Genomic DNA, 54,521 nt, shown 5'->3' on the forward strand with positions numbered 1-54,521 from the left:
TATAGTGGCATTACGATATTTTCTGTCTTATCTATCTATCTATCTATCACTTTCCTAATGGTTCCAAATATTCTGTTAGCTTTTTTTGACAGCCACTGCACATTGAGCAGCTGTTTTCAGAGAACTATCCACAATGATGACAAGATCTCTTTCTTGAGAGAGAACAACTAATTGTATGTGTAGTGGGATTTGTTTTCCAGTGCGCATTACTTTGCATATATCAACATTGAATTTCCTCTGCCCTTTTGTTGCTCAGTCACCCCATTTTGTGAGATCCCTTTGTAACTCTTCGCAGTCTGCTTTGGACTTAACTATCTTGAGTGATTTTGTATCATCTGCAAATGTTGCCACCTCACTGTTTACCCCTTTTCCAGATCATTTATGAATATGTTTAACAGCACTGGTCCCAGAACAGACCCCTGGGGGACACCATTATTTACCTCTCTCCATTCTGAAAACTGACCATTTATTCCTACCCTTTGTATCCTGTCTTTTAACCTGTTACTGATCCAGGAGACAACCTTCCCTTTTAGCCCATGACTGCTTACTTTGCTTAAGAGCCTTTGGTGAGGGACCTTGTCATTGACTCATATTTAATTTGTGATCCACTATAATTCCCAGATCCTTTGCACCAGTACTACTGCCTACCCAGTTGTTCCCCATTTTGTATTTGTGCATTTGGTTTTTCCTTCCTAAGCAGGGCTTTGGAGCTGTGCTCTGGCTCCGCTCCAGCTCCAGGCAAAAACCTGCAGCTCCACTGCTCCGGAGCTGCTCCGCACTCCAGCTCCGGGCTCTGCTCCAAAGCCCTGTTCCTAAGTATAGTACTTTACACTTGCCTATATTAAATTTCATCTTACTGATTTCAGACCAATCTCCAATTTGTCAAGGTTATTTTGAAGTATAACCTGCTGTCCTCCAAAGTGCTTGCAACTACTCCCAGCTTAGTGTCACCCACAAATTTTATAAGCATACACTCCACTCCATTATCCAATTCAGTAGTGAAAATACTGAATAGTACCAGACCCTGGACTGACTCCTGGGGGACCCCATTAGATATGTCCTCCCAATTTGACAGGAAATCATTGATAAGTACTTCTTGACTACGGTCTTTCAACCAGTTGTGCACCCACCTTATAGTAATTGAATCTGGATTACATTTCCCTAGTTCACTTATGAGAATGTCATGTGGGACTGTGTTAAAAGCCTAAAATCAAGATATATTGCATCTATAGCTTCCCCCCATCCAGTAGGCCAGTAAAATTCTGTCAAAGAAGGAACTTAAGTTGTTTGACATGATTTGTTCTTGACAAACCCATGTTGGCTATTACTTATTACCCTATTATCCTCTAGAAGTTTACAAATTGATTGTTCAATAATTTGCCCCAGTATCTTTCCAGGTATCAAAGATAGGCTGGCTGGTCTGTAAATCCCTGGTCCCTCTTTGTTCCCCCTTTTAAAGATGGCTACTACGTTTGCCCTTCTGCAGTCCCCTGGAATGTCACGCGTCCTCCATGTGTTCTCAAAGATAATTGCGAACGGTTCCGAGATTGCTTCAGCTAGTTTAATAAATTACCTCAGTATGAATTTCGTCAGGACATCATCTTAAATACATCTAACTCAGTGGTTTTCAAACTGGGGTACGTGTACCCCTAGGGGTATGTGAGTTCTTGTCAGGGGGTGTGCGAGAAAAGCCTTGTAATAGCAGACAATGCATTTTATTTAGTAAGATTTGGCAATCTAATCAACATTTAATCTCCAGGGGTCGCTGGCTGGAGGATTCTCTGTGACTTGAAGTCTTTAAATCACGATTTGGGGACTTCAACATCTGAGTCAAGGGAGAGAATTATTCCAGGAGTGGGTGGGCCAGCTTTTGTGGCCTGCATCATGCGGGAGGTCAGACTAGATGATCATAATGGTCCCTTCTGACCTTAAAGTCTATGAGTCTATGAGTCCTTTCAGTTAAAACTGCAGCTACATTGGTGTATGTTTCCTTTTTGCTGTGTGAGGTTAACACTATGAGTATATATAATAAAATTGTTCATTATAATAGTAATAATTGTATCAGGGACAACACACTCCAGGGCTTGTGCACTTTGTTGCATCATGTTATCCCTTGCAGACCATTTTTTCTGTTTTCATAGGTATGTTATGGGATACCTATCTCAGAGGTGGGTATGCCATAGACCAGTGTTTCTCAAATGCGGCCACTGGGGGGGGCTTTTCTTGCGGCCACAGCCTCCTGGGCTGTGATTGGGAGGGGTGGGGAGGGCAAAGTAGTGCCCCCCTCTCCCTCTCCCTCTCTCCTGGATGCGCCGCCTTAGTGTTTGTTGCTAGGCCCGCCAGCAGGGGTTGGGCCCTGCCCCTCTCTAGAGCCACCTGGGGCACAACACTGTAGAAGCAGGCAGCCAGTGAGTTCCCCACCTTCCCTGGGCAGTGGGGCTCAGGCTTTGGGCTTCAGCTCGGGGGTGGCAGGGCAGCAGGCTCTGGCTTCGGGTTCCAGCCCTGGGCGCTGGCTGTGTGGCGGCAGGCCCCAGGGTCCGGCCACATGGCTTCGGGCTCCATCCTTGGGCCCCATCCTCCGGCTGCGGGACTTTGGGCTCTGGCCGCAGGGCTTCAGGCTCCAGCTCTCGCTGCCTCCCCCAGTCCCACACACCATCTTCGCTGGCCCTCCCCGCATGGCTTAATTTGTCCCCAGGCTTGCCAGAGCTGAGTAACTCTGCTTTGAAAAGTGATACTTGTATGTTTGTTAATATCACTTTTCACAACAGACTTACTAGCTAGCAATAAATAAATTACAATGATTTGGATGTGTCTATGTGCATATTTATTTGATTTTTACTAAAGCTAATTAAGTATTTTAAGAAAAAGGGAGAGCACGGCCACCAGCCAGAGTTGGTGGCCGCGCTCCGAGGCAACCAAAAACCTTGTCCTGAGAACCCCTGCCATAGACTACGTTATTTGGAAAGGGGTACGCAGCCTAACAAGTTTGAAAACCACTGATCTAACTTATCGAAATATTCTTTAACCTGTTTTTTCCCTATTGTGGCTTGTGTTCCTTTCCCCTTGTTGTTAATACTAATTGTGTTAAGCATCAGGCCATAATTAATCTTTTTATTGAAGACTGAAGCAAAATAGGCATAAAACACCTCAGCCTTCTTGATGGCATCAGTTATTAGCTCTCCTTCCCTGCAAAGTAATGAACGTACGCTTTCCTTCATCTTTCTCTTATTCCTAATATATTTATCAAACCTCCTCTTCTTGCTTTTTATGTTCCTCACTAGGTGTAACTCATTTTGTGCCTTAGCCTTTCTGATTTTGTCCCTATTTTCTATTCAAGCATAAATGTGCATTTAATCATTTGTGCTATAGTTAAATGGTTAATAAACTATTTTACCGCTTGTAATAAAACCCATAAAAATAAATGTAGCTGGATATCCTAAAATGCAGTGCAGTGAGCTGTTTCCTAGCCATTTAACAGTAGTAATGGCTTATTTGTTGTCTCTTACAGTTTAGCTTGTGGTAATAATCTAATACTTGGCTTACTTAGAGTTAATTATTTAAAAAAACACTAGTAAAAATGGGCTTTTATTGCAGTAAAACAGTCTTTTTAAAAGTTTCTTTAAAAATTGTCTAATTTAAATAAAGTGCTACCATCTGTTTGAGGAAGTAGAGGTGAGAGACCCAGTCTAGTTTCTTGCTGCAGTGAGAGTAGGATTTAAGCCACACTCGTCAGCAGTCTGCTGTATTGATCCCTGTGAGTGAGGATTCCGTGCCAGATGCACATCATGACTGCCATACAGCAGCAATGCAGGGGCATTTACTGGAGAAGGATTCAGTCAGTCTAGATGATGACAAGAAAGAAAGAGAAAAATGTCAAACACACCGAATTCCATGTAGTTCTTGTTTGATTTTCAGTTCAGTGTTAGATTAAGCTGTGGAACCGGGGAAACTTCTGACATGACGAACGAGTGTTTGAGGAGGGGGATGTGTAGAGAATGTTTTACCTAAAGTCCCCAGTGCCCAGAACTCCCATGCAGTGTAGCAGAATCTGGGCACAGAAGGCTTGCAGGATCAAGCCCTCTCTCTGTCTTATTCTGTTTAATTAATCTGTAACTTTTGAGCTGTTTCTCAACAGACTGTATGCAGATCCCAGTGGAAAATAGCTGAGCATATGAATAGTACCAGGTTGAAACAATAACAAGCAGGTTGAATCATTCAAACCCTGAAAATCACTTTGACTCTGGGCCAAAAGCTTATCATGAGATGATATCAGTATGGGAAAACTAACAGGCTTAGCTGCCAGCTGGCTGGAGTTGGCATATATTGTATCCACAACTGAAGAGCAGGTGGTTCTTGTATTTAAGGAAGTACGTGACAGGGAGTCAGGAGATTTGGGTTTTATTCCTAGCTTTGCTGCAGAATACCTCTATGACCTTGGGCAAGCTACTTGCTATCGCTCTCTCTCTCTCTCTCTCTCTCTCTCTCGATCGTTTTCCTCATCTTTAAAGCAGTGGCAGCAATATCCGTCTCAAAGAGGTGTTGTGAAGCTAAATTCATTTTGAAAAATTGCTTTGTGATCTGAAGAAGTAAAGTGCTTAAGAAGTCCAAAGTATTATACTGGACAAAAGGAGACGCTAGCATTTCATACTGCATGTTCTTATTCATGACTCTTTCTAAAACCAGAGCATCCCCTGTCTTATTGTACCTAGTACTCAAGATGGGAATAAGTGGTTTAAGCTGTCTTCCAGCTGTGCTAGAAAGATAAGCAACTGCCAGTGAGAACCAGACTAAAGAACTGACTTCATCAGGCAAGAGTTTTGTTTATGCCCAAGGGGCAACAGACATAGTGAAGTTACTTGTTCATCCTGTGATTATTTTTCCATCTGTAGAAGAATCATTTTGCAAAAGATCTTTATTCCAACTTCACTGGTGCTACTCATAGTCTTATTTAGGCACACACATAAGTACCTTGCTGAACTGAGATGCAGCTTTACCAGACTCTGTTAGCAAATAAAGTACAGTGAACACAAAGTCTCCTCTTTTATCAATGTTTTGTGCCAAAGCCCAAACCAAAGTCCATTTTTTATATCCCTTGTAAAGGGCTGTTTATTTTTACTGGTACAGGTGCCCATTGAATTCAACAGCTTTTTCCATTGACTTCAATGGAATCTGAATAAAAAAGATAGAGAGGGACTGTCAGTCTACTACCCTTTTATTGGACCAACTTCTGTTGGTAAGAAAGACAAGTTTCAAGCCACACAGAGCTCTTCTTCTGGGATCGACATGGCTACCACTACACTGCGTACCCTAATACTACTACTCTACTACCCTGTTAGGCAAAATGACAACATCTAGCTTGGTAAGTTGTTGACATTACAGAAATAATGTCACCAAAGAATAAATATATCCCATTTTAAAGGTAGACACCTCAGCTTTAGGCTGAAATTTACTTTCAGAAAATCTCATAGTTTACATCTTTAGCGTTTTGTTTTGTTTTTTATTTAAGCAGGAGGAAAACAAGATTGCCTCAGTTCAGCCTTTTCCCTCTGAACCTGTTTGTCTTGTCCCTAATTTGGACCCCCGTCACATGGCCCAGAGTTGCAGATTTGAGGCTTCACAGGTCTGATACCATGAGGAAAAGGTCTTGGGAGTTATTGTGGAGAAGACCCTGACAGCACCAGCCCAGTACACAGCTGTGGAGAAAAGACATGCATAGTAGGTTATATTAGCAGAGAGCTGGAATATGAAATAAGTGATGCTACTGCAATATGCGGTATTCAGTCTGCTTCCTCTGGAGAGCTGTAACAGAAGGCGCTACCTACTCTGGAATCTACTCTTCTGATGGTTACAACTTCAGCACTCAGCTAGGAGGTACGCCACCACCAGTACAGATTTTGTGGGTTGATGGGCTGAGCATTGGAATCAGAACAGTAAAGCTCATGTTCTCTGGAGTTCCCTCATTCCCCCTCCCCCCACAAGCATTTCTCTCATAACCAAATACAAGATAACCCTCCTTCAATTGTTCCAAGTTAATTTTTATATAATATTGCAAACTTTCATGGAGTTCACAGGCAAAATTTTCTTCAGTTTCTGTAGATTTTGCCACGTGATGTTTGTAATGACAAAAATGATGTGCATAAAAATGTCTGTTCCTGCCTATGTAATTCTGCTTTGGAGGAAATCATGCCAGTTTTTGGGTGAAGGGGGGGGGGGGAAATGTAGGAGAAAGCATAATTTACTTAGTAGTGCAAAGAAGGGCAAAACTCTGGGTGGTGTTGATTTTGCAAAAGTTTAGTTCACATCTGGACCTCATTCAATCTGAGGCAACAAAGTTCAGGACTAGAAGGGTTAGTAGGCTGGTAAATTTCAGTTGAGGCCAATATCTTTGTTTCTAACAGATGAGTGGAGGTCAGGGGAAAGAAGGGTTGAGCAGATAATTCCAACTTTTTCCAATCTCCAAAAATGTACCATCTCTATATGGGAATTTACACATTTCATCATAGAAAATGATGACGTGATATTGAGTTAATTATTTAACTGTAGTAAATTTCTGCTGCGATCATTTATAAATAGGTTCATCTTCTGTGCGTGAGTCAGTTTGATCCACAGTTGATACTGGAGTCTAGATAACTGTCTGCTCTATGGCCCCGTACTGCTGAGAGTCTGCTTCTTTTCAGAAGCATGAAGTTATCTCTTGGGGTCTTCTGCCTCCTGGGAGTCCTGATCCCAGGGAGGACTGGCCTGAGGTTGCAATATAATGGGTGAGTATAAATCCTGGCAGGGAGCTGCAGTTTAGGGCTGTACCCTAAAACACCATAATGAAGGCACAACAACTTACACTACCTCTGAGACAGTGTAATGAAAGGAACAAGGAACTGTAAATTGGGCGTGTCTGTTACAGACTGCTGAAACACAGGCGGTTAGTCCTGTACTGGAAATGGAAAATGAGGGTCACCAAATCCAAATACTCAGATATGGTTAAGGCGTGTAGAGAAAATATAGAGCAAGAAAAAGGGTAACGAGTTAATTCTAATCAAATAGTTATGGACTCAATCGTGAAAGGTTCACAGTGCCTCCTTTTGGATACTCAGCGTGCTCAGCTCCCATTGGCTAAAATCCAGTTGGTGCAGCACCAAGATCAGGCTTTATGGGACTAATATGCCTTCTACAAATATATTGGGAGTGGGGAGAGGAATGATAAAGCAAGAGTAAATCCATTAATCAATGAGGGGTAGGGGGTGGAGATATGCAAAAATGATGTCTCCAAAGCTTTTGAGACACTAAACGCCTATTAAAAATCTGTATCAAGAGAAGTGAAAAGAAGAGGACTGGACGATCAGGGAGCAAAGGAATCCCTGTAAAAATAACAAAGTTCAGGGAATGAAAAATTTGGAAAAATCTGCAAATACTAATGATCTGAACCTAGAGTATTAAGGGAATTAAATCATGAAGTTGTTGTACTATTGACAATTATTTTTGAAAAAGTATGAACTTGATATTTTCTCCTCATTCTTTTCTTCCCCCCCCCCTCATACTAAAACTGGCATGATTTCCTTCACAGCAGTATTTCCTAGAAGAAGGCAGACATTTTAAATACACGCTATTTATTGTCTTTACAAAAATGGCATGGCAAAGTCCACAGAAACCGAGAAAAACTTTGCCTGTAAATTCCATGAAAGTTTGTAACATTCTGAGAAAATTCACCTGTAACAACCTCAGGAGTGTTGTCTTGTATAGGGTTGTGCGAGATGGTGGGTGCTTGCGCAGGAGGGGAAATGAAGGAGCTCTGGGGCGTGATTTAGCTCATCCACCCACGGAAGTGCATTGGGGTTGACACGCTGGTCTGACCTCCTAGTAGAGTGCTGGAGTTGCAGCCATTAGAAGATGGGATGTGAAAGAGACAAGCTGTGGTTCCCTTATAGGGTGACCAGATCACCCAAGTCAAATATCGGGACGCGGGGGGGGGGGGGGGGCGTGGCGGGAGGGGGCAGGGCAAAAACCCCCCACCCTTCCTCCACAAGCGCTGGAGGGAGGCCCGGGAGACGCAGGGGAAGCGCGGGGCCGGGGTGAGTGAGAGTCCGGCCTGGCCCCGAGTGCAGGCAGGACTCAGTCGGGTGGTAGGGAGAGTAGGGGGGCGGCCCGCGGGGCCAGGCAGCGGCTGTTCTCCCCCCCCGGGCAGCGGGACTCGGGAGCAGCCGCTGCTGCAGCTCCCACTGCTGTGGGGGGAGGAAGCGGCCGATGGCCAAGCTCGGCGGCTGCGGCTCTGGCGCCCGTGAACCCCCCGAGCCCGGGCCTGCTGCAGGGACCCAGCAGCGCGCACGCTGCGCCCAGCCCCTGGCCAGTCGCGTCTGGGCTGCTGCCCAGCTGGTGCTATCCCGCGGTGGCCCCGGAGTGGGGGCAGCAGGCCCCAGCCCCCCCGTCCCGCTCTCACTCACCCTGGCCCCGTGCTTCCCTTGCGTCTCCCGGGCCTCCCTCCACAAGCGCCGGAGGGAGGAGGAATGGCGAGCCTGGGGAAGAGGCGGGGATTCGGGGAGGGAGCCAATGGGGGAAGGAGGGGGTGGAGTCGGGGCGGGGAGAGCGCGAGCACTTCCGGGCTCTGGAGTATTTGCTTGTTTGTCCAGTGTCCCGACCTAACATTGGTCGGGACGTGGGACAAACAAGGAAATATCGGGACAGTCCCGATAAAATCGGGACGTCTGGACACCCTATTCCCTTAAGAGGAAGGGTTGGAGGTTTCAGAACCTCACCTGGATCTCCTTTGTGAGCAGAGAGAAATAATTGCAAGGGCCTATAGAGGTGGACACTAACAGAATGACATACAGCTTTGAAATGCTATCTCGTACCTCGGGAAAATTATTGAAAACACACATTTGGGTATAGCTAGAAGAACTGGGCTTAAAATAAGAAGGAAAATTTCCTGCAGAGGGCCAGACTGTATCCTATGTGGAATTTGCTCCTGCAAGGGACAGAAAGTTCCTGGTAATCATGGAACTTATTATTTATTATTAACTATGTTTATTACAGTGATGCCTAAGGTCCAACCAAGAGTTGAGCCATTGTGCTAGGCACAATAAAAACACAGAGTGCTAGCAAGTCCCCTGATGGAATTTCCCCTAGGGAGGAGAGAAGGTAGCACAGTGGGGAGGTGAAATTGCATAAATTAATGCTGCCTCAGATGCATTTGCTTCTAAATGCTAGAGGGCAAATGCTGTACTTTTTTACATCCTTTACAAACACACAGAAACTAAAAGGGGTTTTCACATGGTATAAATCAGCATAGAATCTAATCTCAATTTACCAAAAAATCAGAGACCCATTCATAACAAACCTAAGCAACTGCACAATTCTCTTCCCTTTGCCCTCATTATCCATTATATCATATTCCCTCTTCCTGCATAGGGGGAATGAGGGAGACATGTCCTCCCCAACTGGGCAGTGCAATTGCAGGACTAATGCATCCTCACTCCTAAATCCCCTTGCCAACCCCCGTTTTATTTGCTGTTCTCATCATTTTCAGGTTGAAAATCTAGTTTCTTTTGGGTCCGCAGCTGAATCTTCTATTGTTCTGGCAAGAACCCAGCACACTTTAGGCACTAAGGGTCAGATTTTTAAAGGTATTTATGTGCCCTAGTGGAATTTCAAATGTGCCTAAGTAGGCTAGGCACCTAACTACCATTGAAATCCTATCTGCAGCTTTAGTCCCCTAAAGACCTTTGAAAATCTGGCCCTATGCAGATAATAACAGATTGATTTACAGCAGGTTGGGATTTGCTATGGGTTTGGGGTAGGGACATGATGTGATGAGAGCAAAATATCAGTGTCTTATTCCATAACTAGAATTACACTGATACAATTTGAGACTGAGCCCAGTGCTCGATCTTACCACAGGAAGTATAGCCCAGAGATTCCCCAACTGGCACTGTCAGAAGACTGGAATCTGCTCAGGGGGTGGAACCAATGGGCAGCTTATTTAAATAGGTTCCTGCCTCCCCCATTAGCTGTATAAAACCTCCAGCACAGTAGGCACAGACCCTTCTTCCCCTTTTAGAGACTACAGGTCTGTCTCATCTTACGCTGGGGTTACGTTCCACAGTCAGCGCCTAAATCGAAAATCCCGTATAGTCAAAATTACATTGAGTGTAATGGCGGGCGGAATCGCCCGCACTACAGAAACAGTATTTAAATAGTGGTTGTTCTCTTTTTTTTGTTTTTTGTTTTTGCCAACCGCGTAAAGCTGAAATCGCGCATGTTAAATGCGCCTAAGATGCAACAGACTTGTATCTATATATCTCCAGGCCCTGGGCCTATTGAATTCAATGGAAAACCTCCCATAGCATTCAGTGTGCTTGGCTCTTTGGCAATGGACCTAGCACCGTGGGGTCTAATAGCTGACTGGGACTGAGCTCCTAGCTAAACTGGGTTTGGGTCTGGCCCCAGTCTTTGAATAGAGTTTTTAAACCTAGCCCAGCCAACCTGTGTTTTGAGTTGGGAGCAGGATGCTACTTAAATAAAGGGACATTATTTGAAATGACTCTGGAAAAGACCAGCAAGGATATGTTACTTTATCTTAATTTGCCACATACTATATATAAAAAGTAGAAATTCTGACCAGCCAGTCAGAACACAGCTTACACTGACACTATTAGTTTAGCATAATGAGGATGCTTCATTGTGTTTTTATTATTGAAAAACTGTTCTTGATTGGCTGGGTGGATCGACTTTGCACTTCTATAATTGAGAAACCTAGTCCATAATCATAAATGGGCACAATCTTTGTAATATTAGCATACTGTTAAAAATTATCTGCCTCCACGTTGGCCATTGTAAAAGGTTTTATCAGTAAATAAGAGCCGGCCATCTGGCAGCAATCTGATTGTCTGGCATTTCTTTCATTTGGTGTAATTAAGACATAATGTCAATGGGGACAGAAAAGCATTATAGGATATTGTTTCTTTTCTGACAGACAAAGAGCAAAGCAAGCCCAGGCATTTATGGAAAATAAACTCCCAACTGCAGCTGAGAGATTCATTTTCAGACTGGGAGGCATTTATCCTATATCTACGAGGTTCTGTTGCATCGACATTTACTGTGGTTATATCAAATAGTTAGCAATGCAAGTGTTATCATTTGCCTAATGGACAAAAGTGTAACAGGGTAATAAACAGCTAATTCCAATTGTCAGAGAAAACGGACCTGTTTTGTGTTTCAGCTAATCAGCAAGCATCATATTTTTAAAAGATCAGGGATTTTTAAACGTTTCCTATATTTTTTCCAATGGCTAATGGGAGAGTTAGCTAATTCTATTTGCATGTATATTGAGCTGATATTGTACATTTGCGATGGGAGTGCAAATGCCCAATTAGCAATTATTGCTTATGCAATGAGCGTACATTATATTGATCATAAATGATTTGCTACACAAAGTTCTTGTGATAAGTTTCCATTATAGTAGAATCTTTGCATTTAAATTCTTTCCTGACCATACATGTACTATAAGAACTTGATCCAAAGCCCATTGAAATCAGGGGAGACGATTGTAAAACCAGTGGTTGCTAAGAAATAGAAATATTTCTGGTACCGCTCTGATTTCATAACAGTGGCAACAGCTCTCTTCTAAAGATACTAACTCACCTTTGGATATCTAATGCAATGTAATCATGAAAATCCACTCCCAGTGATGATGGCACATTCTCGCGTCACAACCTTTCATTTATTGCTTTTAAAAACTCTTATGCAATTTGAAATTCCACATCTGCTTGCTACAGGACTACAAAGCTGAGCTGCGCTAATACTCCAGAAAAAAGTATTTAGGAAGATTTGTTTTAATAGAAACCACACATTTGCTTCAGCTGTGTTTGTAGCCTTTTTTATTTGTTCTCTGTAAACCTTCAATATTTTTTTTCAGATAAACATTTTCAGAAGGTGAAAGTCTCAGGAATACTCAGCAAATACATCTCCAGACAGGAAGTTTTCATCCAGCCGTCTTGAAATCACTGTGATTTTTTTTAAATTAGATATTCCTGTTTATAAGTTTCAATCTACCAATCAGGGAGCAGGAACACTACCATGTAATTTAGGTGACCTGTCATAGGCCACAAATAATGAATAGTCAAACATATAGCAAGTAGTTTGTAAAATCTTATTGGCTAAAAAAAGGTTTGCATAAAATTTTCGTCAAGCAATTTTGAATAACGAATAAATATGCAAAACAGTAAGTCTATTTGTGGATGATTCATGAACAGAAAAAGCTCAAAGTTGATGAAATAGCTCACTGTATATTATTACCAACTTTATTAGGCCCCAGTTCTGCACATACTTAAGGGTTTAATCATGTGAGCAATGTCATTGGCTTCAAAGAGGCTGATACGATGAAATAAAATTGCTCATGTGCTTAAGTGTTTGAAACATCAGGGCACTGGCAAATAAGTAAAGATAATGTAGGGCCCTACCGAGATACCCAGAGAATTTACAGAACTTGATCCAACATGTATCTAAAGCAGTGGTTCCCAAACTTGTTCCGCCGCTTGTGCAGGGAAAGCCCCTGGCGGGCCGGGCCAGTTTGTGTACCTGCTGCATACATAGGTTCGGCCGATCGCGGCTCCCAGTGGCCGCAGTTCGCTGCGCCAGGCCAATGGGAGCTGCTGGAAGCGGCGCGGGCCGAGGGACGTACTGGCCGCCGCTTCCTGCAGCCCCCCTTGGCCTGGAGCAGCGAACCGCAGCCACTGGGAGCCGCGATCGGCCGAACCTGCGGACGCGGCAGGTAAACAAACCGGCCCGGCCCGCCAGGGGCTTTCCCTGCACAAGCGGCGGAACAAGTTTGGGAACCACTGATCTAAAGTATTCCATTAATTCATCAGTCAGTCATGTTCTCAATGAAATAGGACTCAGTTAGATGAGCTAACTTCCTTTTGCATAACAAAACAACTCTTTAGACCTAGGGGAAAGGTGGAAATTTTCAACAGATGCTCGGCTGATTTTTTTTTTACTCTTAATTTCCAGGGACCAGGTTTTGCAAGTCTTGCCACAAACATCTGAGCACGTAAAGCAACTTCAGCAGCTTTGTGACACCTTGCTGGTGAGTGACACTAACAATGTTTACAAGAAAGCTGATGCAAAGTTAGTTCTATGGAACATGTGTATTTAACTTTGGATAGAAATTAAGGGAAAAGCAAGCCTGAAAAAGCTTATACCTAAGATCTTTACTAATAAAGGGCTGGATTGAGCCTTGCCCTTACGTGGTCATAGGAAATTGAGATTTCCCATCCTGTGGCCTGTGAAACAACTGGCCATAATTGATGTCCCATGTCCAGAAAATCACAGGCTGTATCCCAGACGTATGCTCTGGGAGCAACTGGTTAGAGAGTTGATGATTGGGGAGGCATGGGTGGAGAGCATTAGGAATGATTGCTTCCTCTTATTCATCCATAGCTAACATATCTTAATTAGATTTTTTTTAGCAATGGAAACAGAAATTTTATTTGTGTTCCCATTCTTTCTCTCCAGCTGGATTTGTGGAAGCCACTGCTGCCTGAAGACATCCAGGCTGGAGAAGAACTGCATGTCAGGGTTCCAGCCTCCAGTTTACAGGAGCTGAAAGACGGCTTAAATCAGCATTTGATATCTTATGAGTATGTCCACTAATTGCCTGATAGGGATCCCCTTGTGTACTAAATGACTCCATTGGCTTCAAGGACCATCCTCCCTATCATGGAGATGGCTAATTTCCCCCAGTCCACCCCAGGGTCACCAGACTGTGTTAATTGGATCCAGCCTTTGGATCCTATGTGTGTCCAAGCCAGCTGGGTCTAGGCAGAGTCCAGATACTGTCTCTTCCTCTGCGTTTGCACACTCCTGGGTTGCAAATTCCCTGTCTGCCCTCCTTTCCTTGGGATGAGGGAGTCTGTGGTCCAGCTGACCCAGGCCCTGAATCCAGTGATCTGACCTCCTAAGCCTCCCCAATGGCCTGTGCGCACTCCTCCAGAGCTTCACTTCTGTGGGCTCTCTAATTTCTAGTTTAACTCCCCGGCGACAGTGTGGTAGGTAACGTGAGGAACATGGGCTTTGCAAGGGAACTTCTTAAATGCACATACTTTACTCTTAGACAGCACAGGAGAATTACAGATCTATGCAAAACCATAAACCCCTGAATGCAATCTTCCCCCATCAGGGACCTCTCCACTCCTGACAGTCCTTGGGGTTGGTTATTGTCCTTGAAGGGAGACAATGTCCCTCCTGCCTCCACTTCTCCAGCTATGTCTTTTGCTGTTTGTGATGGACTGGCTCCCTTTGGCTCTGGGCCAGGTGGTCAGTGGAAGAAACTGCAGATCCCTCAGTGCAGATCCCTCCCTTCTCCCCAAACAGATTTCTCTGAAGAGCTGATCCATTCAAAAGCAAAGGCCCTTCTGGGAAAAACTCCATTGTTCCAGTAAGTGAGAGTCATTCAGTGCTGATGCTGCCTTGATTGCCTGGTCATACCTTTCCAGACATGGCTCCTCACTACGTGCCAGGTTCCTGCCGCCAAATGGATGATCTGAAGTATATCTACACTGCAATTAAAAATCCATAGGTGGCCTGTGCCAGCTGCAGCCCTACCACTTCCTATGGTCCTAGAGCCTGGGCTTCAGCCACAAGCCCTGAATCATAGAATCTCAGGGTTGGAAGGGACCTCAGGAGGTCATCTAGTCAGGGCCGGCTCTAACTTTTTTGCTGCCCCAAGCAGCAAAAAAAGCGCCGAGCCCCCCCGCCGAGCGCCGTGCCGCCGGAACCCCCCCCGAGCGCCGCGGCCCGCGCCGCCCCCCGGCCGAGCCCCCGCCCCCCCACGGAATGCCGCGCCGCGCTGCCCCCCCGCCGAGCGCCGCGCCGCTGGAGCCCGCCCCCCCACCCCCGCCACGCCCCGCGCCCCCGTGGAATGCCGCGCCGCGCTGCCTCCCGCCACCCCAAGATTGGCCGCCCCTTACCAGGTGCCGCCCCAAGCATGTGCTTGGTTGCCTGGTGCCTGGAGCCGGCCCTGCATCTAGTCCAACCCCCTGCTCAAAGCAGGACCAATCCCCAGACAGATTTTTGCCCCAGATCCCTAACTGGCCTCAAGGATTGAACTCACAACCCTGGGTTTAGCAGGCCAATGCGCAAACCACTGAGCCTCACAGCCCAAGCCCCATGAGCCCAAGTCTGCTGGCACAGGCCAGGTGCAGTTGTCTAATTGCAGTGTAGACATACCCCTAGTCACAATGACTGTTACCGGTACAACTAGTGTTCATAAAACCAAATGGTATTCATAATTGGACAAAGATATAGTCCCCAAATTGTCACACATCACATACAAAATTTAAAAACCCAACCCACCAGCTATAATGTTTCATATGAAAATTACAGCTCGGCAGCCATCCAGTGCTAGGATGGTAAATGACTACTAGACATATTGAATACAGCCCAGCTGTGGTGACATTCACTAATAAAAGATACCTTGAAAGAGGATTAAGGTCCATTCTGAAGCTATGACAAGCAAGACAATTCACCGTTAAAGCTGATATCTGATATCTTCCCTAATGAATTCTCTTTAGTAAGTAATTAATGTTGGTGCCCTGTCAACAACAGGTGGAGAAATATGGGATAGGGATGCCAGTATATAAACTATCTAGCATCTGGGATAGGTGTTTGCAGTCTAATTGAAATAATATCGTGGCCCAGATTTTCTAAAACTGGACTCTGTTTGCACTCATAATGATTTGTGCCTCTATTTTGAGGGGTGCACAAAAGGGAGGCTGAGTGGAAGGGCGGACTGAAAATTTGATTCTCTGTCCTTTAGAGGTGAAAAACAGAATGATAGTTAATTTCTGTATACAGATTTGGAGGAGAAGCCCCTCTAAGAAGGTGGGTGGCATACAAGGAAGGCAATATGACAACTGGAGACATAAATGGCATATTCTATTACGGTCATCAAATATTCAAGCTGCATTAAACTCAGAGATTTCAGTTCACAGGGGCTGTGATGAGCTCTTTTTTTTTTTTTTTTTGGTGTCAGTTCATGTGAGTTTGCACTGCTTACATTTCACCTTGAGACACAGAGGTGAGAGAGCTCAAATTGAAACTCAGCTGAGAGCACTCTCAGAAGTTCAAAGGGCAGCCTTTCAGAAATGCCGGTCAGTGCTTGAGACAGCAGAGTAGCCTACTAGTGCTCTCAATGCATGACATTAACACGTGAACTTGCACTGCTTTTGCAGTTGTCTTCTTCTGAGCATTTACTTCAAGCACAGATTTAGAACAGTGTTGCACATGGCTGGGTTGTCTTTCAAAGAATTCTACTAAAAGCACAGGGCCTGATCCAATGCCCAATGGAGCCAGGGGGAGTCTTTCATTGACTTCAGTAATCACTAAAGCAGGCCCATGATGAAGCAGATTCATAATTAATTTTCGGCTATCCTGCTGGAGCATCTATTTTCCAGGACAAAGACAATTTTTGCAAACCTACAAATAAAGCACCATTGGGAGATCTTCCCCATTTTTTTTTTTAAAGTGTGAAGTTTTTTGAAATTTTTTACTGTTTTTATTTCTTTTTCCAAAATGACAAACCTTTAACTTGATTTTTTTGATCATTGACAAATTTTAACCAGTGCTTATAGCTGGTGAAGAAAAAACCTGAACATTTTCGGGGCTATTTTGGGGGTGGGGGGCAGGGTTGAGGATGGGGGAGGGGTCAAAACGTGAATTTTTAATTAAAATTTTAAAAATCTCAATATTCAGAACACATTGGCCTGTTCTATTACAATTATTATTATTGCAGTATCTAGTGGCCTGGTGAGCAAGAGGTTTGAGGTCGACCATGGAGTAAAGGCCATGTTTTTGATTTAAGGATGTTGCTAAAAGTCATTCTTCAGTTGTTGTTTAGGGAACATTAATCTTTCTCTCGTTTTTTCTTCAGGGTCCTAATACGTGATGTACAAGAACAGCTGGATAGTAGCATGCCAAGTCACTGGAAGGTTCCAGAGGGCTATTCCTACACTGTATATCATCCAATGGAAGAGGTAAGAAGGAAACCAAATCTATCATTTAGGTGTTACTCCTGCAATGAGTTCTATGCGAACGCTCCTGTGTTTGCAGAGAGCTCCACAGAAGTCAGTGTGACTTAGCCATCTGCCTGCTTGGAGCTCATTGCAAGATCCGGCTTTCTTCAAGTCTGCATGAAATCCTAGCCTGTTGAATTTAATGGGAGTTTTGTCCTTGACTTCAGTCGAGGCAGAATTTCACCCTTTGTTTCTTAATCTCCATAACGTAAAGGCTCTGTGTGAAGAATTCATGCATTTAGCTATAGTCCTTCTGTGGACTCTTTTTATCCTTGTTGAACATGATCTATTCCCTCACAGGTAGCCTCTATAGGCTTCAACCCATTGTTTGCTGCTTTTAGTCCATATTTTGAGTATTTGAATATCCAGTTATTATGCCTCTTCACTGTTATTTATGTAAGCATTGACATTGTGCTCAGCACTGACCAAGACATGAAACGATGACCATCCCAGTAAGCTTATAACATAACAAATAGAAATGGAGAAGATGGGACGCCCTAGGAAGGCCAGAGGAAGGAATAACTTTATTTTATTTTTTTTTCACTTTTGGTTGGGTTCCCTTCTATGGAAGAAGTGAGCCTTTTAGAAGAGACTTGAATGTGGTGAGAGTGGAGAGCCAAGACAGCTGGACTTTTGTTCTCATTTATATATTTCACAGTCGATTTAGACGACACGCACAAAGAGAGAGCTTTGTGGTAATCCCTCTTCTAGGCATATGATGTGTTTACTGTAAGCATTTGTATCGTTTTGCTTTGGGAACTGCTACTGACCTGAAATGTGGAAAAACTAATAATCATCTGACTGATGGATCACCCCAATGATAGTCTTAGGATTTGACTTCATCATCCAAATCCTAGGGAAGTCAACAGAAAGGCTCCTGATGGGGTTGGAGCATTGAATTGGCTCCCGAAGGAGTCCTAGGCAGTGCTTTTTGATGCCCACCTCTGCAATGTATTACTTTGTATTTAATTTGATGTAAGTGAAATGTCTTCCCCCCATTATTTGGTCTTGAACAGTGCTAAGTAATATCACAGCCTGAAATATGCTCAGAGGCATATACTGTGTATCTAAGAAACATAAAACATTTGCTATTTGGAAGTGGGGGTGGATGGGGGGAAGAAGGGAACTCCCTGTTTAGAGCAACAATTCCCCATGACTATTTCAGATTTATCACTGGATGTACCAGATAAAGGAGAGCAACAGTGAACTGGTGACACAGCATTATCTAGGAATGACATATGAGAACCGGCCAATGTATTATCTGAAGGTGAGTGGGGAAAGTGTTGTTAAGATAAATAAAAAGCATCTCCATAAAATGATGAAGGAAAATGTCAAGGTTCAAACCTTCTCTAAAAAGATTCTTATCCAGGTATGCTGAAATAACAGGAGAGGTTTTAGCTCCTAGACAAAACACTACAGAAGTTTGCTATCTTTTGTATCGACAGTTGCCATCAGTCTTTGATACCACTGTTATAGTGTGAAGACACCAGATTTGGCTAAAATCCTGTTTTGAAATATAATATTTAATAAATCTCATTTGGCATTCTATTATTGTTTAGCAGCGTGATTAAAACTGCGATTAATCATGATTAATTTTTTTAATCAAGTTTATTTGTTTTGAGTTAATCACTTGAGTTAACTGCAATTAATTGACAGCCCTCATAATATACCATAGTCAACCTGTGTAACTATGTTTGCTATAGTTGTGTGTGGTGGAGGGTTTTTGTTTTTCACTATTCTCTATAATCTGGGACCTTTCTGTCTTGACTATTTCATGACAATCCTTATAAGATCTGTCTCCATTGCTGAGAAAAATTGGTTTATCTTTCTTTCTGCTTTTCCCCTTCCAAAGAAAAGAACCTCAAAATTAGATCAGCCCAGGGAATGATTAATATAAGTGAAGGCAACCATATAAGAATTAGAAGTTGCTTTATTGTTACTCTTTGTTCAACACACACTTTAAGATTCTTGGCCTGGTGTGATGCAGAGATTGGGTTATTAGGAAGGAAAGCTGGTCATAATGAAGTCTGTAATAGTAAGCATCTCGCATGGCTAAGCATATATCAAGGATCATACTTCACATACTAGAATATGCTAGGCTCTTTTATTTTAATATAACAGTTTTCCTACTGATCACTTTTACACTCCCCAGATAAGTCAACCATCAAATAAGGCCAAGAAGATTATTTGGATGGACTGTGGGATTCATGCCAGGGAATGGATCTCTCCTGCCTTTTGCCAGTGGTTTGTGAAAGAAGTGAGTCCTTTTCCCATTTCAGTATAAAATTTGCAGATAGTTTGGGTTTCTCAGTTCTCTTCCTCTACTTATAAGAAATTGTTAAGCTGTCTCTTTAGAGACAGATTATACTTTGAATTAGTGCATTTCACAATCACATCTGGAGACCCAAGTTCAAACCAGGGCTTGGGAAGTAACAAATGAAAGTATTTGGCACATGGCATCCTCAGCTTGGGCCTGATACAAAGCCCATTGAAGTCAGTGAGAAGCTTGCCCTTGAGGTCAGTGTGCTTTGAATCATGCATCACAAAGCCACAATGAAATCTGAAACCATTTTCCATTTCTGATCCCAAGAGTAAAGAGCTAGAAGATTTTGTACAGTGGTGTTCCATATGTATAGGATCAGTCTCTCCTACTGTGCTTCTCCCTGTGGTATCTATGCACCTCACAACAATGCAAGATAGTACCAATGTAGACTGCAGTATAAATGTAATCTGATATATTATCACTTTTGAAATGCCTTTGAAGGTGCGGTAGATACCTCGATACATTTGGTGGGCAGGTAGAGTCTCTTCCCAAGGAAGTATTCTAGGATGACCAACCATTCTATGCTAATTCTAAATGAATTCATGTCCAGTGATTGGTTTGTACCAGACGATCTGGTGCTAGTCTTTTGCACTTTTTCTTCTCAGATTTTACAGAATTACAAAACTGACCCAAAGATAAAAAGCTTCCTGCAGAACTTGGACATATATATTCTGCCAGTTCTCAATATCGATGGTTATATCTATTCCTGGACAACAGTAAGTTATGAAAATCCCGTAACTGGATTATAAAGATAGATGTACACTGTATTTATATTCATTTCTGGTACAAAAATGGTATCCAAATGTGAATTTTGCAGCTTCCTTTGCTAGGAAGGGAAGGTAGTTTTTCTGAGGAAAAAATCCGCATCTTTCTAGCACCAAAACTATGCCTGCTAGTTTTCAGCAGTCTGGACTGCAGTTGTTCTTTTAAGAATCCTTCACTTCTCTGCAGGAGTACCTTGGACAGTGTCACATTGTACCACTATCTTTAATGCTACTTTGAGTCTGGAAGCTCCTTCTAATCCTGCATTTTTTCCAAGTAATCTTTACTGGGGCCTCAGCAGATCTTAAATTAACATCTCAAAGTTTTCAAGAGAATCTACTGCCACACCGTACATGATGGGTTTTACTTGTCACCCACAATTTTCCCCCGACAAAAATGTCCTGAGAGCTCAGTGTGGCCTCATAGAGGTCATAGAGGTCATAGAATATCAGGGTTGGAAGGGACCTCAGGAGGTCATCTAGTCCAACCCCCTGCTCAAAGCAGGACCAATCCCCAACTAAATCAGCCCAGCCAGGACTTTCTCAAGCCTGACCTTAAAAACCCCTAAGGAAGGAGATTCCACCACCTCCCTAGGTAACCCATTCCAGTGCTTCACCACCCTCCTAGTGAAAATGTTTTTCCTAATATCCAATCTAAACCTCCCCCACTGCAACTTGAGACCATTACTCCTTGTTCTGTCATCTGCTACCACTGAGAACAGTCTAGATCCATCCTCTTTGGAACCCCCTTTCAGGTAGCTGAAAGCAGCTATCAAATCCCCCCTCATTCTTCTCTTCTGCCGACTAAATAACCCCAGTTCCCTCAGCCTCTCCTCATAAGTCATGTGCTCCAGCCCCAAATCATTTTTGTTGTTCTCTGCTGGACTCTTTCCAATTTTTCCACATCCTTCTTGTAGTGTGGGGCCCAAAATTGGACACAGTACTCCAGATGAGGCCTCACCAATGCCAAATAGAGGGGAATGATCACGTCCCTCGATCTGCTGGCAATGCTCCTACTTATACAGCCCAAAATGCCGTTAGCCTTCTTGGCAACAAGGGCACACTGTTGACTCATATCCAGTTTCTCGTCCACTGTATGCCCTAGGTCCTTTTCTGCAGAACTGCTGCCTAGCCGCTCGGTCCCTAGTCTGTAGCAGTGCATGGGATTCTTCCATCCTAAGTGCAGGACTCTGCACTTGTCCTTGTCGAACCTCATCAGATTTCTTTTGGCCCAATCCTCTAATTTGTCTAGGTCCCTCTCATAGACTCATAGACTCATAGACTTTAAGGTCAGAAGGGACCAATATGGTCATCTAGTCTGACCTCCCGCATGATGCAGGCCACAAAAGCTGACCCACCCACAACAGAATATTCCAGCCTGCGAGCCCTGCCCTATGCCTCATGCAACATCTGTCTGCTTCTTGGCTGCCCAGGAGGCTGTTGACTAGAACTCCTACCCAGCTTCTTGAGCGGACTTCAGCATCAAGCACCTTTGCAGTGTAAAGGTGTTCGTTGCTGATCAGCCCCAGTGACTCCCTGGAAGTTGCAGTCAATATTCTCTTTCAGGCTGAAGATCTGCACTGATCGGACAGTTGCCAGGGGATGCTGACCAAGATACCAGGATCTTCTCTTCTGGGTTAGGGTGGGTTTCCAGACACAAGGGAAGATGGGGAAGGCATTTTTTTCAGAAAACTAAGGTTAACCTCTGTATGCAGGGTAGATGTCCTGTCCTCCACCAGAAATGTTCAGTTCTTCTACGGTGTTTTTTCCTTGGTCTTGAGCTTAACTGCATGGGGAAAAGAACACAATATGTTGCAATCTTCACCCCTCACTTCCTTGTATCCCAACTCATGCTTCAGTAACATCACTGGCATCTGAGTCACAGCCATTTCCCATTTTCCCATCTCCCCGTTATATCAGCATGGAGATACTGTTCGGACCCTAATGAGGCCCTGTAGACCCATCTGCCTCTGTGTGGTACCCATCTGTCTCCCCGTTGAATTGAGTCTGCATTAAGCCTCGTGCCTTCCAAATCGAACATCACCAGATCGGGCAACATCAGGATTTGGAGAGCTCCAATTCTTGTACTCCCTTGCCTGGTTAGTCAGTGGAGAAGTGCACACAGGCAGTGCACAGTGTGAGTTTGAACTCAGCTGCTAAACTGGGCAAAGGGCACTACATGGGGGTGGGAGGCACCGAACTGAAGTGTAATGAGGAGATTGGCTGACAACAACAAAAAAATCAGCTGAGTTTATTGAATCTGAGCCACAACCTGGATTCCATTATAATCATTCTTGGACACTGAGGTACCCCCTAAATTTGGGGCTGTCTTTTAAGCTGGGACCCCTGCACTAATGTAGGGGAGTGCCAGGGAAGAAGTCCTATGACCTGGCATGATTGACACCTAGAAATGTACCACACACAGTAGTGGCATTGAATCCAAGTGTTACTAGGATGTGAACTAAAGGTGTACCTGCTATCGCAGGGGTTCTCAACCTTTTTCTCTCTGAGGCCCCCCTCGACATGATATAAAAACTCCAGGGCCCAATGGGGAAGGGCCTTGTAGTAGTTTGACTACTATTTGGGGGGGGCAGGGGCCAGCAGGGCTCGAGCCACCTCTGCATGGTGGGGTCCAGGGAGGGAGTGCCACCTCCCCCCCCCCGACTCACCTCAGCAGGCCACCCAGCTTGTCTGGGTTGGGGGTGGGGGGCACAACCAAAAATTATAAGTCAAAGGTGCGGGGCTTAGCTCAAAATGTTTGAAAACAGCTTAGGGTGCAGGGAGAGGGTAGATAGGGGCTGTTTACAGGGAGGGGATTCTCAGGGTGCGGGGAGGGGGTAGCTGGGTCTATGTGTGGGCAGGGGGGTAGCTCAGGGTGTAGGGAGGGGTATTAGGGGCTGTGTGCTGGGAGGGCTCCCCTGCAGTCCCTGTTCCCAGAGGGGTCTGCCAGCCACGGAGCCAGGTCTCCCCATCCGGGCAGCTCTTATCGGCTGCCCCTGCGGCAGCAAAGGGGGCTGGGAGCTGAGGAGCAGCTTCAACCCGGGGCACCAGCAGGAGAGGAGGGAACGCTGCTGCTGCCTGCTCCATGGTACCAGCCAGACCAGCAGCTGCCCTGCACTGTCTGGCTTCCCGCCTCTGACCTGGCCAGGGGGCAGGGAGAGGAGATGGGGGGGAGGTGTGGAGCTGCCCCTGGGATTGCCATGCTCTTGCACTGCAGTTTGGGCTGGGGAATGCCCTCCATGTCCTCAACTCTGCCCATGGGCTCAGGGCTTCTGCCCCACAGGGAGCACCAAGGTTTGTGGCTCCAGGATTCAGCCCTGCACCTCCCGGCTTCAGGCCTGCGGGGGACGCCGGGGGATGCTGGGGATTGGGGCTTCAGCCCCGCGTCACCCGGCTTCAGCCCCGCAGAGGGCACTAAGGCTCGGGCTCTGGGTTTCAGCTGCAGGGCCCGCGGCCCCCTTGAAAGGGCTCGTGGACCCCCTGTGCTATAGCTATAGTACTTTAATCTCTAATCTCCCAGTACACTGTATTATTACATAACTGAAACCATTTCTGCTCAGGAACGTCTGTGGAGAAAATCCCGCTCTGCACATATAAATGGCACCTGCTTTGGAACAGATCTTAACCGTAACTTCAATGGCTCCTGGGGCAGTAAGTTCCAAGTATTTCAGATTTTGAGACATGAATAGATAGCAAGGCATGAGAAGCAAGAGCAACAGACCGTCATCTGAGCTGTGTATATCTTGTATTCCAAAGGCTGCAAGGGATTTCTTCAAGAAATGCTTATAAATAGAAATCTCATTTGCAAAAATATTAAGATCCTGATTTTCAACCTGGCCTCAGCCTGGCATTTGTTTTTTCAAGCACAAAAATAATTTTGCTTCCTTAAATAACTATGCCTCCAATTCTATGAAGGTACAAACATTAGTTGCTGATAGTAATAGTAGTCCGTTATCTAACTGCTAATGTTTGTGCTTGTGGTGAGTTTGAACATGGCTATGTGAGTTTGAACATGTGCCTTTAACATCATACGGGGGGATTTCATAACTTTATGTTGCTACACACGTTTCACCAGGATATTACTGACATGTGAGTTATTTTTTTTCAAATGAGGCCTCACAAGGCATATTTTGTACAAAGATTATTACACTAGTGTGTAGGGTGTGAATACCGGGTGCACTCAGTCACAATGTTACCAGACCCCTCTGAGCCATCTAGTCCCCCATTTTAAGACTATAATGGAAATGCCACCATGCTCTCAAAATTGGGTTTTGTGAACATCTCTGCTTAGCTTTGTTTTTTAATTCCTGTACAGGTATTGGGGTGTCTCATAACTGCAGCAGCCTCATTTTCTGTGGAACAGGGCCAGAATCAGAACCTGAGACTAAAGCTGTGGCCAGATTTATAGAAAAAAGGAAAAGTGATGTTTTGTGCTTCTTGACTATTCACTCTTATGGACAGTACATTCTCACTCCCTACGGTTACAAAACCGATTTGGCAAGTAACCACCAGGATTTGGTAAGGCAACGGAACCACGCTCCATGTCAGTGTGAAGGATTACGCTTGCATGAACGCTGTACATCTTGATCGTCGTCTTTGTGCTTAAGATTGATCTCATGTCTATGTAATATTGTACTCAGTCCCCCTTTGCCTCTCTTTGGTACTGTTGTATTTACCATAGAAATTAGAGTATTTATTGGTATTGACTTGGCATTTGTCTGAAGGGACAGATGAGGTATCAAGAGGAAAAAAATCAGTAATAACTGTTTTTTAATGAACACCTGCAGCTTCCAGGGGGATGGGAAGTTTGCGAAACATTGAAATCTTCAATTTATTAATTTAGGTTTGCGTTCTCTTCTCAGCTCACAGTCTTATACATTGCTGTGTGGTGACTGCAAGTTTTTTTTGGCTGAACTAATCCTGATCCTTCATCATAACTAATTAGCAATTGATTATTAGGGATCTGATTACTGAGGGGTCGCCAGGATGTGACTGTTTTTCAAAACAACAAAATCCAGTGCCACGTGCAAAAAATGTGCCTGCCGTTTTATGTGCAAATGCATTTGTCTGCATGATTGCCACGACTGTGCCCACAAATGCCTAGTGTCTCGTGATAGAGGTTCAGGCTCAGTCCGGAGCCTGGGTTCTAGGACCTTGCAAGGTGGGAGGGTCCCAGAGCTCAGGCTGCAGCCTGAGCCAGAACATCTACACTGCCATCAAACAGCCATCAAACAGCCCTTTAGCCCGAGCCAGCTGGCACGGGCCAACCATGGGTTTTTAATTGCAGTGCAGACATACCCTCAGTGTTTTAACATCAGGCCCTATATACTCAGTTAAAATGCATGTTTATAAAACAGTCCAGCATTTATGGCACTAACCTTGGACTTGGGAGAGTTGGGTTCGAGTCCCTCTTCTGCCACAGGCTTTCTCAGTGACCTTGGGCAAGTCACTTAGCTGCTCCGTGCCTCAGTTTCCCCTCTAGCGTGGGGATAATGGCACTGCCCTACCATCCCAGGGTGTGGTGAGGATAAATACATTACAGACTGTGCGGAGGTCAGATACTGTGGTAATGGGGCCCCTATATGTACCATAGAGTGGTAGATAGTGATCTCTCTATCCATGCCACAACCACTCAGACCTCTGTTGACAGTGGAAGTATATTACTGAGATCCTCTTTCTCCAGTAGTACAGGTTCCTACCATTGCAATAAAAAAGGAGTGGTTTTTAGCTGGACACATTTTCCCACTAGCTCTGATGTTGAACTAATAATTGATGCCCAAACCTGAACCCAGTGAGCTACAGAATCAAGCCTGAAACTCCAAATAGTTCATGTGGTTACCAGAACCAGTTAAGACTTTCTTTCCCTTTCAAACGTACAGGTGGAAGCTGCAGAGAAAGCAGCAGTCGCACTGAAGGAAAAGCATGGGACCAATTTTACAGTGGGACCAACTTCTTTGGTTTTGTGTAAGTTTGAGTTTTGAGATTTCTCTATTTTCATGGGGCGAGCAAGGTAGTCCATGTGCCTTGTTCCTCGATATTGCTGTTTCATTGCGTTTCCACTTTGAGTAATAATGGAGGAGCTGGTTTAGATGAGTATCTAAGTTGTAGCCATTTGAATGTGGGATACTTTGTGGAGCCTTTTCATACATTAAACAGCTGACAGCATGGAGGATCAATTGGATGCTAATTCTTATATAGAACTCCTCATGAGAGTATCACAGGGCACACAAGGGGATTGGTATGTGATATATGGTGAAATCCTGGTCCCTTTGGAATCAATGGCAAAACTCCTATTGACTTCACTGAAGTGATTTCACCATACCTATCAGTCAGTCAGCAGTTCAAATCCAGATCAGGTCTATAGTAACGATCAGCCATTATCATCTGGTGGTGGTTTGAGGTTCTGTGTGAAATAAGTTGGTCTCAATCTAGTTCCCAGTGGACAGGTGTCCATACCACGGCGAGCACTAGATGATGATGGCTGGCACTCTGATTGACAGTTTCAGTAGAGATCATGGAGACTCAAGTTACCCTTGACCCAGAGAGGTATTCCCTCTAAAGAAGGGTTGAGTCACATTGGTGGGGTGGTGTAGCAGATAATATTCGCAATGAGTAAATTGACTGGCTCTAGCGAACACGAACACACACACACACACACACACACACACACACACACACACACACACACACACACACACACACACACACACTTGTGTTTGTAAATTACACAGGCACAATGCCTGCATTAATTAGAGCTTGAGTTGCATGTGCTTTAGTGCATGCTTTGCACTGTCTTGAGTGTACACACAAGGTGTTTTGCTTGTGCAACGCTGGCATGTTTCGAAATTAGTGTGCTCTTGGGCCAGGGTTTGTTGTTACATGGAAAGCGGCAGGAGAGAGAGCTCCACAAGGCAGAGGAACAATGAGGTCTGGCCACAAAGAACAGTCAGGGATTTTTCAGGCTGGCACTAAAATGAATATAGCAGGAAATTCCAAATGGTATCAATGAAGGAAATGCAAAACCAGAACAAACCATGGTCCATCTAGCCCCATGTCTTGTCTCCAATAGTAGCTAAGGCCAAAGGCTTCAGAAGAAGGTATATGATCCCTTTAATGCATCTCTGGTTATCGGATAATACTCTCATATGAAGTGGTATTTTCCGTATGCAAGTTCTATAGAAAGATATTTAATGCAATCAAGTACTTCATATAGAACAAGTTTTCCCACTGTGAAGTATGGCTATCTATGGTATGATTATAGTGCTTGGTACAGGGATCTTGTAGCAATTTTGGATAAACTACGGCCAGGGTCATGTATAAAGAATGGTGCCTAATACATTTGTCTCACCTGTATTTTTAAATTCATAGACAAGAACTCTGGCTCCTCGCGGGACTGGGCTCACATGATTGGCATTCCATTCTCCTACACATTGGAGCTGAGAGACAAAGGTGCCTATGGATTTATTCTTCCGCCAGACCAGATCCAGCCCACATGTGAGGAGACTACCACAGCTGTGATGACCATCATAGAATATGTAAATCAGAAGCACTTCCCAAACAGTGCAGTGGCAGTGACCTCTGGCAGCCTGTGGCTATGGCTCAGTGTCCTATTCACATGGACCTTGTCCTAAGTAAGCCCTACAGAGCGCAGCAGGAAACTCACATGCAGTGAAAAATTGCATGCAAAGGAAAAATTGACATTACTGGGAAGCTAAATGGCATAGTGTTGAAATAAATGACCATTACAGTAAATGCAAAGAGTTCTCTGGTGTTCTGGGGGCTTTTTGGAGAAGGAGGAAAGGATAAAGAACAGGCTGTAAAATCAAGCCCTGCTCATCAAAACCAGTTGTAGAAGGTTAGGTTCCATTCCTTTGTTTAAATTAAGGCAAGCCCATATTAACTTCAAAACCCTTGCTCGCTGTCTCTGCAAGGCCAGATTGAATATGCATGGGGAGGAAACTTCACTTTTAGACATGGTCTCAGTGACTGCCTTACATCTACGCTTCCCTTTCTGCCAGGTGTAGCCCTGCTCTTCTCATGGTCCCCACACCACACTGGCCCACCAGCCAGAACCACTCAATTCCCACCCAGGGTTGGCACCAGCAGGCTGTATGAGAGATTGAGATCTCTGACTGCCATCTCTGTTCTCACTTCAGTAAGGTGTGCTGCTGCTTTGATTCTTCTTGTCTTCCGGGCCTAAGAGAGTGCGGGGGGAGGGGCAGGGTGTTACAAGAAGCTGTGGTGCCTCAAAACCAGCTGGAAATCAGAAACCAAAGACGGTCACAAGCAAGCATAAGGGGTGCTGTGGGGGTGGGAGAAACTTTGTCCTGTCATTCTTTTTCAGGCATGTAGGCAAATAAATGAAAGACAGAAATCCAGCATTCTTGGTACATAACTACAAGAATGAAGGGAAAAATTATGGGCTATTCCTATCTCCACAAACCAGGCTAGAAGGGGACTTCTTTACTTTATCAACCTGCAATGGTATTTTCCTGCACAACAATATGGGTTAAAAATATTTCTCTACAGCCCGGGTTGCGATGAAATCCTTTAAAGTGCAGTATTTAAAGGGGTATACTCTGCAAAAGCAACTTTCTTAAAAACCATTTTGGGCTTCCAACTTGGCTTCTCGGTCACGCCATATCATTCTCAGTGAACAAGTACATGGGCCAGATTCCCAGCAGGCATAAATCAATGTAACTCCATTGATTTCTGACAGTCCTGCAAACTCTCGCGGAGATTTGAAGCCAAGCAGAGTCTTTCAGTCTCAGTCTCTTCATCACCAGTAACAGTGTGTCAGCAGTTGAACAATTCTGTTGAACCAGAACAGACTCTGGTTGTCCAGCTGTGTTGACTGCAGGGTGAAAAGGTTGGGGTGGGGTGGAATAAACACCTGTTTTAGTCACTAAGGTAAGCTGATTGCTCACAGTATTCACAGGCCCCGGTGTAGATCAGAACCCCTTGTAAGCTTAGTAGGGCTGGTCATTTTTTTTAATTTTTTTTTTTTGGACAGAAAATGGGGTTTTCGCAAAACACTTCACTTTTTGGGGGGGGGGGGGGGGGGGACCTATTTTCCATGGGGAAAAAATCAAGTTTTTGTTGAAAATGGAAAATGCTTTGGATGAGAACTGAAAATTTTCATTTTAACTTAAAAAACATTTCTGGGGAAGAAAACTCAACTTTCTGACCACCTTCAGTGCTTAGTCCTGTGCAAACACACGGTAAGAAAGAGTTTCTACCTAAAGAGTTTACAATGGAAACAGACAAAGGACAGGAGAATGGGAATAGTATTAGCCCCATCTTACAGGTGGGGAACTGAGGCCCAGAGAAGCTAAGTGACTTCTCCAAGGTCACACAGGAAATCTGTGGCAGAACCAAGAATAGAACTCCGATGTCTTGAGTCCTAGTCCTTCGCTGTCCTTAACCACAAAACCATTCCTCTCTCTTAATCACAAGGCTGATCAGAGAGATCCCAGAGCCTTTCCTCCACACCACATTTATAAGCATTTTAAAATCAGACTTTGTTGCCATTTTTCCAGAGCACATCAATGTAATTTTATTGTAAGTTTGTCTTCACTACCAGCCAATCAGTCCTCACTCCTGTGTTTGGTTTCTAAAGTCCATCATCAAATGGTGTAAGTAAGACTGACTCCTGCGGGTTCCCTAGAGCACAGCCCTTCCAATGTCAGGCATTAATTTACAGTGAGATGCGTCTGTCACCGGCTCAGCAGCAGAAGGTGGCACTAATTAGCTCTTCTCCCCGTAGGAACGCTGCTCCCCAAACTTATGTTTGTTTTAAGGTGTGACTTGCAAGTCTTTACATTTCGTTTGTAAATTGTGTCTTCGGAACATTAAGTGTCAGGAGAAGCCCCCATAGCGCCCATCATCATGATCTGGCCTTAAACTATTGAGATCTGATCATAAGCAATCCATAACCTTTAGTATGCAAGATTTAGCACCGTTCCAACTGCATCCAATGCAATTGCCACTGCCAGCAGATGGCGCTGCACCATAGGAAGAGATGCCTAAATGAGCTGGCCTCTGCCAGTTATTACAGAGGCATATTCTAAAATGAACCCAAGATTTCATAGATACTTTGATGTTCCCCGCAAATGCTTCTGATCAGATTCAAAGTCCTTATAAGGTCCTGAAAACTAAAGGGGAAATTTAAACTGCCGACATTTGGCGTCTTTACAAATGTCATAGTCAGATGTGTGTTAACCAGCAATTCCCTTCAAAAGCCAAATACAAATGGTTGTGTTGTCCAAAGCTCAATTAGCAGGTTTACCAGCATCCACTCAGGGTGCTTCATTATCTTCATTGAGATTAAAAATAATAACCCCCTGCACAGAGGGAGAAGAACCCAGTGAACGGCATGGGCCATGGAATTCAACCACAGCCTTTCCAATATGCAAGGGGGGAAGGAGGGTAAGGCACAAACAAAGCTTTGGAGCCAGTGCCTGTGATGTATCCCTTCTGTTGCATTCCTGTCAGCACAGTGCTGGTCCTTCTGGTGTTACAATGATGCCTCGCACACTGTGTAGTGTAAAGAGACCTCTGAAGGCTGTGGGGAAGAGTCCCATGTTGCACCCCAAATCAGACACTGTGCACAAGTGTTCACAGCGCATTTCGGGCGCCTCATGGCAAGAGTCAGCCACAGTCCCTAGAAGCTAGGGCTGCAGAAAACTGATCTGTAACAGCATTGTGTGAGGGTTTATATTTCATCTCCACCTGCTCTTACTGATTTTTTTCATTTATTTTCTGTGCCTTTAACAGAATCCTTATACACATTGGAGAGCTACACAGAGGACTGTATTATGCAGGCGCTACTAGGTCAACCACAAATGGAAATTGTAAAGGAAAACAAACTCTCTAATCTTAACATCTCTCCTCTAACTCCCCTCCTCCACCTGCTCCCTGAATCCTCTGCATGGCTTTGTCTTGTATTCCTTTGTTGCTTTTTCTTTGATTCTCTTTGAGTGCTGAGTGGTGTGGGGATACATTTTGATCTCATTTACGCTGGGGTAAGCATGGTTTAATGCCACTGAAATTGGTGGGGTTACTTTTAATTTACACCCATGTAAGTGAATCAGAATTTGGCATAGTGTCCCTGCTTAATTAAAACATAGAAGGTGTTATTCTTTATTGTGGTCCGCAAGATCATTTTTACACTCAGCCACTTGCTTTCTGACACGTTCTGCAGGCAAATCCTGCTTGCCTTATTCACATAAGTAGACTCACTGAAGTTATTTATTTGTAATTTTGGTCATTGGGTTATAACAGGGTGGCCAAAAATTTGACTGATGGAGTTCGACAATATACTTGATAACAGCCCATTTTTAATACATAAGTAGGCTGAACAAACTACGGGCCCAATCATGTGATACTCCATTTTCATCCAAGCAGCCTCTTTTAGTCTGCTCCATGCTATATAAATTAGTGCAGCCCAAAGGTTGCCAGCAAGTTCCCAATATGGCCCTTGTTCAGTAAAGATAAGCTGTCTCAGGGGCAGCATAATATGAAATGAGTAATACAATGTGCAGCCCGCTTCCTAGGGGCAGCGGGAGAAGATGGAAAAAATAGTTTCTTGAGTGTTTGTGAAAAACATCTCTGTCCATTTTCCAGAGCTATTCAGATTGTCAGCAGCTATTTTCTGTTACACCACTTGGGCCCTAAACTCCACTCCGCTCTTATTCATTTGCGTAACCCAGTGGTTCCATCATAAGTGAAAAGCGAAGGTTGGGCCTCACGCCCTGGATCTGAACACACCAGACTTTGCATCCAGATTGTATCCAGACTTTGCACCAGGGCTTCAGCTGTTGTAAGTCAGCGTAGCTGCATTGATTTCAATGGAACTATGTGGATTTACACTAGTTGAGGATCTGGTTCTTTGTGTCTCAGCCCCATCTAGTTCAAATTCTCCCTCCCCTAAGCTGCTTGAGTGATATGCTCTTGGAATTCCGGACAGAATGGCAAAGGGCTGAATGGACCTGGAGACTAAACTGCTCTGAGTCAATTTTGGGTTCTCCTGGTGCTTGTAGCCAAGAGCACAACTCGAGAGCACTGTCTCGTCTCCTCCCCTTTGCTTTCTTTTGGCTTCTTTGGAGCTTAGTGCTTTTCCTGACCAGATGGGGAGTCGAATTCTAACATAAATAAAAAATAAAACGGAGCATATTGCTTCTACAAGACATGCTGTGCCCATGATTTCCTTCTATGGATATGACAGGCCAAAGCCAATTTATTTTCATTGCCACAAAGCTGGGGAGGGAACAGTGATAGAGAGGGAAAGAAATGGAGATCACATCCAAAATGGAGGCTCTTGAATTGCTACTAAACCCAGCTAGGTTACAAAGTTCTCAAGACACCCCTGAACGTTTGGATCTGGGATTTGCATTAGGTTGGGAGTCAATGAGTTTTTGCACCAGTCTCTCATTTCTGGAGACCTAGGTTAAGTCACATACTGAGAACACTCTTTAGTATTCATGTGTGCATAAGTGTCAAAACAAAGATGCTTCCACTGGTAGCATATGGACTGTACTCATGGTAAAAACCATAGCTAGTAGACAGACTGGACCACAAATCTTTTAGACTCCTGGCCTCAGGGAAGAGTGGTTGAGTCTTTCCTATTAGTATTTCTTTCTTTCTTGGGGTGGCTGATTTCTTTAATCCTTTGTTTCCTCTTAAAATAGGGTATGTCTTTCAGATCTCTAGCAACCTCCTTAGATAGCCCTGATATGTGACATTATCCTCTAGAAGTAGTAAGACCCAGATCCTCAAAGGCTTTTAGGTCCCTAACTCCTAAACTATTGCTCTTTGGGGCAGGTGTAGTAAAGTGGTCATTATAGGGTTAATTTGGTTATCCAAAGTATTATGGGATGGAGCCATGCTCCACCCCTTCCTTATTGCTTGTTTTGTAAGTGGGAGTTCCCCACCACACCCTACAAACTCTGTTGTGATGCAGGTGAATAAAGCAGCAAGTTCCCAGCCTGCAGTACTGTGAGTAGAGTGTTATTTTTGTTGAACTGAGCAGTTTCTTTACAAATGCAGGGACCCTTTATTATTCTGTGTTTGTACGGTGCCTAGTATAATGGGGCCCTATTTTGGCCTGGCCCATAGTCTCTCCTGTAATAAACATGATCAGTAATAATACACTGGCAAACCTTCAAGCTCTGCTGTAGGAAGCAAGCCTCAGGCAGCACCAGTTGATTTAAGTTCCCCTGTTTACAGGTCCTCTCCAGAATTGGGGAAGTAAGTGAAATAGGGGGCTGGGGGGGAAATGGGAAGCAAAATTTGCTGCAGAGTTGCTTGGGGAAAGATATCTTAAAAGCTAGTAAAAAGGGACTGTTGTTCTCGGTGGTAAACTCTGAAGGCATGATGTGAGGAGGATTGCGGCTGAGCGATATGTGGAATCTGGAAGTTTCTGGATAGAGCTGGTGTGTTCCCAGCCATGCTAGCATGTCCCATGCATAGGTCTCTACTACTTACTCCGATATTAGTTTTGAATATTCTTCACATTGCAGGGGTCAGTTTAATAAGTGGGTATTTTGTTTCCTGTATTTGTTTCCTATTTCTCTGCTATATCATGTTGTATCCAAATAACCACCATTGTCTTGTGAGATTTTTGGGCTGGCTATGGGGGCCTAGCCTCTAAGTCGCTAATAGTGCTCTTCATAAGCTCTGCTGTTGATTCTCTGTTGCTCTGATATCTCCAGTTTGCATCTGGTATCAAAATATGTTTCTATTTCCTTTGTTTTTGTTATACTCTCTTCTCCTCCCCACCCCCACCCTGTTTGCTAACCCACCTTGTCATTCCTATGTAAGTTTAGGATGATGTCTCCATAGCCATAAGTGAATGGGCCTTTGCCATGCAATGAGCCATGACAGGACAACTTTGTTAACCTCAGCATCCTCCTTCCTGGATGTTTGTCCTCAGCAGCAGCTCCCCACTTAATTTGACATGATTGGCGTTCCCTGCTCGTGAGAACTCTCGGAGTGGAACAAGAGGCATGCTCATTATTAAAGTGCATTACATAATTCCAATCCCACAGTATTGTAAGAAACAGAAGTGTCTTCATCCCATATAGACAGAAGGGCAAGGAGCACTCATGGATGAATCAAGGCATGCAAAGATCCATTATTCAAAGTTCAGTGCAAGGAACATGTAAAGGTCATGCCCAGTTAAGGACATTCTTGCATGTTTCATGCATGATCCCTATATCATCTGAATGATTATTGCATGGTTGCTGGTATAAAATATATGGACAGGGCTATCTTGTATATACCAGCTTTCATGGTATGCAATGTAGGCACAGCAGCCATCCCTGCTACTGGCTTCTCTCTCAAAAAACATTAAAGAACCTGATGGTGCTATTACCAAGGCTGCGATGGGTAACCAGAATGAGCAAATGATGTACCCTGGGGAAGACCTTAACAAATCATGGGTTCTTGCAAGAGGTTGTTTGGGTTTCACACTGGTATAAATTTGGCAACACTTCTAGAAGGTGCTCAGAGGAAGTATATAATTCAGGAAGGGGAAGGATGTTTATGGAGTTTAAGAAGAAGAGGTAAACACTGGATTGCCCAGTGGGAAAGAGGAAACGTGTCCTATCCAAGTTCATAAGTGTCGTGTCTAGCATTAGGGGTCAGTGTGTAAATATGTTAAAACAGCAGCCTTTTGTGTGTGGAAACCTTACCTGTCCTGGGCCTAAAATGCCCATGAACCCTTACTGGGGAACTGGTGATATTGCTGGGGTGTAAAAGAATGAAAAACGAATGGAACCAGTGAAGGAGAGACTGAACATGAGAAGAATCACCCAGCATCAAAGATGCGTTTGGGTGACATCCCTGGTGATGATTAGCTATAAAAGACCAGTGTCCAGATCCATGTAACAAAAAGTCTCTAACAGGGCAGCCCACTCCTTTAAGGGCCAGGAGGTCTTGGGCCAGCCAGCCCTGTTCAGTTAGCTCTGCCCCACTGCACTTGGGCAGGGGGTGTGACTTAAAAGGAGGAAGAGGAAGCAGGTGGGGGAGGTCCATGGAGAAAAGCAGCTGGAATCCCCTGGGGGGGTCTAGACCAGCTGAGGAAAAAGAGATGTAGGGGGAGTCTCCTTCCCAGGCCCAGAGAGGAGAGGCAGCCAGAGAGCTGGCTGGAGAGGGGAGGATGCTGGGCTCGGGCTAGGAACTGGCTGAGGGCTGTGACCTGCTAGAGGCCTGAGGTAAGGGGTAGTCCTGATCCAGGTGATTGGAGCCCAGGAAGAAGTTGATGGTTAGACAGTGAGGTGGGCCGTTGCTGCTGGGAGCCCACCTGTAAGGAAGGGAGCTAAAGGCTGAACCCTGAACCAGGGGCTGAAGACTCTTTTGCTATGATGTTGTGTTAGACTTGGACTAAGGGACTCTGTTACCCTGTAACCCTGCAGAGAGTAGAATAATTTAAAATGGGTTGGCTGCTGAAGATATTTGTGGGGAAACTGAGGCAGGGTGCTGCAATGCTGAGTCTTGCTGTGATGGGACGCTCTGAGACGGTGAGTCTTGTATCAGTGCCCATCTTGAGAAAGCAGAGTAGGTTTGATGACATTTAAAGCCAATGCCAAGGTAGATCACTCATGGTACAATTGACTGCCTAGCACTCTCACAAGCTGCAACATTGGGTTGCAGGTGATTGGCACTCAACAAAAGAAATGGTCATCTGATGTCTCTGTTCCTACCAGGAGGTTTGTGGTAAGCAAGAGAGAGAGGCTCTAAAATCTAATGGAGAATCCAGAATATAGGAAAAATATCACCATATCCGGTCCATAATTAACAATCCAGTAGCTTGATTCTCCTCCTCATTCCATTCACCTACTGCACAGAGTTCAGGCTTTCAAGGTTTTTTTCAGTAACTATCCCAGGGAAAGGAAAGTGGGGTATTTTTTCTAGGATTTTTACAATTTAACGAAATGTCTGCAGCTTAATTAATCTAAAAGCTGGACCCGCCTGTGCTCAGCAAGGTCCTTAACAGCATCCAGGCGAAGTAATGAAAGAGTTGTGAAATGCGATTCAGTACTGAAGGCAGCCTTACTCTCTTCAGCAACTGCTTGTGATACTGACCTGCGACAATGATTGCACACCCATTTTAAAGGGAGATTTAATTATTAGCATGAACAACATGGGCTAGCGCTTCATGGAGGTGAATGACGGGAAGGGCCAGTTCCCTGTCAAACTTTTAATTGGGAAGCGCTCAGAATGGGCCCGGGTAACAACCCCCAATGCCGACAGGATATGATCCCATGGAGCAAATGATTGCATCATAGCTTTGCTACTGAAATGCATCGTTTGGCATTGCTTCCAGCTCACCAGGCAGGTATCCAATTAGTCACACAAAAGAAATCAATCCAATTTTCTTTTGCCGTACTTCAGAATCCCATTAATTTTACAAACTCTTGTTAGTACCTTCAATCTCCAAAACATTACCCAAGGATATTCTTTAGTGTGTGAGCAATAGGGAATCAATAAGGGCTCTGGAAAGGGGCAAAAACAGTAGTAAGAGTTAATAGTAATTATTCATGGAAAGCAATCTAAATCATTTAAAATTTAATTTGAAGTCCAATATTTAAGGATTCTTGAATACTAAAGCCATTTTAATCATGTTTATCCTGTGTCTTATTGAGTAGGACCAGAGTATTACTCATTTTTGTGTGTGTGTGTGACCCTGAGTTATCAAGGACATGCTGGGCAAACAGCCAAGGTAATACAAGCTCAATAATAATAATCTATACTTAAAGTTAACATGATGGCTATTATACCACAGCCATGCTGACTGGAGGAGGGTTAGATCCTCTAGCCCTGGTAACTGCTTGACTTGGTACTTGTTTTAGTGCATGAGAAACATTATAAAATTAAAACATATATCTTGCAAGGGGGGAAAGGCATGAAATATAAGCAATTAAGAAATGGCTGAATATATGGAACGGGGGTGGTGGGGAGCGCTGAATCCAAAAGCAGCTTGTACTTGTTAAAACAGGCAATAAAACTTATCTGACACCAGGTACACAGCAGATTGCCATTGTGCGCTCCATGAGAATACACCCAGAGATTTGCGAGACCTCTGTTCTATTTAAAGGACTCCACAGCCAGGATGCAGAATCAGAGATGGGAGATACTCATCAAGGAAAACATCCTCACCGTGTCCCGTATTTCTCCCTATTGCATATTTAATGTCCAGTTGAGTCATAAAATCCCCAAGTGATGCGGTTTCTTCTTCAATGCCCTCCACCAGTTGGTGGCTGTTTTATAGCTCAGTCCATGGGTTCTCAGTCTGGAGGTCATAACTACCCCTGGGGGGGAAGGCTGGTGAACAGGTTTCCAAGGTCGGGACCGTCTTCCCTTTCCTTGTGGCTGGATGGATAGGAATTGGGAGGTCCCAGAGCTGCCTTCTGTTGTAACACGGGCTCATGGGATGTGAAAGGTGGTAAATCACTGGTGTAATCCATTCATGGTGAGGATGTTTTCCTTGATATTCATCCTAAATGTTCTGATTGCATTAGCTGAGGCTTTGGCTCCTCAAGTCTATAGAGCTGCTTGGAAGATTGGAAACGCCCCCTCGGACCTGTAGCCCAACAGCACGGCTGGGGCTAAGCTGGTATTGTCCTTCACTCTGTGCTGTGCTCAGGAAGCCCCAGAGTAGAATGCTGACAGGCTTGTAAATCTTGCAGATCTGGCCATTTCATTCCTGGGTAGCTCATGCATAAGGGCCTGCACTGAGAAGCTGTTTAGATGCAATGTAGCTGGGATAGCTAATACCACCTGTGCTCTAGAAAGGCTGAAAGCCTGGTATTTTCTTAGCCTGTAAGGTCTTTGGGACGAGCATTGTTTTCTTCTGCATTTGTACAGCACCTAGCGCAATGGAGGCGTGGCTCATGAATAGGGTTCTGAGGCCCTGCAGTCATGCCAATAACAACTTTGAAAAATGTAACCTGCCTACAGTTGATTTCAGGCACAAAAAGCTATTTATACATTTTCTAGTACATATTTTGGAGCACCAACAGTAGTAGTTGCATTACAAGAGCACCTAGATTGGGGCAGCCTTGTGCCAGGCCTTGTGCCAACACATAGCGAGAGAATATCAAAATGAGCAAGACAGACAAAGGGTGGGAGAAGAAACAAACAGGGAAAGTGGCTTGCCCACAGATGACTGTCAGAGCTTGGACTAGAATACAGGTCTCCTGAATCTCATTCCAGGGCTCAATCCTCTAGATGACTCTGCCTTGCTAACATTAATAGTAACAATATTAATATTTAGTCACAAATAAAGCTTAAAACAAATCTTTACAACTTCAGATTTTTACACTAGCATTTAGGAGCAAATACTAGCTTTCCAGCACCAGATGTACTTTCTGAATATCACAGCATTCCAGTTTGAATCTATTTTTTTTGTTTTGTTTTTTGTATAGCACAGTTCTCTTACTTGGTATTTTTAATCACTTCTCATCTCATTGTTACAAAGAAAACCATGACAAGCTCTCACAATAACTGTGAGAGGGACTGTAGTAAATAAATACTATTTAAAGGTGACATTTCCAAATCAAGATCTTAGATTTCCAGACAAAAAGTGAGGCAGGTCTTATACTCACATCTGTATGTAGCATTATTCACATAGTTTTTTGCCTTAGTCTCAGGATTCCAAAAAATGATGTCCTGGTATAGTGCTATATGAAATCCCGGACCCCTCTCTGTAAAATCTCCACTGATACTTAATACCCGGCTTCAAAACACACAGAGTTCAGCAAAACCCACAATGAACTTTAATATCATCATGGGCCAGGAACAGACTGCAACAAGCCAGGCGGGAGGTTTGACCTCACAGAAGGCTAGCGTCTCAGCAGGCTGTTCCCTGAAGAACAGCGTTTTCCAAACACCAAGATGAGCTGGGACATAGAAACTGCTTAAAGGGATATTGTCCACTAAGTTTAAGATGAAAATTCAGGTTTTTATTTGAAAAAAAAGAAAGAAAAATCTTTAAAAAAAAAAAAAAAAAAAAGAGGTACCAGGCGGCTGTTTCTAACATTGTTTTAACCTATTTATATAGTTAGGAAGTATTCACAGGCTTACAAAACATTGCTATGTGCGTATCATGGACAAAATAATGATAATTACAACAGAGGACTTTTGTTTAGAGAAATATTTATACAGTAATATAATTGTCAGCTCTGTCTATTTAAAAGGGAGTTATATTGTAGAGTGAGTCTCTTTACACTACCCAGAACATGTTGTTTTCTGGAGATTTTATTAAATTAAGTGAAACTTCTGATATTTATCAAGCCAGGCAAATTTATCAAATGCTAATATTTTTTTAAAAGCTGGACAGGTGTGCTTGATTTTGTTTTTTAGTGCTTTTTGTTGTTGTTGTTTTGAAAGCAAATGTACTTTGAGTATTGAGTAAGTGGTAATCAGATACCTAAGTCAAGATATATATTTTTTAAAATAGCGAAAGCAGGATAATGATTGTAACTAGAACAGGCAATGCGGATATGTTAAACCTATTATAACGACAAACTCAGAATATTAATCTACTATTCAGAGTGCTGCTGAGGTAGATTCCAAATAATTTACTACCCAGTTTCTCAGTGCGGGCTGGGGACACTGTGTGGACCATCCAATCAGAAAGCCATTTGAGGGAGAGTGCATACTATCATTAGTTAATCCCCTGATTGAAGGAAAGGAACTAGGCCAACAGACTGACAGGAGGCTCTTCCCATCCATTTCTCAGGCAGTAGGGAATGATTACCACACATGCCAGTTTAGAGGGGAGGGAACAGGGGAATCGAGGCCTGACCAATGCCCACAGAAGTCAAGGGAAAGTCTCCCATTCATTTCAGTGGGCATTAGACTGGGCCCTCTGTGGAGATCCTTAGGTCTTTGGCAAGGCTCTAAAGGACGCCAGGACAAACAGATTGTAATCTGAATGTTGTTTTATGTCCCCCCAGTTCAGTGTAGACAAATTGCTCTAAGCTCTTTCAACAAAGACACAATCTTCTGTCCCACACAAATCTTTCTCAGCATAACAACATAGGGTCTCAGTCCTTCGGATGATAATTTAGATAATGGTTTTGCTGTGAAGATATGTCATCCATGGAAGGCAACTGACACAAAAATGTAGCGCTAGAGATGCTGTGTGCATTGGAGTGTACCTGATGGCTCTTCCATACAGTCCTCCAGCCACTAGCACAGGGGTGGGCAAACTATGGCCCGGGGGCCACATCCGGTCTTCCAGACATTTTAATCCAGCCCTCGAGCTCCAGCTGGGGAGTGGGGTCCGGGGCTTGCCCCGCTCCGGCGCTCCAGCTGGGGAGTGGGGTCCGGGGCTCCCAGAAGCTGTGGCATGTCCCCCCTCCGGCTCCTACGCGTAGGGGCAGCCGAGGGGCTCCGCATGCTGCCCCTGCAGCTCCCATAGGCTGGGAACCGTGGCTCCTGGGAGCTGCAGGGGCGGCGCCTGCGGACAGGGTGGCGTGCAGAGCCACCTGACCGCGTCTCCACGTAGGAGCCGGAGGGGGGGACATGCTACTGCTTCTGGGAGCTGCTTGAGGTAAGCGCCACCCGGAGCCTGCTCCCCTACCCCCCTCCTGCACCCCAACCTCCTGCCCCCCTTCCTCCAAACCCCTCGGTCCCAGCCTGGAGCACCCTCATGCACCCCCAACTCCTCGTCCCCAGCCAGAACCCTCACCCCACCCCACCCTGCACCCCAACCCCCACTTTCATGAGCATTCATGGCCTGCCATACAATTTCCATACCCAGATGTGGCCCTCGGGCCAAAAAGTTTGCCCACCCCTGCACTAGCATAATGACCCTCCAGCAGTCTGTGTTCATGGAAACTTAACACTCGTAGGCTGTTTATTACATTGTTACACTACATTATTAGTTTGTATTGCAGTAACACAACGGGGCTCCAACCAGAACTCAGGCCCTCATTGTGCAAGGCATTATTACTCTGTGTAATAAAGAAGAGCTCACAGTCGTAGCATGGGGGGAGAGACAACAGGAAACCATAATGAACAAATAGGGGACAATGAACCAAACAGCTGCTGCAATTATAGAATGACTAAAATGTTGTAGGCCTGATTCTGATCTTGTTTACACCCATTGTAAAGCAGGAGTAAAGCTGCAAATGTCCTTGGAGTTACTGCAGTGTAAAATCTGAATCAGGTCTGAGCGTGTATCTGCCAGGCCTTAAAAACAGAGCCATCCCATTGCACCCATGAAACTGCCTTGAGATGAAACCATAAAGGGTGCTTTGCTATAGAGTCATGGAGAGCTACACCAGTCCTATATCCTAGGCCTACAGTAGATTACAGGATCATACCTAACAGTCTTGATCAGCTTATTTGGTTGAGTAAGTATCATATGGCTTAAGGGGATAGAAAACTCCCTTTTCGATAATGACTCACGCAGGGATTTCCCCTTGTTTCAGTATTAGCCTTGCTGGATTTTTTTTTCTTCTTTCCTACCTGCTTTGCTGCTAGGAGATTGCTCATTATAACACGGAATTAAAAAAAGATCCAATCCTGTCAGCATGGGTCTGAGTCATAAAGTGCTGAACTCTCTCAGGGGGAGGTGAGAGCACTTGGCACTTCCTACAAGCCAGCCTTTTGGAAAGAACATCCCTCATTACGGTGCAGAGCTGTGTGAAGAAAGCCATTTCCTGTGCGTACAAATATGTTGGTCTACAAAACCCAGGAACTATGCCACGTATGGCAGTTTGTTTGTTAAATATTTGTATATATGTACGGCCAGAGCTGTCTTGTAACAGTCACTCTACCTACAGACCCGTGGCCAAATTCATGGATGACCTGTATGTTAAAAGCCCTGACGGTAATGTAGGCACACTCACTCACAGTGAAACTCCCTTAGGCCTGTTGAGAGCCACTGTACCCCGTGTAAGGGAGTCTAGTCTGGTGTAACATATGCATTGAGGAGCTAGAGGAAGGTGTGAGTTAAGGTGGGATGGAACCAAATTTAATTGACAGCTTCTTTCAGCTGCTTGGTTTGTAACAAACATCAGCTTAGCGCTACTTACACCCACTCCTGATGTTAGAGGGTGTGTAAAGAGAGTCTAAGTTACTGTATGGGGGAGAATGGCATGAATCTAACTTACCCATACTCACCATCACCTCTGAATTTGGCACCCGATGTTAACATCAAAGTATAATATAGTAATTAATAAGTAATACCTAACACTTACAGTAGTACTTTTCAACAATGGGTCTAAAAGTGCTTTACAAAGGAGGTCAGTACAACCTCCTTTGTATCCCCATTTTACAGATGGAGAAACTGAGGCAAAGAGGTGCCCTGACTTGCCCAAGCTTACCCAGTAGTCCAGTGCCAGAGCTGGGAATACAACTTCTGAGTCCGTCTGTTGCCTTATCCACTGGACTACACTTCTCTGAAGAGAAACCAAGAGTAAAACCCTGAGATTGTCAGAAAGACAAAACCAAACATTATGCAGTGTAAAAAATACTCTCCCCGCCCCATCACTTGAAGCTTCCTCCTCTACAGTGATGGTGTTTCTTACTGAGGCCTGATTGTTTCAAAAGGTCCAAATACATTGACTTCAATGGGAGCTCTTGGGTGTTTGGTAGTTGAAAATCACTTATTTAGGCAGCTAGCTAAGGGTTTAGGTGCCTAATTTTAATCCCCCTGAGAACGAGGGAGGAGGCTTTAAGAACAAGACACGTGGCATTAGGAAGTAGAACTTCTTTAAAAAATATTGGCCCCCTCAACCAAATAATTCAGTAAGGTGATGTTTGTGATTTTGCTAATAGCACCAAAGGGGCAATCCCCTCCTAGGTCAAAATAAACATTCCCACTAAATTTCCAGTGAAGAACTATGAAATAATCTACCGGCCTCACTTTCTAGACTTCAATAAAGCACTGAAGAAACCAGATAATACTTGTGATGTGCGTGTATGCTGTATAGGTATATGTTTTATGGTCTTGATCCTGCCCTCATTATAGGCGGTGACAAAACTCCCATTGACTTTAAGGGAAGTAGGATTGGTCCCAGCATATCTGTCCCTAATTTCCTGCTTTCCCCGCAAATCTCTAGCTGCTATCTTTTGTCACCTGTGATTGTTCTTTTTTTATTTCCTCTCTCCAGGAAGTCTGTGTCTGCTTATCTATTTGCTTAAGCCAGCACAAAAGTCTCTGTGGCTTTTTATCTGTAGTTACCCTTTATAGAACATCTGCTTACAGTCCAGTAGTCGTCCGCATCTTTGAAAACAACCAACGCTTTTATTGATTTGTCCGAATCATGTGTAAAATAGTTATTACTGTACTTCCAAAAATGCTCCCATTCTATTGGTAGAGAGCACACGAAAACAGTAGGTATCCAATAAGATGATCAAGCAAAAACAGAAAGATAGAAAGCACTTTCCAACAGGGCTAATGCATATAATGGTATAATGTATTGAAAAGACAGCAGTGTGTTACATTGTGGGTTGTCAACCTGGGTGTTGCACTTAACTGTTGTGAAGTTGTGACCATCCTGCTATTCTCTTCTTTTTAAATGGAAAGGTGGTGGGTTCTGGAGTGGCTAGATAGATGGTAGATGGGTGTGTGGATCTATATATTTCTACTGAGTAGCTCCTGAGGGCTCCTCACAGAAGTCAGGGCCCCGTTGTACAAGGCATGTACAAACATATAACACACAGCCAGTCCATGTCCCAGAGAGCTCACAGTCTAGGATACAGACAATACACAGCTGGAGAATAAGCCGACCTGTGGTGGGGAGAGGGATGGGAAGGCAAGGTAATAGCAGAGACGGGCTCACTGAACAGAGTCAAAGTCCTAGTGAGCTATGGAGTCAGTCACAGATGGAGGACCACATTTTTTTTATTTTTGTGTACGTATTCTAAGGGCTGGTCTTCACTACCCGCCGGGATTGGCGGTAGAAAATCGATCTCTTGGGGATTGATTTATCGCGTCTCGTCGGGACGCGACAGTCAATCCCCGAATCGACGCACGTACTCCACCAGCCCAGGTAGGAGTAAGCGCCATCGACGGGGGAGCCGTGGCGGTCGATTTGCCGCCGTCCTCACAGCGGGGTAAGTCGGATCAGATACGTCGAATTCAGCTACGCTATTCCCGTAGCTGAATTTGCGTATCTGAAATCGATTCCCCCCTCCCCCCGTAGTGTAGACGTAGCCTTAGAGCTGATAAGATTGTGCCTGCTAGTTCTGCTACTGGGATGAAAAGGTGCTCCTTTTGGACTCAATCCTGCTCCCATTGGAGTCTTTGGCATAGAGCAACTCGTGTGAGTTCAAGCCCCTTAGAAGTACTCACTATTGGGTGATTTACGTTAGGTAGCTTGTACAGCAATTGGTTACCAATAGAACACCCTCACCTCAGATAAGCATATAACATACGGCACAGCCGGATTTTCCCCGGTGCGTGAATATCCCTAAAATCCGCCCCAATATCTCTAACAGCTCCGACTGAAGAGTTGGGAGGCAGTCCTCCAGTATCAGTCCTTCCCCGCCTTTAGTGGCTTTTCAGCATCTCTGCTGGGCAGGCAGGGAGCGGGGAGGGGCACGTGCTTTTGTCGGTTAAACATAAGCATGTGTAAATTTAGTGTTGACAAAAGAGGGACACGAATAGTATAGTCTGGAGTTCTTCTGGGTGCAGATACGATTCCAGGTTTTCTCCTTCGTGTTGCTCCTAGACACCCAGAGATTAGAAATGGGCCTGAGAGGCTTGGTTACTTAATGTAGCCAAGGTCATCCAGGAGACCAATGGTAGAGCCAGGTATTCAGTCCAGTGCTATATCTGCTAAACGGTGCTGCCTCCCTTTACTATACCAAGTAGGATCATTTCATGCGTACTTTGACCTCCCGCCTGTTTGTGTTTTCCTAACATAGTGTCTCTCGTTTGGTTAGACTGCCAGCATTTTGGGGTAGGGCCTGTTTTGTTTTGTTTTTTAATGTAATGTATTGTGTTTATACAGCCCTGGTTCCTGAGTGCAGTACAAACAATAAATGATATTATTATTTTAGACTCACTTCCCCTTCAGAGTCTGTCTATCTAGATTGTCTTAAAATTGTTCCTCATTTCTGCGTTTATGAGAAGAGCAGTATGAGCTGGGTCATTTCTGAGCATCCTATTATTTGATTAGGCAGGTTTCTGAAATACATCACCTCCATTTCACATGAAGTCTAAAAGGCATCCTATGAGTTACATGGACGCTTGTATCCTTGAGGTGGTTGTTGTTTGCTGAGTTAAGCCCAACATGTTAAAAGTGGGGGAGGAGAACTAAAGCTTGTATTAAAATTGCCTGAGGGTTTTTGGACTGGTTCATAAAAATAGATGCATCAAAAATCTGAAAAACAAATTCAGCACCAAATAGTTTCTAGTGCCCCCGTCTATTTCAACTAGTGTGATATTAATAGAACACACAACAGCAGGGAGTGGGAAAATCAATGCATTCTCACTCACATAAGGGACTGACTAAATGACTCACAAATGCAAAAATAAATAAATGGCTCCCCATGATAATCTGAAACTGTATTACACTGGCTGAAACAACTTGGCTTTTTAACTGTAACCTAACATGTTAAATTCAATCAGTTTTATTTGAGGCCATAGATAGATTTGAGTGATCAATCTCCATTACCCTGGGCTCTCTCTCCCCCCCCCCCCCCCCTCGCCCACCTCCTCATCTTTGTGTTACCATTTTTCTTCTTACTAGACATCTCAGTTCATTTCTGTGAGCCTTCTTCATCTTAATGGCTGAATTCCAGATTTAACAATAAACCCCTCAGACATCTAAAGGGAAGTGTGTGTGTGTGTGTGTGTGTGTGTGTGTGTGTGTGTGTGTGTGTGTGTGTGTGAGAGAGAGAGAGAGCAATGACAATTTTAAAATAATAGAGGCTCATTAACACTTTGTGCACTGCTGTCGCTGGATAAATAACATATTTTAGCTTTCACAAATGGGATGTTCAATGTTGTACTGCTGGCTTCAGATGCCATTAAAAAAATCTCCCCCCCCCCCCCCCCGTTGTATAATTGGCAAACAGGTATCTCCCCCCCCCCCCCCCCAACCCCTGAGAAATGGAATGAGGACATAGCAATTAACTCTCCAGTTCCTGCAATCAGAATGCTAATCACATCCTTAGCAACTGCTTGGTCACTACGGTACTGGCACCATCCCTAGCTCAAATCCTTTCTTTAGTCATTCTCATAGTAACTTTGGTCAGAGCAGAGGTTATGCACACTTGCTGACACGCCGCCAAATGATCCCATCAATCTCCATTCTGCAAAGTCGGACCTCATTGCAAATGAAAGCAAGCTGGGAGGCTCAAAAGGCAGCCATTAACTGGCCAGAGAACCCAGGCTGTTTGCTTTCCAGACACAGCGTGTAAATGACAGACCGAACGTTTCTCTACAGCCTCTCTGCTCTAATAGTCTTAAATGTGAGGCTAATGAACTTTATCTTTCAACTCCATTGAACCTCATTATACTGTAAATACCCCTGGTGTAACATCTTCCAGTGAATCAGCTGCCAAAAACAATAACGATGCTATTAGTAAAGAACTATGGTCTAAAAAACAGCCCAACTAGATTCATTTTTCTCAGTAAATGTTTGCCCTATGAAGAGTAGAGACAAACTACAGAAGATGTAATAGAAGAATTATAGACGTCATGATACCTGAGGATACTGAAAGAATCAATCCGCAATATACAGTCAATAGATCAAAATTCTAGTCCTGCTGAAGTCAATTGACTCCTGTGTCACTACGATTTGACCTGTTAAAAATGGCTCAGTTTCACTCAGCAGTTCTCATTTGGCCAAAGTCTGCTCTCAGATCCACCACTATAAATCCAGAGTAGCTACTGTATGCAGGTGAAACGGAGAGGAATTTGAATGTCATCTAGTCTATAATGAGCAATCTACCAGACCAGGTGTGAACTACTGTAACCAGGTTTCATTCATTGGATATTTGGAGTCAAATTCACCAGCTCGCTCTCGTGCTTTGAGCCACTCCAGCAACACAAACCAGTCATAAACCCGGTTTCCTGGTCCGTTAAAGTGAGCTTGTGAGTGACGACTTTGCATTGCCAGAGCAGTATAAAACAGCCGGCATGTGTTCATGAATCTAGCCCTTAATTTTTAAATGGCAAAATTCTTGTCTATGGAATGGATCCTTTTACACTAGTTAGCAAGTACCCAGAGAGGGAAATCATAGTTGGAAGGAGGAGAATGATTGTGGCCTATTCAAAGTATGTGAGAGCCCATTTCACATGTCAATCGCTAGCTATTGGGGATACAAGGAAACAACTCCTGGGGGCAGGTGATTCCAAATCTTCCTAATGCAGGATTTCTCCCTCTGGAGAAGCTGGTATTGGCCCCTGTGGAAGGCAGGATACTGAACTAGTGGGTTTGGCCCAGAGGGGTAATTTCTATGTTCAGACTTGGAGAACACATTCAGATATAAGGTCTGGGTGTTGAGATGCTGTAGAATAGACAGTTATTAACCCAGAGATCTATCTAAGCATCAATAAATGAGTGGCTTCAAAATGAGGTGCAGAGTGGACATTTTCAGTAATGGCAGCATTTACTATATATTTCTAATTGGAGGATATAAATTCTCCATTTTCCTAATTGATTCCTGTAACAAAGATGCACTGAGTGCTGTATACAGCTCTCTGATTGCTGGGCAAACATTATTGCAGTGTCAATATTTGCTCTTTTTTCCTAGAGCTATCATTGTCTGAGAGGCTATAATTCATTTGGGACAATGCTCTAGTAGTTTTGTATTTAATACACATGGAAAGTATCTGGCAAATTAACCTACTTTCCCCCCCCCCCCCCCATTTGCAGTGAAAACAGTTGTAACTTCATTGCTAAGACTGAAGGCCAAGATGTTCAAAAGTGACTACTGATTTTGGATGCCTCTTTTTTTTTATTCTTACCCTATTGAAGATACACCTCTACCCCGATATAACGTGACCCGATATAACACGAATTCAGATATAATGCGGTAAAGCAGCGCTCTAGAGGGGCGGGGCCGCGCACTCTGGTGGATCAAAGCAAGTTCGATATAACGCAGTTTCACCTATAACGCGGTAAGATTTTTTGGCTCCCGAGGACAGCGTTCTATCAGGGGAGAGGTGTACCTTTAGAGGGGCCTGGATTTTCAAAGGGTGGGGGCTCAGAATTCATACCCACTTTAAGGCCCTTTTACACTGCCAGAGATAGGCTGCGTCACCATGTTGGTCCTTCATCTTCCCATGCCCCATCTCCATCTGCTCTGACTGTTTCACCCGCTTGTGGCATTTTTGTCTTGACTCTGGTAAGCTCTTTAGGGTAGGCACTGTCTCTTACTATGTGTTTGCACAGCACCTCACGCAACAGGGACCTCCATCCTGGTTTGTCTCTCCTGGCACTATTGTAACATAAACAAATAGATGATAAATGTGCCCCAAACTTTTATGCTGGCTGTGGGGGTTCCGTTGCCTGCAAGAGAAGGAATAAGCAATACACCCAGATCTGGTCTGATTTTATTGTGGAGGGAATGAAGAGGATAGTGGATTGAACAGGAGGAGCGAGAAGCTATATTCTGCTCTAGCCAGGGATAAATGAGACTTACCAATTCCTAAAGGGCTTATCTTTTTAATTACTACATGGCTCTGCCATGTAACCCTAGAGCATGAGCAGTAAACCTCCCGCTACTGCTGGTGGGTCCTTGGAGACTTCCTATGACTGCAAGTTTGGCCAAGTTGTCTGAATTGACCCTAAACGTCATGCAAACCACAGCATGGGATCTTCATGGTATTTATCCTACTTGCAATAAGGGTATTTTTGATATGTTGTCTGGGATGCACCACCATGGAATAGTACTTCAGATTATTCCATTGGTCCCTTGGTCTTTTGCATATACGTAATTGTGTTTCAGATCATACTATTCCCAGTTTGACAGATGATCACTATAATTTATGGTAATGAAATGGCTAGGGAGTCCCTTCTGTGTCTGGAAGGAAGCCAGAGCTAAAGAACATTGTGAGAAATCAGTGCCTGGGTGTTAGACCCCAATATAGGACTAGGTATTGACTGAACAGTGTTCATCTGTTTCAGATGTACAGAGCTAGACATCCATACCAAGGTCTTCTTACAGCCAGATCTGACCGTAGAAGCTGCAATTCTGAAAGGATAGGGTTTACTACAGGTTATTCATAATTGCTGCTTTGCTTTGCTTACTGTCATGTTCATTTTTCACCCTGTTCTGTGTTCCAAAGGGCAGAATTTGGTCTTGTCTGTGTAAAAAGGGGGGGAGGAGAAACGCATTTTTCCATGGGCAACTAAAATAGGTCACTCCTCTGCAAGCCGATTTGAGAGGAAGCCCGGAGTCCAATATTCATTTCTCCTTACATGCATGGAAATTCAAGTTGCATGAATGAAACCCCATCCAGAATATTGGAGTCAAAATCCAAAGTGAGGATCTGAGAAGAGTTTTGCCAGATCTGTGCAAAAACTTAAATTTATATGAGAAGTTACCAAGATCCTACTGACCAAGAACTCATCTTGCCAATTAAAATGATGATCATTGTGACACACTGGTCCATGTGGGCTACAGGTCCCCCTCTGTGCCCAATCCACTGAGGCTATGAATCTTATAGAGCCCCAACTGGAGAGCATTAGTTTAAGCTGTAGCCGCTCACACTTTTAGCTCTGGAGGTCCCCGGTTCGGTCCCCAATATGTCAGCCAAGATCATAGCTGCACCAGACACCTTGCTTTTTGTTCTTCATTTCTGCCAAAGCTTCCTCTGGCAGTCAAGTTGATGGTCCAGCATTAACCAACAAAATAATTTGAATTTCAAAATAAAGACAGCTACCCAGCTGATAAACTATTTTTCTGAGTCATCAAGCATTCTCCCTCTCAGCCCTCCTCCCTGTCATGTCTTTTTCTGCTACATGTTCACCTGGACCTTGCTGCAGCTGATAACGCTTCCAGTAGCAACCCTTGCAGATTTGTCTCTGGGACAAATTCTGATCTGACCCCAGGTTTACACTAGTGTAACTGCATGGACTTCGATGGAGTTATTTTTGGTTTACATCAGGATAAATGAGATCAGAATAAGGTCCAGATTGATTGTCAAAATCAACTGGTTGGTCTTCCTTGTTGACTTTTCTCTAGACTCTGACTTGAATACTGAAGAAGAATCCTGCGCCACCTTTATTATTTTAATGTGCTGTTCTTTAACTCTAGCAGCCCTAATATAAGCGATTCATGGCCTGGTTGTCATTGCCACTAAGGTCCCTTTACACCATTCCATAATTTGATGGAATCAGTAAATTGATATAATTTGTCACTTATACCCACTTTAAGGCCCTTTATACTACTAGAGCAATGTACAAAGGCCTTTATGTAAATGAGAATCAGGCCCTTAATGACTATTTTGTAGCACCAAATGCTTGTAAGCAAAAATGACTGCATAAAATGATGGTCTGTTCTTAATCTCTTCCATTGCATTTATAAAATCAGGAACATAAAGAACAGCTCCTGTGCGACAAAGACACTTCCTGCTGGATTCCTCAGTAATAGGGGAATTGTAGCAAAAAGCTACCCAGTTGCAGGAAAATTTCAGATGTGCTACCAACAGTTGGCTACCAGAGCCTAGATCTGTCCTTTCCTATGGACATGGGCTTTGTAGTCTAATAGAAAAGACAAAAGGAGGAAATTAACAAGAAGAAACTTCAGAAAATAGAAACAGGATTATCTACTAGGGATGCCATTTCCTCCTAGATCCCATTTAAGGCCCTGAATCTGGGAAGCCCTTAAGCATGTGCTTAATTTTAAGCACGTGTCTAAGTGCCCTTTGAGAATAGGAATGCCTTCCTGAAGTGGATCCCTAAGTGCTTTTTCCATTCTCTAGCTCTATAGAGCGTCTTCCCCCCCCCTCCCCATTGTGTACAATGGATCTCTGAAAAGTTTCTCTTTTCACATTGCTAAATATGGTGGGTGGGTGGATCACCATGGGAGGCAACTTATTCAAATAGTAAGTTAGGGAATAGGTTATAAAAACAACAGCACATTCCCAGCTTTTTAAAGAGGAATTTGTGTTTCTAAATCATTTCAAGTTCACTGTAAGCTTGAGAACTAAATATACATACATACTGACCCAGGATCTGAGTTTTGTATGGATGTTCTTTTTCTATAAATACACCAGTTTAGTATGTTTTAGAAAGCCATAAATTAGCACCAAAGAGACTAACAAATAATAAGTTCTTGCATGGTATTTTTTTTTAAGTTGAGTCCTCTCTGGGTGGTTTTGGCCATCTTTTGGATACTTGCCACGGTACATTTCTTCTGGACATTTTTAATGTGTGGGAAAATGTTTCCAGTGCTTTTTAATACACTTAATAAAAAGAAAGGCTTTTTTCTTTAATTGCACCTCAAGAGCCTGCTCCTATTGACAATGAGTCACGGTAAGATTTGCCTCTGATTTTCAAAGAATCATGATCAGTCCCTACAGTCAGTGGAGGAAAATGACCATTTTAGATTCAAATTTCTGGGCCCAAGATTTTCAAAAGTGACTAGTGATTTTGAGTTCCTCAGATTTTTTTTTTTTTTTTTTTTTTTTTTTTGGTGCCCAACTTGAGCCACCTTAAAGGAGACTGATTAGGAAAGGGCAGGTGCTCTGCTCTTTGTAAAAGTCACTCTTCGGGGTATCTCAGGTTGGAGATAGTGGTTTACCCGCTGGGCACGTGGCTTGAGAATCCACATGAATCCAAGAGAAGTTCACTTGGAACCAGGGACAATTTGTATAGTGGGGGTGCTGAGAGCCATTGAACCAAATTGTATATGATGGAAACCACTTCAAGCCAGGGGTGCAGCCCCACCCCCACCCCTAGTTCCAGCACTTATGCTTGGAACCCAAAACTTGAGACGTCCAGAACACTAGTCACTCTTGAAAATATTGCCCGTCTGTGTGTCACTTTGATAGAAACTAATAGCTGAACCTCTAGAATGGGGAAAAGTAATCTTAAGGGATTTTTTAATTTAAATTTTTGCTACTTCTATTTCTGTTCCTTCTGAATACTTCTATTACTTTCTTTTTTTAAAAGATATTAAACTTCCTGGAACAGTCTATACATAGCACAAGCACTCGCGATACACAAACCAAGTGGGGACTATAACCTGCATTCATTACTCACTCCTTTGGCTACAATGACCTTAACTCTGCAATTTGCTTCCCCATGTGGCCTGATAGAGCCCAAGTCTGCTGACCACCTGCCGGAGCGTGCCCAGTGCATCTGTTTACTCAGGGGCTAAGCTGGGAGAAGGGGGTTATAGCTGATGCTGTGGGATTTTACTTGATGTTCTTTTAGTTTAATGTGAACATTTGGGGCCATATTGCACAGCTGTCAAGCACTGACCTAGGTGACTAATCCCATTGATTATTGTATGTGCTCTACGAGAATGTCTACACTGCAATAATAAAACCTGCTGTACCAAGTCTCAGAGCCCAGGTTAGCAGGCTCGGTCTGGGGCTGGGGGCTATAAAATTGGTAGTGTTCACATTCAGGCTTAGGGCAGGAGCCCAGGCTCTGAGAACCTGCAAGGGGAGGTGGTAGGGCTTAGTGTAGACACTCAGGCTAGAGCCCAGGCTCTGCTATTTTTAGCCCCACAGCCAGAGCTAAAAAGCCCTGTGAGCCAGAGTCACCCGACCCAGACTCTGAGGCTCGGTGCCATGTGGGTGGGGAGGGGTGGAGTTGTTGCAGTGCGGACATACCCTTATAGGCCCCGGTCCTGTAAAGGCTTAACCGGACTCATTGTGAGTAGCCCCACTGACTTCAGTAGGAAGGACTCATTGGCTGCAGTAGGATTGCTCAGAGTGAGTTAATCATGAGTGAGGTTTTGTAGGACCGGGGATGTAGTTTGTATGTACCTCCTGATGGCATGGGACTCTCATATACACACACTGCCAGCATCTGGGAGACAGCTGGACTATCACTAACAGGATAGAGTTCTGGTTCAGGGGCCACATAATGGGAACGCGGGTAGGAAGAATCCCTTCTAACAAAATCTCATTTGTAACGCTGGGGTGGGAGCCTAACGACTGCTCACTTTAACCCTCTACTGCCCAAGTTAATACAAGATGCAAACAAGACGCTATGTGCTGCCCTTGATGCAGATATAAGTAAGGCTCCCCATGTCTGGAGGGAATCAGTAGGGATAGATCTAGAGCTCTGAAAAGACAGGCCTTGCACTCTTGATTTATTTTTATTTTTCCCCTGGGGCCTATGACTCTTGGGGGTACTCAAATAGCCTCCACCTTGAGCCTACGGAAGTGAATGTCCGCACTTGAGACTGTAAGATCTTTCTGACTAGCATCTACGTTTTTAGATTCCTCTTACCGAAGTTGAGTAACACCATGCTAGATCTTGGCATGACTCTTCCCCAGGGGATGTCAAACAGAGTTACGCTGTTGTTTTATTTAGTGGCTCAGTGAGAGTTAGTACTTTGAACATGATTCAGATACACATTCAACTGTCTGGTCTTACCACTCAGAAATGCTATCTCCTATGGCATCTTTCAGTTCTAGCGTTATTCTCCCACCTCTGTGACCTAATCTGTCCTTGCTGTCCAGTTTAGACAAGTATTACAATAGCTTATTGATTTTTGTCATTTCACCATTTTTCAGAAATGCCCGTTATGTCAAATTCTTCTTCCATTGCAAGGCACACTACTTAACCTGTTAGCAGTTTTATGTTTCTGATTTATAGACATGTACAATATTTGTTTTTGACTATGTATCTATTTTTAAACAACTATGTTTGCCTGACTCCTTATTACTTTTCCACAACATGGTCTCAGTCCACCTCTCCCTTTTCAAGGTCAGCTGCCATTCTTGTTCCTATCCCTCATTACTGGGTACACAGTTGCCTTTATATTACTGACTAAAGCTGGTCAAACAGGGGACACACAATAATGCTTTCCCTTTATCATCAATGAATTTTGAAACCATTTTTTGAGCAGTGATATCATAGAGCTGGTCAAAATATAGGACTTTTTAAAATGAAAATTGAAAATTTTTCAGATGTGAAACGTTTTGACTAATGCTATTATTGACATCTCCGTGAAGCTGATTGGAAAGTGGTAGAGTCTTTGTGGAAAAAAATCTGGAAAACATTGACATTATTTTTTTCCTGCCAAAAGGAATGAGTTTTCATTGTATTCAACATTTTTCATTAAAAAGGAATTTTGAAAGTGTGTGTGTGGGGGGTCTCTTTAGTCTTCCCCCCCCCCCCCTTCTCCTTTTTGCATTATCATCTCATCCATTCACTTCACCTCTCATTTTCCCTGTATCTAAGCTGACTCTATGGGTGAAACTGAAAGCATTTCACA

At 44.0% G+C, this 54,521-nt stretch overlaps 1 protein-coding gene across 1 annotated transcript; it reads left to right on the forward strand.

The window, feature by feature from the left end:
- The first annotated feature begins 6,681 nt into the window (after positions 1-6,681).
- Positions 6,682-27,775, forward strand: CPO (carboxypeptidase O). Its single transcript, XM_065413754.1, has 11 exons — positions 6,682-6,761; positions 13,000-13,075; positions 13,504-13,628; positions 16,919-17,021; positions 18,226-18,327; positions 19,213-19,317; positions 19,989-20,099; positions 23,705-23,795; positions 24,460-24,662; positions 26,024-26,108; positions 27,513-27,775. The coding sequence occupies exons 1-11, from the start codon at positions 6,682-6,684 to the stop codon at positions 27,773-27,775; spliced, it is 1,344 nt and encodes a 447-aa protein (XP_065269826.1).
- Positions 27,776-54,521: the final 26,746 nt, after the last annotated feature.

The sequence above is a fragment of the Emys orbicularis genome, chromosome 11 (genome assembly GCF_028017835.1).
Source record: "Emys orbicularis isolate rEmyOrb1 chromosome 11, rEmyOrb1.hap1, whole genome shotgun sequence".
Classification (NCBI taxonomy): domain Eukaryota; kingdom Metazoa; phylum Chordata; order Testudines; family Emydidae; genus Emys; species Emys orbicularis.

Coding starts and splice junctions, on each gene's coding strand:
- CPO (XM_065413754.1), top strand. CDS start 6,682: ATGAAGTTATCTCTTGGGGTCTTCTGCCTCCTGGGAGTCCTGATCCCA. Junction 6,762..12,999: donor CTGAGGTTGCAATATAATGG/GTGAGTATAAAT, acceptor CTTAATTTCCAG/GGACCAGGTTTTGCAAGTCT. Junction 17,022..18,225: donor TATATCATCCAATGGAAGAG/GTAAGAAGGAAA, acceptor TGACTATTTCAG/ATTTATCACTGGATGTACCA.